General features: G+C 40.7%; 4 protein-coding genes and 1 long non-coding RNA gene across 10 annotated transcripts in view; 3 read left to right on the top strand and 2 right to left on the bottom strand.

Annotated features, from left to right (window-relative positions):
• The window catches only part of LOC109716787, a 17,059-nt gene extending 16,780 nt beyond the window's left edge, over nt 1-279 (top strand). The window contains exon 5 of the long non-coding RNA XR_002218046.1: nt 235-279. This is a non-coding gene — a long non-coding RNA (uncharacterized LOC109716787). The remainder of the gene's footprint in view (nt 1-234) is intronic.
• LOC109715950 (pentatricopeptide repeat-containing protein At3g62890-like) lies at nt 12,706-14,905 on the bottom strand. Its single transcript, XM_020241195.1, has one exon. The coding sequence runs from the start codon at nt 14,811-14,813 to the stop codon at nt 13,176-13,178; it is 1,638 nt and encodes a 545-aa protein (XP_020096784.1). The 5' UTR covers nt 14,814-14,905; the 3' UTR covers nt 12,706-13,175.
• LOC109716217 (anthocyanidin 5,3-O-glucosyltransferase-like) lies at nt 17,229-19,868 on the bottom strand. The gene is made up of 3 exons (XM_020241548.1): nt 19,532-19,868; nt 17,414-18,421; nt 17,229-17,326 (listed from the first exon to the last, which is right to left on the bottom strand). Exons 1-3 carry the CDS (start codon nt 19,866-19,868, stop codon nt 17,229-17,231), a joined length of 1,443 nt encoding a protein of 480 aa, XP_020097137.1.
• On the top strand, nt 19,354-47,450 carry LOC109716443 (probable protein NAP1). 6 transcript variants are annotated; one of them, XM_020241895.1, is made up of 26 exons: nt 19,354-19,527; nt 20,641-20,999; nt 21,081-21,240; nt 24,273-24,686; nt 24,764-24,838; nt 28,616-28,696; nt 28,775-28,855; nt 28,970-29,052; nt 29,871-29,955; nt 32,225-32,350; nt 32,479-32,586; nt 33,078-33,122; nt 34,418-34,560; nt 37,222-37,354; nt 37,839-37,949; nt 38,207-38,285; nt 38,988-39,181; nt 39,786-39,931; nt 40,211-40,292; nt 40,407-40,517; nt 41,110-41,235; nt 41,315-41,430; nt 41,501-41,597; nt 42,628-43,616; nt 44,157-44,366; nt 46,786-47,450. In XM_020241895.1, the coding sequence occupies exons 4-26, from the start codon at nt 24,285-24,287 to the stop codon at nt 47,267-47,269; spliced, it is 4,107 nt and encodes a 1,368-aa protein (XP_020097484.1). In that variant the 5' UTR covers nt 19,354-19,527; nt 20,641-20,999; nt 21,081-21,240; nt 24,273-24,284; the 3' UTR covers nt 47,270-47,450. The 6 variants fall into 6 exon arrangements, with proteins under 6 accessions (XP_020097484.1, XP_020097483.1, XP_020097482.1 ...); XM_020241894.1 differs by having other exon boundaries at nt 21,081-21,305; XM_020241893.1 differs by having other exon boundaries at nt 21,081-21,510.
• Nucleotides 20,907-23,274, top strand: LOC109716216. Its single transcript, XM_020241547.1, has 3 exons — nt 20,907-20,999; nt 21,081-21,338; nt 23,218-23,274. Exons 1-3 carry the CDS (start codon nt 20,907-20,909, stop codon nt 23,272-23,274), a joined length of 408 nt encoding a protein of 135 aa, XP_020097136.1.

Here is a 66,038-nt window from a genome sequence, read left to right as displayed (position 1 = left end):
TTGGAGACTTTTACTTCATGCATAATCGCTTCGTACTTATGCTATTTATGCTAAGTAGAAATATCATATTGTAGTAAGTTACATTTTACTTACCTCTTGTTTTTCTACATTTATAGTCACTGACCTCTTCTTGTAGCTTTTGGGCCTTGTGGCGCAGTTCACTGAAGTCAGTAATTGCCCACTGGGAACTATTTTAATAGTTCTCACGCCCCTGTTTCTATGTTTCCTTTTCAGAGCCTTCGGCACCGGCGGAGGCACGGGATCGCGGCAAGGGTGTCGCGTAGCTAGCTCGCGGAGAGTTACTGTTGCCTAGGTGGTTTACTCCTCTTTCTTTTATATTTTGAGAGAGTGTGAGGCTTTTGTATCCATGTATAGAGACCACCTGTGTACCTATCTATAGCACTTGTATTTGGGATCCCTATTGTATTTACTTTATGCCTTATTTAGTGGATTTACAGCTTTTCCTCATCCTTTGTTGTAGCATTTAGACATTTATTATGCTCTGATACTCCTAGATGTCTTTTATTATTGCTTTTATTATCGTTGTTTTTAGACGCCTTATATGTTGAAGACATATAGCGGGTCTGGGCACGCGCCGGGCGGGCTTCCGCTGGGTCCCGGGGCGTGACACTAGGGCTTGGACCAAGGAGGGATTTGGAGAGACTTTGGTAGAGAAGAAGACCAAGACAAGGGTGTTGCTTGCTATTGTGCAAGTGTACAAGGAAAATGCTTGAACCGAAGGTGAGATTTCTTGGTTTCTAAGCTAGATTTTGGTTTAATCCTTTCTAGTATGTTTCTAGGAGATGGATTAGAGGATTTTCCCCATAGTTTTCATGCTACGGACCTAGTTGGGGAAGAAGATAATGTACAAGGACCTATACTTAGGGTTTTTGGATTTTGTGGTTCAATCTTGGGATTGATCTTTTTTTAACCTAATTGGTAGGTCAACGAACGCGTTGGTGCTCTCGGTTCGGCAATACGACGATCGAGCGCGAAGATATTGAGAAAAGAAGCTAAATTGGTACAGATCGTCGCAGCTCGCAGCGTAGAAGTCTAAAGGTTGTGGAAAATTGGATTTCGACATCCTAGTATCACTAAAAGGTGGGGGGTGCTATCCGAAAACATCGGATCTCTTTCTATGTCTATGTCACTTTATTCGAGCATATTGATATTGAAGCATTCTTGCATATAGGGTAGTGTGAATATGTTCTTGGTTGAAATGCATTTAGATGCTTAAAGAATATGTGAAATGATAATGAACCAAGTGAACCATGTATGAAACGAAACCTATGTGCATGTGAATGTGTAACAGACTGTGACAATAGTAAACAAGGGTGACATTGACTATAGAGACTCGATTGGCATCGAAAAGTAAATAGTTAAACAAGGTTTAACCCAGAGTGACATTATGAGTAATGTGGCATCAGGACAATTGTGACTCAGATTTGGTGGTATATATGATATGGTAGAACCTATCATTGGCATTGAGATATTGTCGCATGAGACAGGTTTGGCTATATTTCCTCAAATTGAGGAATGAATCGTATTCACATGTATCGATTCCGGCTTGTGAGAGGTAGCTCCTCCACAAGCGGTGTACTCCGGAGTGTAGACACCACGGGTAGGAGTGCCCGGCGAAGATCCCTCAGGCGACAGTGCTATGTGCCTTCCCCGGTAGATGGGATGGAATCCCTTGGGGGCATTTTCAAATGCTAATCCCGGTAGATGGGACATGTGAGATGTGAGTTTGGGGTGAACTTGATGAACCCTGAAAAAATTGGGTAAAGGCCAAGTAAAAATGAGAAATGGACACGGATAAAGATTAATGTATTTGATTATCTATCTATCTGTTGACAGTTGTTTTGCAGGCATTGTATTACTAATTGCAGTAGATGGTTCGGTATCTATCTTTATTGAATTACATATGCCTGAAATAGACCTAGTGGGCGAATCGGCGCGGTCGGCGGCCGAACCCACTGGGAACTTCGTTCTAGTTCTCATTACCACTAACCCTGCAGATCCGTGCGCGAGCGGGGCGGCGGAGGATCGAACCAAGGGACTAGCGCCGTAGATAGCGGCCTCCGAGTTTATAGGCATTCCCTATGTATATTCAACTTTTGTATGTTGAACTAGTAATGTAAGATAATGTAAATAACATAGTTTGGGTTGAATGCCTTGTGATGTAAACATGAATGGAAAAGATGAATGAATGTAACAGTTTACTTGTGTTTGATTCAAATGTAATCAAATGACATGTGTTGTATGTGAATAAATGTTTAGTTTAGTATTGATGCTTTCACGTGTATGTTGTTGTTTGCCCTCGTGCAAACCTTGTATATCTTCCAATCTCTTTGTTGACTTGCTTGTAATATACATGTTGTTAGAGCCCTGGGCGTATAGGGGAGGTGCTGTCCGTTCGGCGTCTGTTACGTGCTCGAATCCGACCAAATTGGCGGAACTCAGGGCATGACAATCTATCTGTTTTGTTCACTTGTATGTTACTTGTGATTCTTGCTCTTACTTGTATCGCACTTGTGGTGTTTCGTGTATGTTGTATGTCATCTTGGGCGACAAAAGTGTACACGATTCTGTTGTTGAGCCTTGGGCGGACCGGGGAGGTGCTGTCCGTTCGGCGTCTGTTCGACGTGCCTGAACCGGCCAAATTGGCGGTCTCAGGGCGTGACACTACCACTGAGACTAAAGATAGCGGTACCCCAAGTCAGCCTACCTAGGGGTGTAGAAAAGAAGAAAAGCAATATTGTAATAATCTTGATTGTATTTGGAAGAAAAGAAAATAAAAATATAAATTGTAAAAAGCATGTGATGTGAATGCTTGTAATAGCTTAGTTATTTTATGTTTTTGATACTTCCTTATACAATCTATGCTTGAAAACTGTTCCAGGTTGGAACCTCGCGAATTGTATTGATTGCGATGCCTAGGGCGTACAGGAAAAACTCTGTCCGTTCGGCGGTCTGTTAGCGGGCCCGAATCCGACCAAATAGGCGGTTCACGGGGCGTGACACATAATCTGGTCCTTTTTTCGAGCATATCTAGAGCAAGAAATCCCTTTTCTTTTTCTAGAGCTTTTGGTCGACTTTTGATATGGTAAACATGCCTCTTTTAGGTTTCGCGCTTCTATGGGGCTAGCTGACGTTCTTTTGCTATGTCTGTTGTTTTTAATCATATGAAGTCAGTTGCGATTAAATATTGAGTTGTTACATAAACTCAGTTGTAATTATATAGTAAATTAGGAAATCAAATTTATTAGTTTGTTATGTTTGAGTTGTCACATTATATGATATCAAGTCAATTATGATTAACTACTAGGTTGTCATGTTATATTAAGTCAGTTTTAATTAAATAGTGAGTTGTCATATCATATTAACTTATAGTTGTCATTAAATACTGAGTTGTCAATCAAATTTATTAATTTATTTGGTTAAACTATCTTAAAGAAAGAAATTGAAAAAAGTTTGTAAAAAAGAAAAATATAAAGTGACATGTAACAAAAACAAAAGAAAAGAAATAAAATGGCACCTAGTGGGTGTCATATTCTATAGATTATTAATATGGATGTACATATTATCTTATCAACAAACAAACATTATTACTAAATTTAATTGACTAAAATAAAATATAAAGAAAGAAAAAAAATAAAATAAATTACAAAAGAAAATTATACGAAAGAGGATATTGGAAGCAATGCAGCACACTTCTCTGCATTTCGCGTACTAGTGGGATCTGCCACAACTTCGAATCATCAAGTCGTAACACGTCATTTTGATGGCAACCAATCATTTCTCAACTCTTTTACCTCTCTCTCTTTGTCATCTCTTTCTTTTCCACTTTCCTTTCTTCGTCTTCTTCCTACTTCTCTGTCTTCTGCTTCCCAAAACCCTAGTTTCCCTCCCAGCTCATGGTGCTACTCACAGTGTTCGTTGTGCCCAGGGCTTGAGCTGAAGAACCCTCAATAGCATGTCTAGATTTGTCGTGTACATAAGACTCCCTCACATACACAAAGCGACAAACAATATCAATTAACTATAAAAATAGACAAGAGATTTATATGAGTTGGGGTATCAAAGTATAAAAATAATATTCTGTTTCAACTACAAATACCAAATGAATTACTACATATTTAGTCTAATATTACAACTTTCTAAAATACTAAGTTTCTACATAAAGTTCCAACTCTAAGCAATGCCAAAAGAAATGATGAAGAACTAACTAGTATGTGAACCCTTTATCTCGATCACCCACGAGGGATGAGGGAAACTCTAAAAAAGGAAGCAACATAAGGACGTGATAACTATATATAATAGTTTCGAGTTGATACAATCGCTATAAGAAGTGTTCTTCCCACCAAGTCTGCTATAGGCATAACAATAAAAGAAGATATAATAGATACGGAATAATAGATGCTTATAATAAGAAAAATCTACTATCTTGTCTCTACTATATCAGTTGCATCAATCGTTATCTCTACATGCATTAATTTACATGAATATAAGTTGACTACTCAATATCCACTTACCTAGACCAAATAAAATCCATTCAAGTTTGCGCTTTGCCTAATAGGACGTCGAACAATCACATGCCAACCCACATTGGCACTCAACATGTAGAGGAACAATCACATCCTCGCCAAGCTATATCTTCGGATGGCCACAGTTTATAAGGAGCAACTCTCACAAGCTAAAGTGCATGTTAAGCTCCTGTTGGCTATTATAAGCTATAATCACATATCTACACTCATTATATCACTATTGAAACACATATAATTATTTTCTAACTACATTGTATTTTGTCAAACATCTTGTGTGCACTTTCCTAAATCAAGCTCTGTATGTCATTTTGCCTTACTCAATTGATATCCCACTGTTATATCATGCTCACTAAGTGTGTTTAACCCGAAAAACAAATTACTAACCACTATAAGGCGTGCATGAATAAAGTTTCCAACTTCAAAATCTATGTTTTTCTACCTATATTTAAAGATCATCAACTAATATAAAATCTCTATTTTGACTAGAAACTTTCTATGCAAACAAAGAGTAGAAAATAACTATTACCAAGAAAGAGCAGACATAGATGCAGATCACCTTTTTCAGATATTTAAACGCACTAATTCTTCGAAAGAGATTGTTGTAAATCCAACTGAAGTTCTTGAGCCCACCAAACAACCCTACAAAAGGGTTTCTAACCTGTCAATACAATGGAAACCTCTAAATCTAAACTCTAAACTCCACATTCTTCAAAATTCCTTAAAAACTACCAAAATTGTACTATTTAAAGTATAGAGAAAATAAGGACTAACCTCTTCCAAGTTCTATCTCCTAGATCAAGCCTTTGGACTTAGGTTGGGCTCTCAAAAAGCTTTTTCCTCCTCTTCTCTTGCTCCAACTCTAACCTTAGTTAAGTTTGAGCTTCTAAAGAGAGAAGAAAATGAAGGTAAGGAGGGCTTTGGAGAAGATCAACTAGTGGAGAGGTAGAAGAAGGATATGGAGGAGACAAAGAGAGTGTTTTCTCTCTAGTGAGCTAGGAGAAATAGAAAGAGAGTTACAAAAAGAGAGGTACTTATAGAGGTAACCATACCCCCTCAAAACACAGGTTGTGTGTAAGTGAGTACAGATACTCAAATGCGAGTACGGCATTCCCTTGCATAGTATCGGTACACTCCTTCAATATGGCAAAATTCGAGAGTTCCAACAACGTGAACAGCTTGAGGTGTACCGATGCTCCCATCTCGGGTACTAGTACACTCACGTCGGATGCTGGTATGCTGGGATTTCTATTGAATACCAGCAACCCCCAACTCCCATACTGGTACGAAACTGAAAATTTGCCAAGTGTAGGTTTAGTTTAAGAACTTTATTTTTGCATCGTTTTCACTCCAAAGCCATTCCAACTCAACTCTAACTCTTCTGAAACACTCAAATGACACCACAAGTCATCTATACATATAATGAAAGTTGAGTTTGTACGGCGCGCTCCCCACGTTTTGGGGGCCTCGCACGAGAGAGAGAGAGAGATAGAGAGAGCAGACAGAGAGAGAGAGAGAGGGAGAGAGAGCAGACAGAGAGAAAGAGAGAGGGAGAGAGAGATAGAGAGAGCAGACAGAGAGAGAGAGGGAGAGATAGAGAGGGGGGACAAGGGGGGTCCCAAGGGGCCCGCGCCCGCGCGCCTTCCGTGCGAGGGTCGCGTGGGAGAGCGAGAGAGAGATAGAGAGAGAGAGAGGGGGGGACACGGGGGCGCGCGCGCAAGAGAGAGAGATAGAGAGAGAGAGGGGAACATGGAGGTCCCAAGGGGGGACACGCGGGGCCCAAGGGGCCCTCGCGCGCGGGAGAGAGAGAGAGAGTGAGTCTCACTCTCTCCCGCCTCCTCTTTACCTCTCCCTCTCCCCCTGCTCTCTCCCTCTCCCCCCACCCCCCTCTCTCCTCTGCTCTCTCCCTCTCTCTCCCCCCCCCTCTCTTCACCTCTTTTCCTCCCCCCCCGCTCTCTCTATCTCTGTAATAACTGAGATTTTTGATTTATTGATTAAACCCTTTTGTTTGACGATGTTCTTGTGTGTAATATAATTATAAGTGTACTCGTCAAATTTCAGGAGAAAACGAGTTAAAACGGAGAAGTTACGCGACCCGGAAGTTTGACTTAAGTGAATAGTAACTCCGGTTTTCCGGAGAGGCCGCGGAGTAGAGTGGACTTTCGACGCGTATCGGACTCCGAATATAGCCTTCCAATAGCTCGTTTTCAACTGCTCGACTATCCTGGACCCAATGGCACTGACGAAATTGGAATTGGCTGCACGGATTTCGAGATAAAGGGGTTTAATGGTTTTTACATATAGTTGTCTATATGTGGTTTTTGGTGGAACCTAGGAGGGATGGTTTTGTCGCAAATCGGGAACCTTTTCGGGCGAAACGAAATGCTAGATTCGATGCCTCTGTCGTGCTGATCGCGCTGGTGCGATCCGATCGGAAATCCGACGGACGGATCTTCGGGAATCGCGAAAAGTCCGCGAAGGGGCTGATTTGAGTAATCGGATTATTCGCGAAAAGGCCCTATATTTTATGCGTCGATTTGCGAGTTTTCGAACTCGGAGGGACTGTCGTACATAAAGCACTCGCTGGCAGGGAGCTAGGTTTAAACCGTTCAGCCTTGAAGGGGGTTTTTCGCAAAGTCGCAGCACCTATATATAGGTTGACCTAGGGTTTCTTGAGCTAACCCTAACCCTAGAACCCCCCCAGCTGACCCCAGCCGCCCCTGTCACCCCAGCACCTCCCTGCCCTGCCCGTGCTCACGTTCCGGCCGCCGCCGAGCAGCCCCGGCCGCCGGAAACCGCCTGCAGCCAGCCTTCCTCCTCTCCTCGGCCACCTCCCTCATCCATCTAGACCGAGGGCATGTGGGAGGGTCTCCACCGCCTCTGGAAGTGAGCCCCGGCCTCCTTCCACCTCAGGCGTGCCTCTCCCCTAGCTCCGGCCATCCCCCGACGTCGCCGGAGCCGCCGGAGGAAGCTGCGGCCAGCCCTGGTCAGCCCAGACCGAGCCAGGCCGAGCCGGGATTGCGGGCGCTGCCACCCCTCTTCTTCGGCCGCGGCGCCTTCCATCTGGCTCCGTCGACATCCGGCGTGCATCCCCCGCCGTCCCTGCACGCCGCCGGCCGCCGCTGAGCTTCCCCGCCGCCGCCCAGTTTTTGGTGCGGGCCGACCTTGGAGCCGCGCCGCCCCCGGGCGCTGCCGTTGCCCTCCGAGGTGAGCATCACCTTCCCCTCGGCCTCCGACACCGAATCATCGCCGTCCCGAGCTCCCCCGGCCGCCGCCTCGCCGCCGGCAGCCCCGAACCCGAGGAGGAGTGGGCGGAGTGGATCTCCGCCGCCACGCCACCGGCTGCCGCCCGCCGCCGGCCAGCACCTCCCCCGGACTTCTCCGACCGGCTGCTCCCATCTCCGGCCGGAGCGCCCGCCGCCCGATCGCCGACGGCCATCCCTAGCTCCCACTGCTCCGGTGAGTAGCCATTTATGGTTCCAGCACTACAGTTTTGTGTTCCGGTCACTTTTTCGGTGATCCGATGACTCCCTGGCACCTCGAGAGGTGAGCACGATGATCGTGGGCTCGTGCTGAACACGATGCTCACCTCCATTTAAGTTAACGGTGCCCTGGTTAGTGAGTAATGTGCTATCTTCGCGCTGTGCGCGTTGGTTCGCTGTTGTTCGCGTCGCTCGTGCGTGCGTAGTTGCTGCCGGCAGTGCTCCGAAAGGTGAGCACGGCCCCAGGCATGCTGAAGCCTAGCAACAAGTATGATGGTACCCTCCGTAGATCCCTGGTTTGCTGGTACGACCCGTTAGGGATTCTTTTGCCGTTAGGGATTCTTTTGTGTTTCGCTTCGTCGTGGCTGCTGTTGGCAGCAAGTTAGGGCTCAGGACAACTTCTGGACTGATCGTCCAAGGCCCCAAGCCCTTGCGGAAATCAAATCGCCATTTCCGAAGCGTTTTCGGCGAAATCCGCCGATAGAACGCGTTTTCGACTCGGAATTCATCCGACGATGCCTCGTGGTTGATTGTAGCGTCGCTGAGCCTTGTTGGCTAGTCACCCGCGTCTTCTCGAGGGTTCGGAAATGACGGGTGAGCGACGGTGGAGTTTCGGTACGATTTCTGGGACTTCCGGCTGGTTCGGTAGTTGCGTTTGAGAAACCGATTTCTGAGGGGTTATGATTTTGGGATTTGTGTGAGAATAGTCGTGTTATTGTGTTTTTGGGTTAGACTCTAACCCGGTGGACCCTTCGTAGGTCCGGTCGCTTCGTCTCCGCCTTCGCGAGACCGTTTCAGCTTTATACAGGTGGGTACTTCGATCCGACGTCGGTACAGTGGTGCACGCTTGGTGATGGTTTCTTACCCTTACTCTTCTGTTGTTACTATCCATAGTATATTGAGCCTTGCACCCTTATTTATTCGTTAAACACTACTCGCTGTTTGTATGCTTTGTATACCGAGTAGAAGTAGAGCAGTTCTCTTTATATATGCATAACTGTTGATCTAGTTGGTTGGTTGTTGCATTTCGTATCTGTTGACCTAGTTGGTCTGTTGTTGCATTCAGTATCCGTTGACCTAGTTGGTTTGTTGTTGCATTCAGTATCTGTTGACCTGGTTGGGTGGTTCTCGTACTTCGTTCGATGACCCTTGAGGTCGGTATACCCTAAGGGGCGGGATTGTCGGCTAACGCCGACGGATTATTATAGTTTACTCAGTTCTACTGTTTGGTATGTTTGTGACCTAGTCAGTCAGCTTCATGAGTCCCGTCGTCGATGACCTTTGAGGTCGGTGTACCCTGAGGGGTAGGATTGTCGGCTGGTGCTGACGATAGTTCTGGACTATATCGAATACACTCCTGTGACTTATCGGTCGGTTCTTGCGTTCGTACTTTTAGTTGACATCGAGCAGTATCTACATACTATCTTTATTTACTCTGCCTGGTTGTTCTATGTGTAGTATCCTGTATAGGGGTAGAGTAGATGGCATTCGTATATACTATACTTATGACCTGGTTGGTCGGTTCTCCTATTTGCATCGGTGACCTGTTTGGTCGTTCGTTACTTTCCGTACATTGACCTATCTCGGTCGGTTCACGTTGTTACTTGATGACCTACACGGTCAGTATGCCCAGAGGGGCAGTGATTGTCGGCTGATTGCCGACGGTTGGCTATTGATCATATCCGCATTGATCGCCACAGCTCGAGTGCATTTCACGTACACCAGCGGGTTGATACCCCCGCAGGAGGGTGTTCTTTTCCGGAAAAGTGGTCGTACATCCGACCCGTGAGCCCAGCGGTGTTCTCTTGTGCTAGGGTTACATGCCAGGTGTGAGCAGATAGTGGCTTTTGCCTGAGGTCCTTAGACCGACACGGCGGTTTAGATTGGGTACGTTTGGACTTCTCGTCCGGTTGACGCATATAGCTATAGTAGCGGTTGTTGCATATATACTTCTAGTTCTTTCTTTACAGTTGTCTTGCTACTATAGTTTTGATATCCTTGTATGCTTGCAGTTGTACATTACAGTAGCGGTAGTTGTGCTTTCATATATATATCTCATTCGTTCATTATCGTTGCTACTGTATTTTACTTACCCATACTGTTGTTTATCTCTTCCTGATCCGGTGAGTACTCCTCGCCTTCTTCGGCTTGCGGTACCCACTGGGAGGGGAGACATGTTTACATGTTCTCACCTCCCCCACTATTTTTCAGGTATTACAGGCGTTGAGTTTTGGGACGAGACGTGAGGTACGTTCGTAGCGGTCGATAGAGCTTCCGACCCAGATTATCGGTTTAGTTTTATCCCTACTATTCTGTTGTTATAGCTTAGTCAGTTTATATGGTTCAGTATTTTTATTACATTGGAATATGTGGACTTTCATGAATGTAATAAAAGAATTTCTGGATTTGGTAAAATAAAAAGTTTTTTACCCCTCGTGGTAGCTTTTATAAAAGATAAAAGTTTTCGCGTATGGAACAGTTTTTAAAAGGTTTTTCGTGGACTTTCGTTTAAACATCGAATGTAAAACTACGGTGTGAATGGTGAATGTATGAATGTAGAGCTATCTGTGTATTCATTTAGTTGTGGTTGTATACTGTTTGTACTTTTGTACTTGTGGGACGCCGTGCAAATACAGGGGAGACTCTGTCCGTGTGAACAGTGGATTCCCTGTATTTGTGGCGGATCTGGCATACTCTGGGGTCAGGTTTTCAAAAAAAAAATTTAAACGCTTTTCCGCTGTGTTTCAAACTAAAAGGGGACCCCGGGGCGTGACAATCTCTCTGCCTCTCTCCCAGCGGGTGGGCGGTAGCGGAGGCGGGAGGCGGAGGCGGGGCGGGCGCAGCGGGAGGCGGAGGAGCGAGCGAGGGCACGGGCGGGCTCCGATGCGGGGCGCGCGCGGGCGCGCGTGGGTGCCGCGCGAACGGGCACGAGCCGAGGGTTGCGTCGCGGGAGCGAAGCCGGCACGGCGGGCTCGGGCGAGCGAGCAGGCAGGGCGCAGCGGCGCGGGGCAAAGCGGGTGGGCTGCAAGGGCGCGGGCGAGCAGGCGGGGGCTCGAGCGGCGCGCCGGTAGGGCGGCGCGGGCGCGTAGGCGCGGAGACTAGCGCGAGGCGGGATTTTTTTTTTTTTTGCTTTTTTTGCTTTTTCCCTGTTGATCCACTCCCCCCCCCCCTCTCTCTCTCATCTCTCTCCTCTCTCTTTTCTTTTCTAACTTCCACTCCTCTCTCTCTCTCTCTCTCTCTCTCTCTCTCTCTCTCTCTCCTTTTCTAACTTCAGCTCCTCTCTTTCTTTATCTCTCATTTTAATTTTTTTGTAATTTTTTTATCCTGTGGATCCACTCCTCTCTCTCTTTCTCTCTCTTTTTTTTGCTTTTTTCTAACTTCCACTTCTCTCTCTCTCTCTTTTTTTTTTCCTTTTCTAACTTTTGTTTTTATTATGTAGTATTGCAACTCACATACAAAAATTTTAAAATTTAAATATAAATATAATTTTAATTCGAATCTCTTATTTGATGGATTGTGCGAGCGGAGATGCGCGAGCCGGTGCGGAGCGGATTTTTTTTGTATCTTTTTTCTGTGGGACCCACTAATGAAACTGATCGTCGAATCGAAAGTTTTATTATCGAAAATAACTTACAAATACGTAACTTCTGTGCTTTCGAAAGCATAGAAAACATACTCTAATAATGTTTAATTTTATAAATAATAACTAGCATGTTATCTATTATAGTAACTAAGTTCATTTTACCAATGAGTAAACTTTTTTTTCCCATTTTTTTTTTTTAGTATTGTGACTCACATACAAAAAAATAATTTAAATTTAAACTTTAAATTTAAATACAACAATTAAACTTTTCTATTCAAATTTATATATATAGAGAGAGAGATAGAATATATTAATCTCTGAATATATTAATTTCTCTCTCTCTTCTTTTTTTTCTTTTCACATTTTTTTTAGTATTGTGACTCACATACAAAAAATAAAAAATTTAAATTTAAACTTTAAATTAAATACAACAATTAGAATTTTCTACTAAAATATATATATATATATATATATATATATATATATATATTAAAATTTCAAATTGCAATATTTTAAATATATATTACATTATAAATTGAATTAGAAAAATCTAAATATTAAATTCCAAATATTGAAATTTCAATTTGATATATTAAAATTTAAATTTTAAGCTTCAATATTTTTTATTCTAAATTTAAATTTAAATTTTGAATAATAAAAAATAGTCTATTCGAGAGGTTTTAAAAATTACAAAAATTTTCCGCAGCGAAGCGCGGGCCTTCACTAGTTTTACACTGTATCTCAGTAATTTTTAAAGTTTAATATACTAAATTCTCCCTCCTTCAAAAAAGTCTCATCCACGAAACTACAAAATCCTTGCATCACTCTGACCCATCGAATAGATAGGGAAAATGATCTAGCCTCGAGCTTTCTAGCTCCCAAGTTGTCTCATGCTCAATCCGACCTTGCCAAAGGTTCTTTACATACAAAATACTTCTATTCCAAAGTTGCGTAACTTCCAGCGCAAGGATTCTCCAAAGGATGGCTCGAGAGAGGAAGAGAGGGGGTGTACAGGCCCACCCAACCTAGAAGAAGGAAGAAAAATGTGCCCAAAAAAGAGGATACGCCACGCTAGCCAAATTATTGACAATTAATATGTAGTTACATATTATAGATATATATAGATTTTCAAAAGATTTGTGCAAACTTCCACTGCCCAATAGTTCTTGCAATCTCTGCAAAACTCCAGATTAAAAAGAATGTTAAGCTGATACATCCAACAATAGACTCACAATCCTCCCCCGTGCCCAGTGTTTTACATACATGTTTATTTAGGGCATGTTTTAATAAGCGCAGCCCACTACACTACCTACTCTGCGGGTGAGAGGGAAGTCGTCTCACATCCTCAGAGTGAAGCTGCAAACCTTGTACCATAATACAAAGACACAAACCCATGTAACAAGATGTACCCACATCCGGATCCTGCTGAACTTGAGACTTTAGTGACTCTCTCTCTCTCGACCATTGTTTTAGCGAGATCCACATGCTGAAGAGTTCCAAATCCAAACAAATTAGTTGGAAAAGAACAGCCTTTTAATGCGAGCAGCTTCAGAGGATCCTAATAGTTCATGTATTCTCCATTAGATCCCCATATTCTTTAGAAAGCCTATTAGTGAACTTCAATTCAAAATTTATTGCATTTAACACCCATTCAATCTCATTTATCAGGTCCTCAAGCACCCATTTGGCAGAAAACTCAAGAACTTTACCGTCGACTTCGATCATACTGCAGCCAGGTGCAGTTTTCTTTATCCCACGCTCTTTCATAAAACCTCTAACCTTTTTCACATCTTCAAACCTATTAGCCCTAGCATATATATCAGAAAGAATAATATAATATGCATGATTGAGAGGATCCAAACCAATGAGTTGAGCTGCCGCTCGCTCTCCTGCTTCAACATTTCCATGCATTCGACAAGCACCAAGTAATGCCCCCCAAACATACACATCCGGCTCCATTGGCATGCTTTGTATGAGCCGTTCGGCTTCTCCGAAAAGCCCTGCTCGGCCCAGCAAGTCGACCATGCAGGCATAATGCTGAGGTTGCGGCTCAATAGAGTAAACGCGTTTCATCACATCAAAGCACCAGCGACCTCTTTCAACGAAGCCAGAGTGTGCGCATGCACTTAGAAGCGCACCGAAGGTCACATGGTTGAACTTCAACCCATTCCTCTCCATGTCCTTCAAGAGGCCAAAAGCCTCTTCTCCTAGGCCATGCGCGGCATAAGCCGAGATCATCGCTGTCCAAGCCAAAACATCTTTCTTGGGCATTTCATCAAACACCGCAATAGCTCTCTCCATGCACCCACATTTCCCATACATGTCTATCAGAGCAGTCCCGACAACGACATCAAACTCCAGTTTATGCTTCTTCAAATAGCCGTGCACCCATCTCCCCTGATCCAACGCGCCCAAAGAAGAACACGCCGCGATAACGCTCGCAACCGTAACCTTGTCCGGCCTAGCGCAAGGGCCGCCCGAGAGCTGCATCTCGTGAAACAAATCCAACGCCTCCCTCGCCCGCCCGCCCCGAACAAACCCCGTAATGATCGCATTCCACGTTCTGACGTTCCTCTCCCTCATCTCTGAAAACAGGCGCAGCGCCGAGTCAAGCTCCCCGCACCGCAAGTACCCGGATAAAATCGAATTCCAGGAGACCACGTCTCTGTGAGGCATTTCGTCGAACGCCTTGCAGGCACAGTCGATGCGCCCGCAGGAGGCGTACATAAAGAGCAAAGCATTGCAGACGAAGACGTCGGCCGGGAAGCCGAGTTTGAGGATGTGGGGGTGGAGGGATCGGCCGGAGAGGAGGTCGAGGCGGAGGGAGCAGCTCCTGAGGAGGAAGGGGAAGGTGAGGTGGTCGGGGAGGAGGCCATGGGAGAGCATGCGAGAGTAAAGGGAGAGGGGGTGGAGAGGGGGGGAGGAGGAGCGGATGAGGGCGTTGTAGTTGGAGAGGGAGAGGGAGAGGGAGAGGGAGAGGGAGGGGGAGGGGATGCGGTGGAGGAGGAGGGCGGAAGCGTAGGAGGTGGGGGCGAGAGGGGAGAGGAGGACGCGGAGGAGGAGGGAGGAGGAGGCGGAGTGGGGGAGGTCGGGGGAGGTGACGATGCGGGCGTGGACTTGGCGGAGGTGGTGGAGGGTTCGGGAGCGGTCGATGAGTAGCGCGAGGTCGGCGGCGGGCGCGAGAGCTGGCGCGCGGGAGCGCATCTCATCTTTCGGACCGGGGCGCTCCGCGAGCCCGCAGAAACGCGCGGAAAAACGCTCGGGGCTAAAGGCATAACCGTTCTTTCTTTTCCTAAATAAAATTAGGCCAATTTGTATAAACAAATTTCACCCGTTTTGTAATTTTGTAAAGGGTTAATTACACCATTGATCTCTGGCCTATGCATTATTTTTCACTTGGCTCTCCAACCCCTTCTTCATTTTTTTTTTTTTTTTGACAATCAAGTCTCTAACCTTTTGATTTTATTTTAATTAACTCACCGCCTTCATGTTAGCGTCTACGCGGCATTCTTTTGCATACCAATTTTGGTCTGTAAACTTTACACAGTTTTCACTTTAGTCCCTAAGAATAAAAATTCAAATTTTTAAATTAAATTCAAAATTAACATTTAAATTAAAATTTCAAACTAACTAGAAATTAAAATTTTGAATTTGAATTTAAAGCTACAATTTTGATTTAAAGTTGAATTAAAATTTTGAATTGAAATTCAAATTTTAAGTTTGAATCTTAAATTTGAATTTTTTTTTAATTCAAACTTAAAATTTTTATTTTGATTTTGATATTTGAATTTGCATTTAAAATCAAAATTTTGAAACTAAAATTTAAATATAAAATCTAAATTTGAATTTAAAATCGAATTCGAAGTTTTGATTTTAAATTTTCAATTTGAATTCAAATTTTAATTTTAATTTGAGATTTGATTTCAATTCTAAATTTTAATTTAAACTTCGAATTCAAATTCTCATTTTGAATTTGAAATTCGAAATCAAAGTTTGAAATAAATTAGAATTAGAATTTAAAATGTGAATTTGAATTTAAAATTAAATACAAAATCAGAATTTGGAATTCGAATTTAAATGTGAATCCAAAATCAAAATTTAAATTTAAAATTAAAATGTTAATTAAAAAAATCTTGCTTTGAATTTATAATTTAATTCAAAATATAATTTAAATTTTAAATTTAAATTTATAATATAAAATTTAAATTTAAATTGTATAATTAGTTGGCGCTGACATGTGGCCTCTCCATGACGCTGACATGATGCTGACGTGGCATTTTCTGTCAACTTTAACACTCTTCTAACGGTTGAGACTTAATTGAAATAAAATCAAAAGATTGGGAACTTGATTGCCAAAAACAAAAGGTTAGGGACCAAAGTGAAAAATGGTGTAAAAGTTGGGAACCAATGGTGTAATAAACCCTTTTGTAAAAGTAGACCGTGCCTTTGAATTTTTTATATTCGATCCGGATTTTTAATAAACTAACCAAAATATTCTTATTCCTTTTTCTCTCTTTTTTTTCACGCTCGTTTTTATTTTCATACAGTTCATATTCTTCCGCCATCCCGTTTCTTCCTCTCCTTCTCCTCCCACTTTCTTTCCTTTCTCCTCGTCCACCGCGCCGACGTCAACACGGTGCTCCTCTCTCTTATTTCACCCGCACCTACATCGATGCCGGCTCAGAAATGACACAAATCACGATACGGCGGAATACATGGCTACGAATAGTGACGGCGACAGCGACAAGGGTGCCGTAGGTTTTGACGTTGTAAGGATTGAGATTTTGACAGTGCAACTAAACTTTCTGTTGGCGATGTTTATATGTGTAATTTAATTACATAAGCACCCGTAAAGTTTCAGGAGAAAACGAGTTAAGATGGAGAAGTTACGTGACCAGAACCAATGACTTAAAGTGAATAGTAACTCCGGCTTTTCGGAGGAGCCTTCAAGTAGAGAAGTGTTCTGGTACGCATTGGACTCCGATCATAGCACTCCAGTAGCCCGTTTCGAACAGCTCGACTATTCTGGACCTAATGGCACTGACGGAATTGGATTCTGATGCACGGTTGTCGAGAAAAAGGGGTTTGATTGGTTTTACATATATAAATATATGTGGTTATTGGTGGAAGCAAAGAGGGTTGGTTCGGTCACGAATCGGAGACCAAATCGGACGAAATGAGATGCTAGATTCGATGCCCCAGTCGTGCTAAACGTGATGGCGTAATCTGATCGAAAATTCGACGGACGGATCTTCTGAAATTGCGAGATGTTCGCTAAGGGGTTGAATGGGCAAAATCCGAAACTTCGCGAAAACCCTAATATTTCATGCGTCGTTTCGCGTGATTTTGAACGTCGAGGTGCTTACGTGCATATTGCACGCCCTGGCAGGGGCTGAGGTTTAAATATTTTGTGTTTATCTGCAAAAGTCCACTTATATATAAATTGCATCTAGGGTTTCTTTGCACGAAACCCTAGATCTGGCCGACCTTGTCCCCCAGCTGTGCCCTAACTACTTTCAGCAGGTCCCTGTCCAACCCATGTGCGCACCCCGGCCGCCGGCAGGTGCCCCAGCCGCCGGAAAACTGGAACCCGGCCACCTCTTCTTCATTCTCTTTCAACTAATTCTCCACCCTCTCGACCTTTGGCTTTTGGAAGGCATCCACAGCCTCGGGCCGCTCTTCCCCGGCCGTGATTGGATCCCCGACGCCATCCCCGCCTGTGTAATGGTGCAATTACACCATTAATGGTGTAATGGTTACACCATTAATGGTGTAATGGTGTAATTACACCATTAACGGTGCACGCGGCCCGCGGAGCGGAGTCGCGGGTGGAGCTCCGCCGAGCGCAGCCGGCCGAGGGCCTCCTCGAAGCTCGCCAGCAGCCCGGCGTGGCGCCGGCACTGCCGCGCGGAGCGGAGCGATGTCGTAGCCGAGCCCCCCGACCGACTCGTGGGCCAGCACCTCTCTCTGCGGGGCCCATGACTGCACCACCATGCCCCTCTCCCTGGTCCGGTACGGAAACCCCTCCGGTAGCAGCTTCTCCAGGTCCGGCTCGGGTGGCGGCAAGAAGCGCTTCTCCGGGTCGTCGTTGTCGTCGCTCGGTGGGCTTCTGACCACCCACAAGAACCTGTGCCCGCTTTTCTCGATCCCCTTCGTGAGCTCTTTTAGCTGCGCCGCGGAGAAGCGCCCGACGCTCCCGAAGCAGAGGAACACGATGCTCGCCTTGGGCTGGGAGTTGAGCCACGCGAGGCACTCCTCGCCGCGCCCGCGGGTGCGGTCGCTGGATTTGACGAGCGGGCCGACGCAGTAGACGGGCGGGGTGGGTCGGGGCCGCTCGTGGTCGGGGACGCAGAGCCCCGCGGCGATCAGGGCGTCCACAGCGCGGGGCTCGAGAGAGCGGGAGGTGTTGACGACGATGCCCGCGCAGCGGGCCAGGCGCCGGGAGTGGCCGAGGAAGCCCTCGTAGGCCTCGTCGGCGCGGTCGAGAATGGGGAGGGGCATGTGGTCGGCGGGGAGCGGGGGCACGCCCGGGACGCGCAGCGGCTCCGCGCCGAGCTCTCTGAAGCATTTCGCCGAGCGGGCGTGGAGCACGGGGAGGTGGAGGAACACGGCGAGGGCGGAGGCGCTGGAGGTGAAGAGGAAGTAGGCGGGGAGCGCGAGCTCGGCGGCGACGTCGAGGGCGTTCATGCAGAAGAAGTCGAGGACGAGGGCGCGGGGCGAGGGGGAGAGGGAGCGAAGTCCTGCGTGAGCGGCGAGTGCTGGGGCGGGCGCTCGCCGTCGCCGGCCGCAACCTCGGCCACGAGTTCGAGCGGCTGCCTCGGCCACGNTTTATTCCAAAAGAGTGTAATTTTTATATATAATAGTGCAGTTTTTAATAAAACAGTGCAATTTAAAAAAAAAAACAGTGTAATCTCATTTTAACAGTGCAATTTTATCATCTTTTTTCTTTTTTCTATATTTTTTGATCTTTTTTATAGGAAAAAAAATATTTTTTATTTTTATTTTTTCTTTTTTTTATTTTTTTTCTATAATTTTTTTTTCTCACCATCTCTCCCTTGTTCTTTATCACAACCACCACGACGGAGGCGGAGACGATCTCGCAGTCTCCATTACACCATTACGAAGAAAAAGAAGCAGTCGTCGGAGATCGCGACGGTGGCCGACACCGCACGAGCGAAGCGCCGGGCGGCGCGCGTGACCGCTGCCCTCTACCGGCGTGACGTCCCTGGCTGCGACACCCCGCTCCACCTCGCCGCCCGCCTCCCGCGCGCCCCCACCCTCGTCGCGGCGCTCGCGGTCGTCGGTGCCGACCCCTCCCTGCAAAACGCCGCCAGGTGGACGCCGCTTGGAGAGGCCGGAAGTCGCCGTGGAGCGCCCCGTGCTCTTACAGGAAGAAGAAGAAGAAGAAGAAGAAGAAGAGGGAAAAAAAAAGGTGCTCCAGTAGGAGGAAGAAGAAGAAGAAAAAGAAAAAGTGAAGAAAAAATTGCTCCGCTTGGCCTTCGCTTTTTTTTTTTCGGCGGAAAAAAAAAGAACGAGAGACGAAGAGGAGAGAGAAAGAAGAAAGAGAAAAAATAATAAGGGTATTTTGGTCAGTTTGCTAAAAAAAGCGGACCGAATCTGTAAAAATAAAAAAGATGACCCGATTTTGCAAAGGCCCAAAATAAGTAAATTTTTTATGCAAAAAGGCCAACAAACAATCTACTCTTTTATAATTAATAATACCTCTCCCATTAATTACTCACAGCCAACTCCCGCTCCCCCAAAAAAAACCTCTCTCCTGTCCTCTGTTCTTCATCTAATCACTCTCCTCTCCTCTCTTCTTCGTCTCTCTCCCTTCTTCTCCGGCGACGCTTTTTCTCCGGCGACGCCGGATAAACTCCGGCGAGTTTTTTTCTCTCAGGCGAACCTCCAAGCCAAGGTACTCCCTTTTTTTTCGTACAGATTTCTCTCCCTCCCTCTCTCTTGATTTTTCTCCCTAAACCACTCAGCTCGGATCTCTCTCTTGGCCGGATTCTCTCCGGCGAACCTCTCTCTTGGCCGGATCCGCGCCGGCGGGCTCCGGCTTTGCCGGATCCGGCCTCGGATCCGCCTTTGAGCCAGATCCGGGCACGGATCAGCACCGGCAGGATCCGGCAAAGAAGGATCCTGCCGACTTGGCCGGATCCGGCCCCGGATCCGCCTTTGAGCTGGATCCGGGCTCGGATCAGCGCCGGCGGGATCCGGCAAAGACGGATCCCGCCGGCTTGGTCGGATCTGCATCATGATGATGAACTTAGCAAAATTAAGCTAGAAATTGAGTGGTTGTGGTCGAAGAGGAGGCCATCTCACATGAAGTTTTTGAAAAGTATATACCTGCAAACTCTTGGAAAGGGTCCTAACTTAAATAGAGAATTGGAGATTTTAGCTACCAAGTTTGAATAGAATAGAGAACTGGAGATTTTAGCTACCAAGTTTGGTGCATTATAAGCATTGACTATAATCCAGATCAAAACAAGATAAGAAAGGGTCCTAACTTAACTTGTCATAATATATTTACCCATCTGCTTGGATATAAATATATCTTACTTTAACTAATCAGCATTAACACTCTTGGAATCAAGCTAGTAATAATATCAAACCGTAACGAAAGCACGTGCTAAAGACGCGATTACAAACTAAACTAAGAGGCTTTTGATCTTCATGTTCTTCTTTGGCCTTCGATTAGAAACAAAGTTTAAAGTATATTTAAACCTGGATTAGGGGATTGCATCGGAGATCGGTAACGTTTAGCTTTAAGTCAAATTAATCTAATCCGTGATATGCCGTTGATCAATCAAGTTTGTTAACAAACAGCTAAGGAAGAATTATTCTATGGTTGTCTTATTACCTTTTCTGGGTTCTGAAGCAATCTTGTGCCTTTGCTTTTCTACATTGTAAATGATCTAGGAATTTGTTTTCCAGCAATTATTTTGCGAAATTTATAGTATGAATGTTTCAATTATTTAGTGACTTTTTATATCTTTTTATCTTTTAATACATATTTGTTTACTAGAAATCTGAAAGATGAATTCATCACAAGGAGAACCATCTACCCAAAAAGAAAAAAAAATTAAAGCTACGTGGGATGCAACATTGCTTAAAATTTTTTGCGAAATATGTGTTGAAGAGGTCAATGCCGGGAACCGACCTAATACTCATTTGAATAGAATTGGATGGCAAAATGTGGTTAATAAATTTAGAGAGAAAGCAAATAGAGCTTATGACAAAATACAATTGAAAAATAAATGAGATTCTCTTAGAAGGGATTGGATTTTATGGATGCAATTAGTCGGTAAAGAGACAGGATTAGGATGGAATCATGTAAGGGGTACCATTGATGCCAGTCTTGAATGGTGGGAGGAGAAATTAAAGGTTAGTATAAAATATAATTTTTAGCTTATTCATACTGTATGTTTTATTTACAATATAATGTAACCATATGAATATATGTAGGTACTATCTGAAACTGCAAAGTTTCGTGACACGGGGTTGGAGAATGCTGCACTACGACAAGTTATGTTTTCGAAAACCATTGCTTTAGGTGACACGGCATGGACACCGGCTTTAGGGACAATGCCTCCCGATCCATACCGTTCATGTAATTTAGAGGAAGGTAGTGGAGACTCGGGTGAAGACATCAATGTGGCAACCATAAATCTTGAACCCGGTGATTTTGAGGTTACTCCTTTAAGTGATAAAGGAAAGAAAAGAGTAAGAGAGAGCCGAGAAAAAAAAAAAACAAGAAAGATAAAATTGGGTCAGCTGCTTATATGCAACAACAATTATCATGTATATGCGATGCAGATGTACGGCACGGTGCGTGCCGAGCGAGCTGTGCCGATGCGTGCCGGTCAAAAAAATTCTTGTTTGCCGACACATAATAGTATGACATATTTATTTTCTTTAGCAATAAAATATTCTAACTATTTATTATGTATTTTTATCACATCTTTTGAACTTTATTGAGAAAATAATTACTAATTTAAAAAATAAAGGATTTTGAGCCGTGCCATCGGCATGGGATCTATATCGTGCCGGTATCTTGTTGGCACGGTACGGCTACCGATGGGCACATAAAACCTTGGTTGCAAGTGATCCTACCAGATTAGTACGGTGGGTGAAGCGGCGGTAGAGGTGATGCCTTGTAATTTCATGATAAGCCCGATTCAGAAGGCCTGTGTTGTTCTTTTCTTCAAATGAATTTCCTTTGACTTGTTTACAAGGCAAAAGACACAGCATGGGTATTAGTATATTTGGACCTGGCTTGAAAATGCATTGCCCAAATGCACTCACTTTGATGCTTTAGTGGGCCGAAAAATTTCGAAAGCGCTTTAGAATTTCCTATACTGTGAAATGATGGTAGGAACAACCACTGGAGAAGCATCTGGTGCTATCAAACGGTTGTGCGAACTACGAAGGATGCTTCTCTGGTAGTGGTTTCTGCCACCCTTTTCTAGATTAGGAGGATGAAAGCTTTTAAATGCTTTCTGAAATTAAAACTCTTTTCTAAAGTTATAAAAGTGGGTGCATCACAGCAATGCATTGCTAAACTAGGCCTTAGAAGTAGTCAGAAAGGTCACCAAACTTATAACAATTTGTTTTCTCTTTGATTGTTAACATAAATGTGTAGAACATCTATTCAATCTTTGATATTTAGATATGTAAGTTAATGTGGAGTTAAGTGATTCTTTTAGGACCATTAAGCTGCCCCATGAACAATAAATATGTTCGTCACAAAAGTGTATGTAAAATATGCGATACTTTTCTACCATCCGGCAGTATGATGTTTAAATTGAGCCTTAGCTCTAAATTTGCTAATTCTTTAAGCTTCGATGTGCTAAATTAACATACTTATGCTCGCTTTTGCTTCCGCCTTTCACAGTAGTCACCTCCAGTGGAGCATTTAGCGGACAAAAGATTCTGGTGCTTTTGCTTCAGCAGGAATCAGTAATGAGATTTTGAGGTCCAAAAGCAGAGCTGTAATTTGATGCTCCTACTTTTGCTGCAGAGACAATCTATCAAAGGGATTATAATATAATGCTTCATTGAATAAATGCTCTACTTAGATGTCACTTCATCTAATAGCAAGGCACCCCATAGCAGGGTCAAACCGACCCTAAGCTAAGTATTTGAGAATGCTTCACTATCATATGGAGGATCTCTCTAGCAAAGTAACTGTATAAAATCAAAGTCTGGAACGAAACTTGCAGGACCGATAATTGCTATTTTTATAGGCTAATTAGTTGAATATTCCTATTCTTTTGTTTCCAAGAGCATACACAAGAAATTATGTTCCTATTTACCATAAAATAAATTCTTCAGAAAATATATGCCTTTAGCACTACCAGTTTAGTAGGCATTTGTTAGTTAATTGTCCACATTTTAAGTCATGAGGGAATAGCTTTGGCAATATATCATTACATGATTTCTTTTGAATCATCGAGGCAGTAATACACATCTCTTCTATTATTGCTTATGTATATGTCATAACCTATTGTCACGCCAAATTAGCGACCTTTACATTAATATAGTCTAAAGTACTACTTTGATATATCAAATTGCTATTTGAGTTATGCTGTTGTTTTTGAAGATTGATGAAATGAGACGAGTAAAGGGGAGTGGAGTGGGGCTCTCCTCTGCTGCATAATTGCTGTAATACAGTGGTCATTTGATAGCATGAAATGTCAGCAGTTGACTGGATAGCTTTTGGGCAGTTTAGATGAAGTGGTTGACTGGCTGGTTGCCAGATTAAAAATTTGAAGACTTTTTATCCGACTCTTTAGCTCAATGCTGTTAAATTTTGCTAATTCTAGAGGGGAAGAGTCTCTCAATTCAATGATGCTTAAAGTTGAAGGAAGCTAAAAGGATGTAGTAGATGGAGCACTCTTGGGACTGGAAATTGATGTCATACCGTAAAGAGAGAGAGATCTGAGTCGTCATGGCTAAAACATTCAAATTAGTTTATTTTGTTTCAAAATTTACGTTAGTTACAGAAAGCATGACAAACTTTTTATATATGGAGGCTTTAGGGGATGGATGCACTCAAGCAAGAACTCTCTAATCCAAACAAAGATAATATTTGCTTCTCTACGTAAGTTAGGATTGATGTGATTCTGTATAATCCTCCTGTCTAAATAGTCTAGATTGTATTATCCATGCTCTAGACATCGGAGTCTCAAGTTTGAAAAGTTTTTCTCCAATTTTCTCTTCAGCTCATGCATCCAATTTGGTTAACTTTTTTACATCAGAATACGGCATTTTCATGACTCAAAACCCTAATTAAGTCAAAACCCCTTTTACCAGCACCTACGTCATGAAGTGTGTCAATCATGTAATCAGCCACATAGACCTATCAAGAAGATAAAACAAAGTAATGACTTTGGCCATTCAATCTGGAAGAGAAATTGAAAGCCTGAAATAATAAGGCAATGATTAGGATATTGTATCATTATACCCCTACAATGCTCCTTTTGACTTGAGCTAATGTGTTGGTATAGTGAGGGAGCGACTAGGACACCATTTTCATAGTAAAAATGATATTCTTCATGCTTTCCTTTTCCTAATATATATATAATATGGGATGGATGCTGGTGCATGTTCTAATATCTTCTCTGATTCAAGTTATTAACTTAAATGTGGTTGCAGGGTTGAACTCACATGGCAAGACCTAGGCAGGTCCTATCTCAAGACACATCTCCCAGATCCATGAAATCGAAGGACGGGGATGGGTTATCTAGATGGTCTGATTACCTAAATTTCGAAGAGTCATCACCTTCGACAGCGACCAGTTGGAAGCATGTGGGCACTGATGGGCCTCCAGGGTCTGGAACCACCCAGAAGACTCTACAAATGGAATGGGTGGTCCAACTAACAAAAGTTGCAGAGGGCTTATTAACTAAAATGTACAAATTGAACACTATTCTAGACTACCCAGATCTTGCTTCACATACATTTTCTGATACATTTTGGAAATCTGGCATTATTCCCAACTTTCCGAAAATATGCATACTCCTTTCGAAGAAATTTCCAGAGCATCCAAACAAATTGCAGCTTGAGCGGGTAAGATATGATTCAAGTCTTTAGCGAACTTTCTAATTAATGAATAGTTTTGACATGACAATAGAATTATCTTGCAGGTTGATAAGCTGGCTCTTGACGGTTTGAATGAAAATGCTGAAGGTTATTTTCAAAACCTAGAGCCATGGGTCATGGTATGTAGTGCCTCATTTTCCGTTTTATTGCTAATCTGTTGGTTGTTTGATTGGTACTTTCGCGTTTCTGTTGTACTTGTCCCTTAGTTTCTATTAGTCAACTAAAAGCCATACTACTTTTCCGTCCTCTCGCAACAACTCGTATCTCTTGTCAAAATAGATGGAAGGACTTTATAATGAGGGCGGTTTAATGTATTGTTTATGATTAAATATAAATTATAATACTCTCAGTACTTTCTTTTGGTGATAGATCTGAAATTTGTTTCTGCATAAGGAACTTTGGAGTACAAAAAGCATTGACATATTTTGAAAACCAGTGTGGCAATTGATTCAGTTTAGTTAGGTTTTATGGAATAAAATTAAATAAAATGCTTTTCCCTGCATCCAATTAAAAATAGTCTCGACAACACTTTGACTCTTTCTTTGTATAGTAGTTTAGTTAACTATTGAAAGTTTTGTTAAAACTGTTGGGGCTCTCTTTTGTATGGTAGTTTTGTTAGCTATTGAAAGTTTTGGTAAAACTGCAGGGGCCCATATAGGGTCTGTGTTTGAGTATTATAGGGTACAACCGCTATGTAGAGTTAGAGTTTGACAGATAAGAATATACATATAAATTATATACAATAAGTATCAAAGCTTGTTATGTTAACATAAATATTTCTCCGATAACATCCCTCGCAAGCTGAGCATCTTGTGGCCAGATGTGAAGATTGGTACAAAGTGCAAAACAATGTGAGATGGTCAACGACTTTGTGAAGATGTTTGCAAGTTGTTTTTCAGATGAGATGTAAAATAGAGAAAGGTCACTGTCTTGAACTTTCTCGTAGGAAATGATGTTCAAACTCAGAGGGCTTGATGTGCGCATGCTGGATTGGATTAGTAGTAATACATATAGTACTGAGATTTTCATAGTATATGAAGATAGGGCACCCTAGTGACACATCAAGATCACGAAGAAGGCAACTAATCTAAGTAGTTTAAGTAAGAGTGAAGGCAACAGAACGATGTTTAGTTTTGCAACTTAACTGAAAAATAGTAGGTTGTTTTTTGACGGACGAATAGTAAGGTTAGTAATGTAGGATGGGATATAGAATCCTACATTTTGGTGGGCTCCAAATAAAATTTATAACTATTTGAATGCTTTTTTGATTTTCAAAATTTTTTTATTTTTGAATTTTTTTTCAATTTTTGAGAATTTTCTGAATTAAAAAATTAAAATGTATGAAAATTTATGAAAATTAAAGAAAAATATAGGAAAAATTAAAAAAACTTAAAAGAGAAAAAAAATGAAGAAGATAAGGAAGATAATTAGGGAGTCACTCTTGTAACGGACTTAATCCGGTACTGGACACTCTCTAGGGTGACTCTTTCGTGAAGGAAACTAAAAGATCGGCCGTGCATGAAGGCACCGAATCATCTTTTGTAAATTGAATAATAAACTATACATCATCATCATTATACAAGAGAGGCTTGAGGCCTTATATATAGAGTTTCTAGTCTAATACTATTAAAAATACGAATATGGAAAGAAATCATTAATCCTACTATGTATCAAATTCTAATTAAATCCTAACTAAATCCTGATTTCTAACAAAAAAGAAAATTAAAATACAATTATCCCAATATAGATCTATTCTTAATGGTAATAAAATAGTTCAAATAAAGTAAGAAATATTAGTTCGTTTTGGTTATGAATTCGATATGTAAATCCCATCAAACTAAACCAATGGGTCCGATTAATCGGGCCGCTTGACCCGACAAAGACACAAAAGCCAGAAGTGGAAAGATAAGTGTGAGGGCAACTTGCCTAATTAGCATTAGAATATGCAATAAGAGAGGGATTATTGTAGCTGGAGAATTGGAGGCCATACAATAAGGTGCCACGACTGTAATTGAGAATTGCATTTGACAATCCATAGAGGTGGTAGCTCACAAGGTGCATGTAAGAATTGGGCCACCAATTGACAGCATATGTCAAGCCCCAATTCCACAGCAAAAGCCCACTGAGACGCCAACAGACCCGCTGAACGGACGGAATTTCCCCTGAACCTAGGAGGAAGAAGAGGAAGTTGCTCCACTCCTTTGTTTTCTTCTCCACCAAAGCCTCCTTCTAGCTCCACCCCTTTGAGAGAGAGAGGGAGAGATCCTAGAGAGAGAAAGAGCTCTTTAGGTTTGGTTGTGAGGGAGAGAAATGAGAGAAAGTTCTCATTTACCCCCAATACATATCCCACTTGATGCATAATTGCATTTGGGCCCCTCAACTTTCGTCCCAACACACTGCCCAGACTGGGCCATTATCGGGCACGGGAACCAGTCTCTTTAGTAGGGACCGGTCCCCGAGAGCACCCTTTGCCATCTTCGCGCGCGGGGGACCGGTCTTCCCCTGAGGGACCGGACCTCTTGAGGGACCGGTCTTCTTCTGAGGGACCGGTCCCGGAGAGCATATTTTGTGCAGACTGGCTGTTTGCCATTCCCACGCTTACGGGGACCGGTCTCTCCCCCCAGGGACCGGTCCCCGAGAGCAGAAAATCTGTAGTTTGCAGATTTTCACTCTCATTGCTCTCGAAGACTCCCTACAATGCACTTAATGCCTTTTTGACGCATTCGACCTTTCCGAAGCATTCCAACTTCACACTTTGACCAATTTGGTTAAAGTTCGATAGTTTCTACCGAAGTTTCGGTATATCACACGAGATATGCTTGAATAAAATATTATTTTACATATATTTAAATATATGTTGATTACATGTAATGATATATTGAGATAATCAAGATACCTGAATTATATTAAGGAATATGTTCTGATATAGATTGGCTTGTATAATTGTTCTATATTTCTTCATAAAAAAAGACAATCAATCCTATGAAATGATAATTCAAAAAGCATCAACTAACTGGCATCCAACTTGATCAAATGATGACAATAGATATTTAGTCGCACAAAATAGATAATTAGTCATTCAACATATATGTCTATTCTATTAGGTTCTATTATATAACACAGTAATAAAAGAAAATATGCTAATAATGTAATAGAAGAAAAAAATCATTCTCTATGTCTTTTGTTGATTACTGCTAGGTTGACAAATTGGATGAAAGAAAGTAAAAGAGAAGCGGTAAAGGACTGAAACATAGCTTAATACTGTGCGGAGATAGAACAAGAGAGAGTGCCTTCAACCATCCAAGAGCAAAAAGATAGAAGAAATGATAAATTGAAAAGAGATCGACATTTTTCTCATTCTTTTTCCTTATTTCCAATAGGTTTGGATGTGGGTTTTTCGAAAAATTCTGAGTTCTAATCATTTGACACCAAAAAAGAACCTGGCTATATCCCTCCCATATTCCTCTATATCCCTCTCAAATCCGAGCTGTGTTTGATACATTTTTTTATGTTTTAAAAATGTCAGATACTTCATTTCTGTATCTAACATGTATCGGGCGAGTGTCGGTATCCAATACATGTCCGACATGGGAACGACATGAAATTTGAAGTATCCATGCTTCATATATCAACCCCATATGATGTTTGAATGTAATATCTTAATTCCTATTATAGCCCCATATTTCTTGGTTAAATAGAAATTAATAATTTGTGCATCATATATAAACTGACTAAAAATGAGTTTTCCAAAAGGTACCTTACTATTGCATATCATTTACGAAGATAAAGTAACAAACCATGGTAGTAATTTACATGTTTTAACCAATATAATGCCTTATTCATTAAATGAATAACTAAGCAGATGATGTTTTTTTCTTTCATTTGCCTGTCATCAGCTGTTGCTTGATTTAATGGCATTTCGTGAACAAGCTCTGCGGCTAATCTTGGACTTAAGCAGCACAGTTATAACATTGCTAGTATGCAATCCTTCCCTAGCGCTATACATTGTTTTTACCTTTGTCAACGTTCTGATTGTGAGTCTCTTTCCTTTGCAGCCCCATCAAAATTCTCTAATCCTACATGCTTTTATGGATCTCTTTTGTTCATTTGTCCGAGTAAATCTTTTCTCGGACAAGGTAACCTACCTCTTTCTACATTTCCAGTCTGCCTTTTCTATTATCTTGTAACTTTTTCATACTATTTTACTTAGTAGTTGCTTATTATTCTTCTCTAATTCATTCTTTCTTCAGATACCTAGAAAAATGATCCTGCAGCTGTACAATCTCTTGCACTACATGCTAAAGGGTGGGCGAGATTGTGAGTTTTATCATCGGTAGGATAGCTACTTTGAGTGTACCCTTATACAAATTTACAAGTGGTGTTCTTAGTTCATGCACTTAATTTTCTAATACTTTTTCTTTCCCAAAATTTATCCGTAACTTACTCTTATTGTGTTCTTTAACTGAGATGCTTCTAAAACTTATTTGGAAGGATCTGCGCAATCTCGAAGATAGGATATCCATAGCATTTACTATCTGTGTTACCAAAGGTTCATAGTTTAAGTGATATGGTTAAATGATATGGTTCCTCATTCTGGTGGATATCCATCATATGGTTTTGTAACCTATACTAGCGCTATCATTTTTTTGATCTATTTATTTGAAGTGAATTGGTAGGTTACTTTGTTTCTGGAAAGAGGTGTTTTTGTTTAAGCTAAAAATAGCTGGTTATAAAGGGAATGAAGAGTTATCTTTTACAAATGGGACCATTTACCCGGATTTCTTGGGTTTCTTATGGTCCTCATAGTGGGAAAGGGAGGGCTCATTTTGTTAGACATTTTTGTGGTCTAAAATTGGCTTAGAATAAGTTTTCCTCATCTTGTCACATATGGGGCTGACATAAGAAATCTAAATCATGAAACCTGCAATTTTTTAAAGCAATATTATAATTGTTTGGGTTTGCAACATCTGATCAGCTATACACCATATGACTTGCTGAGCAATAACTATAATTAACACATGGTCGGATCATTCTTACATATTTTCTCTTGTTGAATGATGTATTTTGCAGTTTGATGGCGAACGAGTTCTTTGTAGTGACACCTTTTCTTAATTGGATTACTTTCTTGATTTCCACTTTCTGGCTTTGCAGATTGGTTCAGTTTGTGGACTCGTATGATCCACCTGTGAAAGGGTTGCAAGAGGACCTCAATTTTGTCAGCCCACGGATTGGAGAGGTCATGCTCCTATCCTCTGCTTTTAATTGATACCAAATGTGATGCATATTAAATTTTCTTGAGTATTTGTTTTAGTCACTTTTTTTTCAAATGCCAATTTTGTTTTATGCATTATTTATAGAGCCTTTTTTCCTTTAATTCGAGAAGTATTGTTGCCTTATGCAACTGATAAATTGAGCTCTCATTTTCAGGGTTTATCTAATGTCACTTTTGTCAGATGATTGAAACTTGCTAATAGTTTTGACTCTATAGTAAATTTCAATGCAAGATTCCCATTGGTGATTGAAACCTGAGAAGATCCGTCTGGATGGTTATTAAAGTATGCTTAGTTTATTCATTTGTATAACCAATTGAACTATGAAGAATATCTGCAATCCCCGGAGAAAAAGTGACACAGTTAATGAGTTTTTATACACAATTAGAAGATTAATAGTTTTCAAAGAACTATAAACTACAGGGACATACAAAATGGTGATATTTATGAGGAGGCGATCCATATTTCACCAGGCTGTCGATCCGAAACAGGCAGTAGCCCATTTTTGGTTATTTGTTTGTAGTTTTGAGTTAAAAGCAGCCCTTTGGCAGAAGCTGTCTGTTTTCAAGAAATCAATAGAAATTTGTTGCGTTTCTTTTTCTTTATAGTCATTTTGCATTGTTCAATTACATGGAATAGTCTCACTTGTTTTGGTTTGCCAGTAACTTTTCCACAGGAAAAACTTGACTTGTTACCTTGTGAGAAGCATTTGAAGAGTTTTGGAGGACAAGATATCAATGCTGAATCTCGTTTCTATTTTCATTTCTTTTTCTAATCCACCTCGTTAAATTCCAATTAAATATGCACTAAAAAGCTTTGATAGTGGAGAAATCTTTGGTGGTTTTGAGTGAAACGGCAAACTTTGGATTATGGTATCAGTCTTTTCGTCATTCATCCTCCAAATTGGGAACTAATTCAAACCAAGTCACATGTTGGAATATATTCTATTGAATTGACTAAAACATTTCATTTTGGTGAGGAAAGAACCTTAGCAGAAAGCAAATCCGACCATTTGAGCCTTGTTTGTCCTATGTAACGACCCGACCTGCTAGCAATAATAACTCGTTGGGCCAAAACCACCGGCTCAAAATGCTTAAGCCCAGTTATTATGTCTAGCTTAGTCAAGCTGATATACCCTCACATCTAGTCAAAACTATCCGATGTGGGACTATTGGAGTGTCACAGACTCCCACCGTTTAGGCCCTGACGTCCTTGTTAGCTCTAAACACACACACAGCCCAAGATCACCAGGCGATGTGAGACTTGTCTCACTAGCCTTTGTCATTCCGACCCTGACTTAGCCTGTCAATCACCGACCCTAGCTTAGTCTGTCATTTTGACCCTGGCTCAGCCAAGACTCATCTCACACTTTCGGCTGGTGAACTGTCTCTGATACCAAATGTAATGACCCAATCGACTAGCAATAATAACTCGTTGAACCCAAACACCGGCCCAAAATACTTAAATCCAGTTATTATGTTTAGCCCAATCAAGCTTATATACTATCACATCTAGTTATAACTATCCGATGTGGGACTATTGAGGTGTCACATCCTACAAGCTAGATTTGGCTTATTTTGGGTTAGATGCTATGCTGCCAAGCCTTCGTTATGGTCGTTTTCACTAAAGACAATAGCCTGAGCTTTGTATTGGAACTGGCCTAAACCAATTCATGTTTATCTCAGAGTTTTTGTCACTATGTAGATATTTTGAACTCCATAATAGCTATGTTACTTCTTTATCTTATTATTATGATGTGCTTGAATTGTGAATTTGGAAATATTGTTAGATATTTCGGAAATGTTCTGCGATGGTTGCTTACTTAAATGGTAACACTATAGATCATTTGTGGAAAAGGATGTGATACAGGACTTTTCTTGAATACATATGTAAATCTCTGAAAGACAACCTCTTACACGAGAAACCACCTTAGAGCCTAATGTGTTCCCAAAATCTTTGCTAAATCTACATAATTTTCATGTTAGTTGGCCTTTCTTGAGCAATCTAAAGAAATATTATGCTTCACTTAATGAAATGTAATTTGTGTTAGAGCTTAATGCTCTTACTTGCAATATACTACTGTGCTTCCTTTTTATTTGTGGAGGCTGCATATACTTCAACAATTTGATTTATTTTTGCTGGCTGTATTTCTAGTGGTGGTTTTATGTTGAATTTCTCCTGTATACATTGTCTTATTCTTTTAGGTTTTTTTTTTCCCGAAAATTCTCTCCTCAGGTATTGGAGGCTATAGGACCTGTTATTTTTCTTTCTACGGATACAAAGAAACTAAGAAATGAGGGATTTTTAAGTCCATTTCACCCTCGTTACCCCGACATACTAACAAACTCTGCTCACCCTATGGTATGCTTGTTTCTGAAAGTAATTTAATTGCTTTTAACCTGTTGTAATTTTCTTTCTTTAGTGCGATCATTCATCATTTCCTGTTTCCAGAATCAGATTCTTACTGCATTATTCTTTGTTTCCTTCAGAGGGCTCAGGACCTGGCTAATGTTACGTCATACAGGGAGTGGGTTGTTCTTGGTTATCTTGTTTGCCCTGATGAACTACTCCGTGTTACTAGTATTGACATTGCCATGGTACATCCAGTCTAATCTTTATGTTCATCATTGTAAAAAACCTTTTTTTTTTGTATTGAAACATTTACAAATAGTAGATGGCTAAAATGTCCCGTTAACATAACCAAGTCAGATTTTATAGGGTCGATTATTGTGATTACATTGTACATAATCATATATAGCACATGTGGTGCCAAAATATTAATTGATCTGGAGAGTTTCACAAATTGTTAACTACTAACTGATCATCAAATGGATGGTTCATTAGTGAGATCTTAAGAATCTTTCAAAATATACATGAGCTATTCATGCATAAGCTATGTATGCTTGTCCTTTATGTGTAGCAGCTTTTGTGTCTAGGATTCTAAATCATGTCTTTACACTTAATATCTCTATATTATGTATCTTCATCAGAAGATTGCTATAGGCAGCCATTGCTATATTTTCGGCTGCCACTTTTTCTAACGATGGATAATTTTGGCTTCTTACATGGGCTGTTCTTTTGATTTCAGGTTGTTCTTAAGGAGAATTTGATTCTCCCTTTATTCAGAGATGAGGTAAGGAGTTCTTTCAAGGCTTAGGCCCCGTTTGGTTACCCTTAAAAACGTATACACCGGTAGGAATTTTATCCTATCAAGTGTTTGGAAGAAAAAAAAATACCGTAATTTTTGGAGTATAATAAACTATACTCGAAAAAATGGAGTAAAATTATAATCCACTCTAACCAAAGGAAAAGAATTCCACCATTCTTAGGCAAGATGCATAAGTTCTAACTTTTAAATTTCAACATAGATTTTAAATTTTAAATTTTAAATTTTAAATTTTAAATTTTAAATTTTACAATTTAATTTATATTCAAACTTTTAATTTCAATTTTAAAATTTGAATTTTAAATTTGAAATATCAAAAATTAAAATTTATAATTTCAAAATTTAAATGTCAAATTTTAAATTTTAAATTTTTTAATATTATAAATTCAAATTTTAATTTTCGAATATCAAATTTTAAATTTAAGTTTACAAATAATAAATTTCAAATTTTAAAATTTTTAATTTATAATTTCAATTTTTAATTCTAAATTTTTAATTTTCAAATTTAATTTTTAAATTTCAAATTTCAAATTTCAAATTTAGAATTTCAAATTTCATTTTAAATTTTAGTTTTCAAAATTCAAATTTTAAATTTGAAATATCAAATTTTAAACTTCAAATTTTAAATTTTAAATTTCAAATTTTAATTTTCAAATTTCAAATTTAAATTTTAAATTTTAAATTTTAAATTTCAAATTTCAGACTTTAAATTTTAAAAGTTTTAAATTTTAAATTTTGAATTTCAAATTTGAAATTTCAAATCTCAAATCTCATAGTTCAAATTTCAAGTTTGAACTTTAAATTTTAAATTTATTTTTTAAATTTTAAATTCTAAATTCTAAATTTTAAATTTAAAATTTAAAATTTTTTATTTTAAAATTTTAAATTTGAAAATTATAAATTAAATTTAGATATTTATTTTTTAAATTTTTAATTTTCAAAATTTAAAATTTAAAATTTAAAATTTCACATTTCACATATAAATATTAAATTTTAAATTTCATTGAAATTTGAAATTTGAAATTTTAACTTTTAATTTTAAAATTTAGATAAATCTCGTGAAATTGCATAATGCGTATCCAAACAGTTTAAAAATTAAATCCGTGGAATTTTTTTGGAGTTACAGGATTCCTTATTTCATTTGGACCAAAATCATAGTTTATAAAATCCATGGAGATTTTTTACTGTGCATCCAAACAGGTCCTTACACTTGTCACTTTTTTACTCATCCTGATAGAGCATATTTTGTATTGGTTGTGTAGTTTGTGCTCCTACATGAAGAATATCAACTTTATGTTCTACCGAGGATTGTAGAATCAAAGAAAATGGCCAAATCTGGACGCGCGAAACAAAAGGAAGCAGATTTGGAGTACAATGTTGCAAAGCAAGTCGAAAAAATGTTAAGGTATGCCCTTGTAATCTACTGATGCGCAACAAGTAAAAACTTCAAACACTACTTTTACTTAGTATGTTTTTCATTTTGCTGTCATTTGTTCTCATTGTCTATAACTATATACTAAATTCCGTGGATTTTCCGGTTTCTTAGAGAGCCACGTCAACAATTAAAGTCTCAACCAATCGGAGCTTGCAACATGTCCTAGAAAAATATTGGACACACCCGGTGCACCGTGGGCTGACTCTAAAATACGCATCGAAAAAAAATTCCAATAGTACCAAAAATATTTAAATATTGTATTACATATTTAATATAATATTTTACTTTAAGTTAATAATTATTAGATATTCCTTCTATTATTAGTCGATTACTTGGACGGTCCACGAATGACATGGTGGACTAAATTTAGGCAATAATTACTCTCTTCCCAACAAAACGTAGTGGAGGGAAGGGGAAATTGTTGCTTGGGCCTAATGCACCACCTTATCTTAGACTTTTTAAACTATTCCTTTTTATTCATTTCAGTTTTCAATCTTAACCCTCTATTTATCTAAAGCATTCAAAGATTATTATTATTTTTAAATAAGTGAATGGTTCACCTTGTTTGGGAAAAATATAATATATATGTATTGCATTGCGAAAAAATATAAGTATTGAAAAGGGGGAAGGGGGGAATATAGGTATGAAACACGGTGAACCATTCACCATTCACCGTGTTTGAACACGGTGAATGGTTCACCGTGTTCAATTTAAAACCACGGCGCCACATCAAACACGGTGAATGGTTCACCGTGTTCAATTTAAAACCACGGCGCTGATGTGGCGGCTACGTGGCAAGGATAGGGCCAAATTTGTAATTATAAATTTGATAGGACTATTTGTAAATAATATATTTTGAGGGGGCCAAATGCAAAAAAAGCCCTAAAAGCCTAATATAGATGGTGTCACGCCCGCCCCATCGCACAACAGAGGCTATGTGGGCGCGTGTACGGACCCACTGAATGGACAGAGATTCCCCTATCCGTCCAAAGCGTAAACAAAACCAATACATTGAATTTCATCCAGGAAAAACAACATAATACAGTTTTGCACGAGGGCATATCACAAGAGCGAGAATGTAATTCTAATTATTATAGTCCAAGATGGTATATTCTAAACATTAAATCTGATTTTAGTTTAGTTTAGTTTTTTTTTTTTTTTTTTTTTCACATTGTAACATGAGAATAATCCGCTGGCACTGGATTGATTTTTGTTCTTCGGCTACGTGATATGGTCTTGGTTTTTGAAAAATTTAAAAGTGCAATTTTATTTTTTAGCTGCGTTTTTCTTTTGTGCCGGTAATTTCTAACAAGTCCCACGCGGATAAGTTGATCTCAACGATGCTTGTCGCCTGATAATAAATCCAACGGTTGGAATAAAAGAAAGAAGATGAAATGGACGAGTAATATAAAGCGGGACTCTCTCCCGCTCGGAATCACTTCGGCCAGACTTTGTCCATACTTTGCCTCACATGAAGGAACAATTTGCGAGAAAATTTCTCCAAACAAAGTTTTTCTTAGTTCTTAAACCATTATACATTACAATGAGGCTAATTACTCATATTTATATATTAAACAAGGTTCTCAAAATTCCATATAATTTCAATAAACCGAAATACGAATCATTTTTTGTATTGGTAAGTACAGCTATTAGTGATTATCTAGAAGAAGGGCATATTATTGATATGGTAAGAAGAAGAAACTAAATTCAACTAAAGCTTCCCTGATTTACTAAATCCTAACTGAATCTTAAATCAATTCTAACTAGATTACAAATAAAATCCTGATCAGATATAATAAACAAAATGTCAAATAAAAATAAATTCCTAATTAAATTCTATGATCCATTGGACATAATAAACAAAATATCAAATAAAAATAAATTCCTAATTGAATTCCATCGGACTCTATTTGGTAAAGATTGTCGCAGTCAATTCTGACTCGAGTCGGACTCGAGCCCAATGAACCGTTTACCATCACAATGTTAGCATTTTTTCTCTCAGATCTCAAGTATTTTGATGCTTAGAGATGCCAGTTGTAAATATCCCCATCCTTTTGAATGTTTCATATACAGATATGCTCCTACCAACAGTGGTGCTTTCCTGTAGCATAACTTCACTAATCCCTCTTACGAGCTGATGTGAGATCATCAAAAGTTTTTTTTTTTTTGATTTTTTAATTTTTATTTATTACATCTTTTCCTCCTCCTGACTACTCAAACAACGTAATTGGTTGCCCCATCCATTGCCCCATCCATTAAAGAAGATTGAGCCGTGAAAAGGGTTTGAACTTTTTGTTGTCAGAGCAGCAGATTATAGTGTTGTTTTTAAATTCTTTTTCTTCTACCGCTGATCGGTCAAACAATGGACTTTTTCTTCTTGTATTCATTAGAGAAGGGGGAGCAGTTGAAATTGTTTGAACTTGCTTGCCTTACACAGTTGAATTTACATTCAGCTTCTTTTTTTTGAGAGAAGAATATACATTCAGCTTCATTGCACGGTTCAATTCATCTTCCTGTTTCTTTTTCTGTTCATTGCAGTATTTGTGAACATCTTTACCTCTTAATTAATATTTTTTTCAATTTTGTGATTTTTATTTCAATAGTACTTCTCACTAATGGTGCCTTTTGTAGCGAAGTGCATGAACAAGCACTTATATCTTGTGAAGCTCTACATCGTGAAAGGAGAATTTTACTGAAGCAAGAGATTGGAAGGATGGTTTTATTCTTTGCTGACCAGCCTAGTTTATTGGCTCCTAATATTCAGGTAAATGCACTGCATTGAGTGCATTCTGGTTATGTTGAACACCTGATTCAGATCATCCCTTTTTCTTTCTTTTAGTCTGTAAGACTTGCATAAATATTATTTTAAAAAAATCTTATTATTTACTTTTACTACTGAAATTGCTAAGGAGCGTTTAGACTTGTGCACGCAAGCAAGCTAGAATTATTGAACTATTAGTTCATTCAACAATTGGAAACCTTTTGAAATACAATATTAAGCTATTCCACTGAATTGGACATTTGTTCGTAATTTTTCCTTCTCAATAAACAATTTAATCTTTGCTTCTGGTGTGCTTTGGAAAGTCATTACGATTGAAAACTAGAAAATAGATATTGGTTTGTCATATACAATGTTTCACAGCATGGAAGACTCTAGCTCAGACTTTTCTGTTGCCTCTCTATGTACCCACATTCTTTTCATTCTGTATTCTATGATATTTTCACAATTTTGTCAACATACTGTACAGATGCTCTTTTCTGCACTTGCTTTAGCTCAATCGGAAATCATCTGGTACTTTCAACTTGTTGGCATTTCATCGTCAAATACTAAAGTGGTTCGGGTGAAACCTGTTGATATTGTAAGTCATAGTTTTTCTTTGAAATTCTGCTGCTGTTGTTAGTTATTGTAACGACCCAGCCCACTAGCAATAATAACTCGTTGGGCCCAGCCAACAGCCCAAAATGCTTAAGCCCAGTTATTATTACTAGTGTCTAAGTCTCTTATAAATCAAATGACAATCCTATTCCCATCCGATGTGGGACTATTGGGGTGTCACAGTTATCCTGTGATTATCCTTTCTTCTTTTGTTAGTTGTTGTTCATGTTATGCTTGCAGGATGCAGCAGACCCAACTATTGGTTTCCTTCTAGACGGAATGGACAAGCTGTGTTGTTTAGTTCGAAAATACATAGCAGGTTGATCTGAGAAACTTTTATTTACAGTCGGAGGCTATTGAACACTTTTGCGCTTTTTGGGAACTCTTTATTGTTGTGATGTTTTGGTGTCAAACTTCCTACAATATAGCTGGACATAGATCTGCACTTTCGCTGCTTATTCTCATTCATCTCAAATGGAAGAACAACACTTCAATGAGTGAGTATAGAAACTGTCATCCAGATCAACTGGAATTTGACTCTTACAATCAAAAGGGTCAGAAGATATATTGCTTCTTGAGAACTATGGTTCAACTCCCATATACTTTGACAACTCCCTGTAGTTCATTGAACTGTTCTTTTTCTTCTTTTTTTTCCCATTTTCTTCTCTCATGCTCAATACGCCCTTCGGAGAAGGGTAATTTATGACCTTATAACTCCAAATTTGTGGTGAAGCCTTCAGATAATCTACAGCAGCGCTTACATTAAAGCTATATTAAGTGTCCTAGTCAAGATGCTTGGAGAGTTTATGGAACAATCAGACATCTATAATGCACTAGAATTTATGTTAGAGTTGATAACAAATATCTAAATTACTTTCTGTTGTATAAATCTAAACTTAACTAGGTCACTAATTTCATTGTTTCCGCATAATGTGCTTTTGTTGATAATAAGAGTGCAAGTTGAACTGAATGATACCATTTCAAGCATCAATGCTTACAAGCATCTTTTTTTTTATTGCAGCAATAAAAGGTTATGCTCTTTCTTACCTATCATCTTGTGCTGGAAGAATCCGATTTTTACTTGGTACCCCAGGGATGGTCGCTCTTGACTTAGATTCTACCTTGAAGGGCCTGTTTCAGCAAGTTGTACATTGTCTCGAGAACATTCCAAAGCCTCAAGGGGAAAACATCTCTGCAATTACATGTGATCTCTCTGTAAGAAATATATGCTGTACTACTACGTATCAGTCATTTTTGTCTCCTTTTGCATGGTCCATAACAGATGTACTACTACGTATCAGTCATTTTTGTCTCCTTTTGCATGGTCCATAACAGACCTAATGGTATTTCTTCTCACATCACAAAAAAGTTTTGGAACTTTGGTCTACTCTTCACACTAAAAGCAGTTGATAGTTTTGCCATTACATCTGCGGGCCCATTAAAATAGTGCTTTCATAGAAATATATAGATCAAACAGAGCTTATGAAGAAAGCTGTTCGTTTCGTAGATTGAAAGCAAACTGTAAAAGCATCAAACTTGTGGAAGCTTTGGTTTGGTTCTGTGCGTTTGATTTGTGCGTTTGGTTTTAAATACCACGATATTTGAAACCATGAAGAGCCATTAGATCAGTCATTAGCTATCATCTTAATCAGAATATTTATAAGGCAAGTCCTCATTTGATTTGATTTTAGTTTTTTTTCTCCTGATTGGATTATTCTTTTAAGTACCTTGGTATTATATAGGTAATCATCACATACGACAGCTTTGTGAATCTTCTTATTGCATTTATTTTATACTGATCGTTGTCTTATGGCTGCAGGATTTACGGAAGCACTGGTTGTCAATCTTAATGATTGTCACGTCTTCACGATCATCAATAAATATTAGACATCTGGAAAAGGCTACAGTATCTACCGGAAAGGAAGGTTTGGTATCAGAAGGAAATGCTGCATATAATTGGTCTAGGTAATGCAGCTATTATGATTTGCACTTCACTTGCATACTATTACTATTTGATGGTCATGCGATGCTGTCTTTGCTGGTTGTTGTGAAGCTTGGTGGTTTAATGTTAATGATGTCTAAGTACATATTGTCTTTTCTCGAAAAAATATACAAATATTGTAAATATTTTCTTTGCCCATGATAGTTATCTTCCACATTTTAGATTTTACTTCTATTGGATTCCTTTCATTATTTTTCCATTTAGTCTATATGCATGCTTACTATGACGATCTAACTTGGCAGATGTGTGGATGAACTTGAAAGCCAACTATCAAAGCATGGAAGCCTGAAAAAGCTGTACTTCTATCATCAACATCTTACAGCTGTAATATAGATTTGTTTTCTCTGTCCATTTGGACTTCCATTATTGCAGTTTTCTTCCTTTCTCCAAACAGTTGGCAATTTTTTATGATATTGGTGCTTAACACTCGACAAACAGGTCTTTCGAAACACAATGTTTGGTCCGGAAGGACATCCACAGCATTGCTGTGCATGGCTTGGAGTAGCTAGCAGTTTTCCAGAATGTGCCTCTGCCATTGTTCCGGAAGAGGTGTCCTTTTGCTTTTATTGTTCCCATAATATAATTCTACTTGATTGACTAACCAAAAGTAGTATCTCTCTATGATTCACGAATGATTCTAGCTTTTCATGATTCAAAAATGATTCTTTCTCGATAGCTCAACATATACTACCATACAGCATAGGGAGGCAGAGATCGACCGCAATTTTGATTTCTATTCTTGGCTCTCTTGTAATTTGGTCTGTCAAGTAAAAGAAATCGCAAAATCTGGATTAACTGTGTTATAGGAAAGGCTGAGCAGCTTCAAAATTTTCAATTCTTTGAGAGCATCGACTTTTAATTTACTTCAGAGAAAAATTGAGTGAAGCTGCTATAACTTTTTTAGGTTTGTAAAGAGAGGGCAATGGAGATGCTAATGCTAATAAAAGTGCTTCTGTAATTGCTTTTCAAATACTTTAGGTTGCCCTATCTTATCAGCTTTTTTTTTTTCCCCTTCTAATAACTCAATAGGATTTAATTTGTTGCTGGTTCCTTTCTAAATTTTCATACTATGAGATAAATCTTTATTTTATCTTTGTAGCTTGAAATTGGTTATTTTCTTATATTTCATATTCAAATTTAGGTGAATAAAATAGGAAGAGACGCCATTTTATATGTGGAGTCTTTAATCGAATCCATTATGGGCGGATTGGAAGGTCTGATAAATATTTTAGATTCTGAAAGTGGATTTGGTTCACTAGAGATGCAGGTATGCAAATAATTCCTCAAACTTTTATTTTAGGTCTGCTATTTTGCAGGTTAGTACTCATCATTCTACAAATTTGCAGCTAATTCCAGAGCAAGCAGCTATTCGTTTGAACAACGCAATGAAGACGAAAATCATGTCCGGCTTGCTCGTACCAGGACATGAGAGTCATCCAGAGAACAACAGTTCTGTCAAAATGTAAGTTGTCAACTATAAATTAAGGAAAACTGTAACGAACCATCACCTAACAACCTTTTCCTAAAAGCAGGTTAGAAGCTGCGATGCAGAGATTGACAAATCTTTGTTCTGTTTTGAATGACATGGAACCCATTTGTGTCCTAAACCATGTTTTTGTATTACGTGAGGTTAGTACAATGTCTCTCTGGATTTCCTTTAGTTTATGGTTTATTTCTCAGCTATATTACTTCTTAAACTAGTAGATTTTTTATTTCAGTGCATGGCAATATTTAAATGCTGTAGTTGACAATCCACAATTGTTTACGTTAATATGATCGAAATGGGTAGAACCTAATATGGGAATATATGTTGTGCGGATATTCGAGTTTGAGAGCATGAGATTTAGGTGAAATGTTTTGAAAGTGGCAGGAATTTATATAAGAACAACTTGAAAATATAATTGACTTGGAAAGTTTCGGACGGTTTTGTAGCCATCTTGCTATTTCTGAACTCACCAGAATGCAGAAAAAAATTTGAATAATTAAGAAATTTCATCTTACAGTAGGTAGTGACATGTCAATTATTCTTAGATCACAAGGCATAAATGTATTATATCAAGGCATTAATGTATTATATCATTGCATATGTACTCATTCCGTGAATTGTATGGTATCAAGTGTAAACCAGCAAGAGTGGATCATCACATCCAATCCTCTTTTTCTTTTTAAATTTTTATAGTTGAAGTGGATATGATGCACAATATATTGGAACTCAACAGACTAGGGACATTTTGCATTAACACTATTCGAAATGAAGCAAAAGTATTATTTAGTTAACCTCTGTGCATAGAGATATGAAAATTAAAAAGTGGTTATGTATGAAGATAAAGATGAGCTAGTAAATTAAGTTCGCATAACGAAAACAGCCGTATTTGGTTAGCTCAACCATGATTCCGATGGTCATGCTATTAAGAATAATCAGTTAGCAATTGTACGAATCACCATATCAAAGTGAGAATGATGTGTAGTTTATAGTATCCCGGAGACTTGCAGGTAACTCTTTAAAATAAAAGAATTTTTTCGTTGTAGGCACTGACATATATTACTTATATTTTAGGATTGTTCTTTTTCTATAGTTTTTTTGATTTTCCGCTCCTTGTTATAATAGTAAACATTATTGTTTGGTAATTGCTTCCCATATTTTTGCTCCTGTCAACAGTACATGAGAGATTGTATCCTCGGAAACTTCAAAAGAAGATTACATGCAGTATTAAGAACTGAAAATTGCCTCCAGCGTCCATCTATAATAGAATCACTCTTACAAAGACACATCAACATTGTCCTCCTGGCAGAGCAGCATATTAGTATGGATCTCATTGAAGGCATCAGAGAAGTTCTATTAACCGAGAGCTTCAGTGGCTCATTTTCTGGCTTGCAAGGTTTCGAAAGGCCTGCAGATATACAAACTGGAACCTCTATTGAGACTATCAGCAACTGGTACATTGATTACATTGTTAAAGATATTTCTTGTGCTGGAGTTGCCTTTGCTGCAGATAATTGCTTTACGAGCTTGCAGCCTATTGGTGGATATCTAGCTGAGTCATTCACTGATGTGAGAGAACTCAAAGCCCTTATTCGCCTTTTTGGTGGCTACGGGTTCGACAGGATTGATAGAATGGTGAGAGAGCACACAGCTGCATTACTAAACTGCATTGATACATCATTGCGGTCGAACCGTGAAGCCCTAGAGGGCTTTGCTGGGAGTGTAAATAACGGCGATAGAATCGAAAGAGAAGCAAATCTAAAGCAAATTCTCGATTTGGAAACATTGGTAGGTTTCTGTATTCAGGCAGGGCAGGCAATATCTTTTCGTAAGCTGCTTGTTGAGGCAGCTGGAGCAGTTTTAGAGGAAAAGGTGCCTCTTATTTTCTCGCTCTTACAAGGTGTAGCCAAGCACTTGCCGGAGGACCTACCTGAGAAGGATGAAATTTCTAGGTTAAAAAGGATTGCGAGCAGTGTTGGTGTTGGTGGTGATCACGATACAGAGTGGATGCATTCAATTATGGCTGAGGCAGGTGCTGCAAATGATAATTCTTGGAGCTTTCTTCCATATCTCTGTGCTGCATTTATGACGTCAAATATTTGGAGTATGACTGCTTATAATGTAAGTACTGGGGAATTCAACAACAACTTACATTGCTTATCAAGGTATGGAATCCTCATTATCTAGGTTCTCAAGTTTAACTCATTTTATTCTTGGGTATGGATTTTCTTTTCTTATTTCTGGTTATACTGCTGCATTAACTGTGGCAGTTACTGTTAGAATTTTTTTTATTGATTGAAAAATAGAAGTTAAATTTTCTTTAACATTGACATTTTCTATTCGTATTTATTATATATCTTGACAGTAGAAACCACAGGTAGGTGTTAAATTGTCAAATACTGCGGATACTTTTTCTTTTTCCCTAGAAAATAATGTATATTTAAATAAATAAAATGTTGACAATCATTGGTGTTATCTTATAATCTGAGATTAAAGCTTCCTAGATGGAATGATCTACAGTTTCCACTATTTCATCTAAATGCATCTCTATTTCTTGAAATATTTCTTCTGTGAAGATCATCATATTGTTATCAACTAAAAGTATCACATTCTAGAAGTTTCATCGACAATCAGCTGAATGTCGGTTTACTGAGGGAACATTTGCATGGAAAGATAAATTAACTACTGCATCTGGATTCTTCTAGGTGTATCAATGCTGTGATCGGGGGAAGTGAGTATATTAGGATCGAGAGAGAACAGCAAAGGCAGCCTTTTCCGAATGAGCGTGCTGACAAGACAAAAGAGCCTGAGATACTTAACCGCATCTCTGCTGAAGCAAATATAAAATCTGCTATGCAACTTTATGTCAAATGCTCTGCGGTGGTTGTGCTGGATTCATGGAACGATAATACCAGGTACCAAATTCCATAATACTCATTAGAACTTTTAAGGATCGAATAGTGCAAAATCCTCGTTACAGCAGTTATTTCTCAAAATTATGTATATTTGCCACTTGCCAGGCATTCCTTTGTTATTTAGTATTCCCACTTCCGTGCTGCTTCTCAGATTCATCTAAATGCTATGCCTTAACTTCAATGATTCACATTTTTAAGCCTTTTCTCCATATAAAAGATATATGTCATGGACTAGAGTTAGGCACTTGCTTGCCATGCCTATGGACTGTACTGGCAATTGCATTATCTCCTGTTGGGCAAAATCCTGTATTTCATTGTGACAATTATTTTCGTGAAAATAACTTTGTGCTAACTGGGCTTTTCTAAGTGGTTTTCTCCTTGGTTCATTTCTCCTTTGTTCATACCTTTTGGTATAAGGTAACACATCCCATTCTTCTCCTAAATAGAAAAGGGAAAATAAGAGGTTTGTAAAAATTTAGTAGTTGGATCTAAATTGTACAATTTTCCTAGTTATGTCTGGTGCTCCACTCAATCTTTCTGCACCACAAGGTTTAGTATGTTTGAAGGACCGGTAGCCTGAACCCTTTAGGTATTGGATTTCGTAATCTCCTTTTCTTAGGGAAGAGAACTGTATATTTCAAAGGATTTGAAGGAAATGCACCTGTAGCAGATAAAAGATAAATGTTATGAATCTGCAACTTATCCTGATACTGGATTTATTCTGATACGAGTATGATGAAAGCAGAAAAGATCTGGTTTGTCAGGCACAAAAATACCAAAAGAGAATAAGAAAATATAAGAAAAATAAAATACACAAATATTTACGTGGTTTGGCCATTGGCTAACATCCACGGGTGAAGACAGTGAAAACTTTTATTATAATCAAACTGGAATACAAAATATGCCTCTTACAAAATCCTGATCCCAAAAGATGCCCCATATTCCCTCTCATATGTCGCATCAAATCAATGTAATAAAAGATATATTTATATTACAAACTAAAACCCAATAAGACTAGCAATAACCTCAATAAGATTAGGGATAATCTAAACTTAATAGAATACCCAAAACAGTATAGGATTAGAAATCTTACTGTTCTGGAATTCGAGACATCTTCAACAGGAAAAGTGGTTAATTTGATTCCTCTTACTAGTGTGCAGCTTCTTCCAATAGTGAAATGTCAAAAAAGCATGTGATTGGGGTGATCGTCGGTTATGATAGTACTTTCTTTTACTTTCTGAGTAGAGCACAGTTATATTAGTACTTCTAGCATTTTCTGAAGGTACAATTTGTCTGTGAGGGAAACAGACTGATGTTCATGATATTGATTAACTAGTTAGTTACTCTTTGGAAGTTTGGTTCAAAACATGAATTGAAATAGGAATAAGAATGAGAATGGACTGGGATGAAAAAAAATGATGAAAATGACGAAAACTCCTGATTTGTTTGGTTCATCGGAATCACCTTCAAATTAAAATTCAAAATATTTAAATTTTAATTAAATTCAAATTTGCTATCCAAGTCCATATCAAAATTTGAATCCAAATTTAAATTTTAATTAAATTTAAATTTATTATCCAAGTCCGTATCAAAATTTGAACTCATGAATTTAAAATTTGATTTTACAATTAAATTTCAACTTCAAAATTTAAATNTTTGAATTATGAATTCAAATTTCAGATTTTATTTTTTTTAATTCAAATGCAATTCTAGTATAAGTTTGATATTTGAATTTAGTTCTAAATTTAAATTTATTATCCAAGTCCGTATCAAAATTTGAACTCATGAATTTAAAATTTGATTTTACAATTAAATTTCAACTTCAAAATTTAAATTTAGAACTAAATTCAAATATCAAACTTATACTAGAATTGCATTTGAATTAAAAAAAATAAAATCTGAAATTTGAATTCATAATTCAAACTCAAATGAAAATTATAATTTATTTTTAAATTTAAATATAGATTAATATTTGAATTTAAATAATTGTTAGTGGAAAAGAAACGAGTTCTTTTCTCAATCTCCTCTGGAATCAAAGTTGATTCCCACCTCTGTGGTGGGCATCATTTTGAGGGGAATAGACTCATTTTGAGGGAATTCTATTCCCCCTGGCATGGGAATCGGAAAGACAATCGCTCAAAACCAAACACCAACAATAGTGATGGATCATTTCCATTCTCATTCCAAGTTTGAAGTCCTTCAAACCAAACATGCCCTCAAACTAGTATCTAGGCATTTTCTTTGTTTCTCGTTATGCACTTCATATTATATCTCCTTTGGAGAGAAAACCGAGCCAAGCAAATTACACTCCTTGTTGCACGGACTCTTTGTTGCACACTCTAATGGCGGTATTTTCATGTGTGCTTGTATTGTGCCCTATATAATTAAGTTCTGTTTCTTCATTTCATCTTCCATACAGGTCACATATCGTACCCAAGCTAATATTCCTGGACCACCTTTGCGAACTCTCCCCCTACATGCCAAGAAGCACTCTTGAAGTTCACATACCGTACACAATTATCCGCTCAATATTCAGGCAACAGTACGGAACTTCTTCATCTGCGTTCACCGAACTTTCAGGACCATCTCCAAGACAATCACCTCTTATTTCTCTTGCACACGCATCTCCGGCTGTTAGGCAAGGCAAGGGGGATTCCACCCCTCAAAGTAATGCTTATGAATCATCTAGTCATTTTAGTGCATCAACTGAAGTCTATGAAGGAGATACTACGAGGATGAAGGGGGGCGATAAGCTACTCCGTAGCATGAGGCGGTCGGGCCCGTTAGGCTACAGTTCGAGCCGGAAAGTGAAGTTTGTGGAAGGGTCGAGTTCAACAGTTCAAGGACTGAGCCCAACGCCGAGGTTTGCAGCATCAAGGTCTGGTCCCCTCTTGTATAAGTAGAGTAGAAACTGTTTATGACTGTCCATGGTAATAGTTGCGACTATATTAAATATTAGTGTTTGTAATTTTGTGTTTTCTTTCCAAGCATGTGTGATTATTCTGGTAGTATGTACAAAATTAATCTGTTAGTGTTGAGTATTGTACCCTCATTATATATATGTATATGTGAGGCTTGCTATAATGCTATTGATAGTACTAAGCATTGGGTGCTATCAAGTTTTTCGCCCTTAGATCAACCTCTTCGATTATTTCATCTAACGATTATTTCATCCGTTAGATCATACTATTCAACCAACCACCCACTTAACCTTAGAGGACTACTATCATCGGACTACTATCATCCTAACCGTACATCGCTTCATCCAAGGACTGAAAACTTAATAGCACCAATGACTTGGTGCTAATTAATAGTATTTTAGTATATATATATATATATATATATATATATATATAGTTGGATTGGGCTACTATTAGTAGCAAAATTTCATTGTTGCTGCTAGTTTTTTAGCCTTTGGATAAACTCTTTTCATTATTTCTAACCATTGGATTAAATACTATAACCCAGTAGGGACCACTCAACTCTAACCGACTAATATCATCCTGAACTTACAATTTTTCATCCAAGGGTTAAAAACTTGATAGCAAAAAGAACGTTTTACTATTAATAGTATTCCAGCCTAATTCTATATATATATATATATATATATATATAATATATATATATATATATATATATATATATATATATATAGAGTCCAGCTACTATACTCTTATGAGTACTCGCGTCGTACTCATAAATTGTTTTTGATAATAAAGCTTTCAAATGCGGCGATCCACACCGTTAAACGTTATCTAGAGCATTTAAAATGTCTAGAAATCAAATTTATATTTTCGACATTATTTACCTTACGATCAACAGGTCACAAAATTGACAATTTTTAACGGCCAGTATGGGATATTTTGCTAGTTTAACGGTGTAAAAGAATCGAAATTGGTTTGAATTTTGATAGAAAATTTTATTCATTACATAGATAAAGATCAATAACTTTGATTTTAAATTGAAGGATCCGATCATCCATTTTAAGATGTCGTTCGATTTTGACCGTTCATTTTATACCTCTTGATGAACTTTATTATGATTTTAAAAAATTACGAAATTTATTTTTAAAAGTTTCAAATACTCTAGATTATTTTAACGAAGTAAGATCGTCGATTCGAAAGCTTATCATTGAAAACACTTATGAGTATGAAGGGTTCTATACTATTATACATAAGAGTATAGTAGCCCTACATAATATATAGAGTGAGGCTACTATGCTATCGGAAGCACGGAGCCTTCCGTGCTTCCAGCTCGTTTTTGATGTTGCGACTTTCGAATCGTCGATCGACTCGTTAAACTTGATCTAGAGTATTTGGAGTACCTAGAAAATAAATTTTATTATTTTTTCAATATCATTTGCCTAGTGATCAAATGGGCTTAAAATCAACAAATTTCAATGGCCGTAGTGAGCCGTTTGCAAGTTTAACGGTAGAAATATCTAAATCAAGTAAATTGATAGAAAATTCTTTAATACTATATAAAACAAGATCAATATCTTGATTTAAAATTTTAAGTTTATATTATTACATTTTGTAAGATTTTATTTTCAGCGCGTTGATTTTGAGCCCCTTCGTTCACTAGGCAATGATATCGTAAATCATAAAATTTATTTCTAAGTACTTCAAATACTCTAGATCAAGTTTAACGGAGTGATCGACGATTCAAAAGTCGCAACATCGAAAACGAGCTTGGAAGCACGGAAGGCTCCGTGCTTCGATAGCATAGTAGTCTATATATATATATACTATATATATATAATATAGAGTTCAGCTATGGTGCTTGTAAAACCCAAGCACTTGGTGCTATAAATTTTTTATTATTAGATCTACTCCTCTGATTATTTTCAACATATAGATTATACTATTCAACCAACCACCCTCGCACCAACTAGGGGCCCATATCATTCAACCGCATATCTCATAATCCATGGCTAAAAATCTATAACACTAATACTTGGTACTTTTAAAGTATAGGAGCTCAATTATATATATATATATATATATATATATATATATATATAATATATATATTATATATAGTCCATCTACTATCCTATTAATAGGATTGAGACATTGTCCTATCAAGTTGATTTGAATGATCGAAAATTCAAATTAATAATCGGCACCGTTGGAATTGATCTACACAATTAGAAATGTTTAGAAACCAAATTTTGTAATATTTAAAAATCATTATCAAGTTCATCTTAAGAGTTGAAAAATGAACGCGTCATAGAATGAATAACTTCTAAAATAGAGGTTTAGACTTTCTCAATTCATAATCAGAGTTATCAAACATACTAAATAGTATAAAGAATTTTCTATCAAAAATTCAAGTAATTTGGATTACTCTACACCGTTAAACAAGCAAACGGCTCATATATGCCGTCAAAAATTATCGATTTTTCGACACTTTGATCACCATGTAAATAATTTTTAAAATTTATGAAATTTAGTTTCTAGATATTTCAAATACTCTAGATCAACTTCAACGGCTCCGATCATCGATTCGGAATCTCTATCATCAAGAACAACTTGATAGAACAAGTGCTACTATCCTATTAATAGGATAGTAGCCCTAATATATATATATATATATATATATATATATATATATATATATATATATTGCTAAATTATAGAAAATCTATTTGTCAACACCCGCTTTTTCACTTTTCCTTCCTTGTCATTCAAAAATCTATACTTTGCTCTTTTAAAAAATAAAAAATGTACACTTTGGCCCATCGTCGTCAGTGTTTCGGTAGGGTCTGTTTATATCCATTTTTTTATATCTAAAATGTCCTTGGAACCCTCATCTTTTCTCACTGACCTTCGCCAAGCTGTCTTGCTCTTTGCCGCCTCGCCCTCGCGCACCCTTGTCCATGCCCACACGCACATCCTCGCTCGCCGCCGTCGCCTCACCCTCGCCCTCGCTCTCGCCCTCGCCTCCTCATCCACGACTAGCCCGAAGAAGATCAGGGACAATTTGGTTATTTTGTCACGGTGTATCTCCCTGTGAACATTTTATTTGGTTATTTTGTCACGATGTATCTCCCTGTGAATATTTTTTATTTTTCAAAAGGGCAAAGTGTAGGTTTTTGAATGACAAGAGGAAAAGTGAAAAACGGGTATTGACAGGAATGTTTTCTGTAATTTAGTAGGAATGTTTTCTGTAATTTAGTATATATATATATAGAGCAGGGCTGTTGTGCTCTCAGGAGCACGGAGGCCTCCGTNGTGCTCCTGAGCCGTTTTCGATGATGGAGTTTTCGAATCGACGATCGGCTCCGTTAAACTTGATCTAGCGTATTTAAAGTTTCTAGAAAATAATTTTTGCGATTTTTCGATATCATTTACCTAGCAATCGAAAGGATTCAAAATCAATAATTTTTAACGGCTGAAAATAAAAATCCTATTAAAAGTGGTGATATAGCACTAAAATTTTCGATCAGAAATATAGATCTTGTTGTAGCTAGTATAAATAATTTTCTATCAAAATTTCATTTGATTTGAATACTTCTACACCGTTAAACTTGAAAACGGCAGATATCAACCATTAAAAATTATAGATTTTGAATCCTTTCGATCACTATGTAAATGATATCGAAAAATCGCAAAAATTATTTTCCAGAAACTTCAAATGCGCTAGATCAAGTCTAACGGAGCCGATCGTCGATTCGAAAATTCCATCATCGAAAACGGCTCAGGAGCACGGAGGCCTCCGTGCTCCTGAGAGCACAGCAGCCCTGCTCTATATATATATATATAGAATTAGGCTGAAATACTATTGATAGCAAAAGATTCTTTTTGCTATCAAGTTTTTAAAACTTGGATGAGAAATTGTAGGGTTAAGATGATATTAGTCCCTTAGGATTGAGCGGTCCTCACTAGGTTATAATATTTAATTCAATGGTTAAAAATGATGAAAGAAATTAATCCAAAGGCTAAAAATTTGATAGCAAAAAAAACTTTTTGCTATTAATAGTATTCTAGCTCAACTCTCTCTCTCTCTCTCTCTCTCTCTCTCTCTCTCTCTCTCTCTATATATATATATATATATATATGCTCTTTTGCAATGCATGCATAGAATGTACATTCATTTTGGTGGTACGCCAACAAGTTCCACCTTATGGCATATTTGGAACCACGGAACTTAAATGCTGGTGGAACTTAAGAAATGCAGTGATATTTAAATTTCTCTAAGTCAAACTCCCGTCTAATTTTTTGTTTTGGTGAAAGTTACTAAGTAGAAATTGAGGTTCTTTCACTTTTGTTGGTTGCTTTGCTGAAATCTATGTCACGGCCTGGGTCTTTTTTTGAAAGCTAATTTTGAAGAATTTTTCTAATTTGAAAATAGAGTTGTGGACAAGCATAATTTTTTTTTTTTTTGTAAACCTTGCCCAGACATGCACAGACCTGCTACATGTACATGGTGTCCCCTATCCATGCAGACAGAGTCTTCCTTGTACATGCATGACGCAGGAACACAAATAAGTAACCACAAGTAATTATAACAAAATAGTTTCATTATTCAGAAATCATAATACTAATCAATCCAAAATCATAATTCAGAATCCACTAAACTACTACAATAGGAAAACTCCAACATCTCAACTAAACTCAAATCATAATATTGAAATACGGACATATCCACAATATCAAATGGTAAAGAGAGTAAATTCGAGACTACAATAAGATCCATAGCACGAGCTGTCTAGGCGCTAACTAACCGCATTGTCACACCGTGTCTCGACCCGCACTGTCTACATATAAATATATTTCCTAATGGGGGCAACCAGTCGACAAGGGCAAGCCACACTCATCGGTAAACAAAAGGAGTACGATAAATAAGGTAACTGCAAATAAAAGATAATCAACTACAGTAGCAAAACACATAGATAAATCTCACATAGTGGAACACAAGGTAATGCCGCTATTGTAAACAAAGTTATATCCCAAGATAATAGGACCACCAACTACAGTAGCAAAATGATGAATAACAAAATATCATAAACTACTAAACGAGGGATGCTGCTACTGTAAGCTCACTACAACAGAATTAGGTTATAGGGACACATATTTGGGACACTTTTGAGTAAGTGTCCCATTTATGCTAAAACTTAAAAACACATCTACTAATGTCTAAATATAAAGCCCAATCCAACCAAAAATAAAAGATTACTCTACTCAACCCACCACACCGAGTCAATTTGGCCCGATTACAAACAGAAAAGAAAAAAAAAAAAGAAAAATCAATTACCATCTTTTCTTCACTCTTCACTCAATCCACTGAAATTTTAAACGAAGAGCCTTTACTGTCGTCCTCTTCCGCCACCGCAGCCAACGAGATAGAGTTTCGGCGGTTGCTAAATGCTTAAATAAGTGTTGGAAAATTAGCAGTACTCTTTTAGGTTATAGCGGCACTCTTTAACTGTCACTATATACCTAGTGTCACGCCCTGGGGCCGATCTTAAAAGCCATTACCATTTTGAAATCTGAGAGTCGCGGAAGATGTGCCATTTTTTTTTTTTTTTCCAACCTGGCCCACGTGACGTACAGACCCGCCACAAATACAAAGTTCATCTGTTCACTCGGACAGAGTCTCCTTTGTATTTGCACGGCGTACCAACGGATACAACAGGATCACAACCACAACCTACATTTTTCAATCAGCAACCAATTCATGATATGCATTTTCATACAGCTAACAATCCTTAGAGATGATGCATGCCTCTAAACACTCCTTAGACGCTGGATGATGCAATACACAGTACAACAATCATCCTATTTAAAAGTGCTCCCCACACGGAAGCTTTTGTTTTTAAAATCTAATTCATTCATACATGAAAATCATTCAAAAATCTTTTGAAAACTGTTTTCCACACGGAAACTCTATTTTAAAAACTGACTACCTCGAGGGGTAGAAAACCACGATGCGTAAATCCATAAATACAAATCCGCGAACCACAAAGTATACAAACATCCCAAAACTGAAGATCCATAAACCAAATCCACAATTCCACAAATCCACAAATTCAACCAGCTCACAACATNAATACAGTAGCAACGATAATGAACGAATGAGATATATATATGAAAGCACAACTACCGCTACTATAATGTACAACTGCAAGTATACAAGGATATCAAAACTATAGTAGTAAGACAACTGTAAAGAAAGAACTAGAAGTATATATACAACAACCGCTACTATAGCTATATGCGTCAACTGGACGAGAAGTCCAAAAGTACCCAATCTAAACCGCCGTGTCGGACTAAGGACCTCAGGCAAAAGCCACTACCTGCTCACACCTGGCATGTAACCCTAGCACAAAGACAACACCGCTGGGCTCACGGGTCGGATGTACGACCACTTTTCCGGAACAGAACACCCTCCTGCGGGGGATCAACCCGCTGGTGTACGTGAAATGCACTCGAGCTGTGGCGATCAATGCAGATATGATCAATAGCCAACTGTCGGCAATCAGCCGACAATCACCGCCCCTCGGGGCTAACCGACCAAAAGGTCATCCAACTGTAAGAAAGCACAAGAACCAACCACTCAGGTCAACTAGGATGGGACAACATCGACATCCTCTCAAACATATGCAAGTACTGCTCAATGAACCACAAGGACTGACCACTCAGGTCAACTAGGATATATGCACAACGAATCGACTCAACATCCTCTCAAAAGTATGGAAATACTGCTCGATGGATCAACTAAAGTATAGATGCAGGAATCAACCAATAAGTCACAGGAATGTATCACTATAATCTGGAACTGCCGTCAGCCACTAGCTGACAATCCTACCCCTCAGGGTACACTGACCTCGTGGGTCATCAAACGACAAGAATCCAGAACTGACAGACTAGGTCACAAAGGGTCAAATGACAGATCTGTGAAAACTATAATCATCCGTCGGCCATTAACCGACAATCTCACTCCTCAGGATATACCGACCTCAACGGTCATCAAACAATGAAAGTCACGAAGATGCTCTACTCTAAACATGATACCGGATATGCAGAACAGCTAAATAGAGTAACAAAGAAACATGGAATAACTACTCTACTCCTACTCATGATACTAGATATAACGAAAATAACCGAGTAGAGCATAACTGAAACAACATGGTGCTAGGCTCAACACTATATAGCAAGATATATATATATGCCAGATAATAACGAGAGAATAAAGGTAAGAAACCATCACCGAGCGTGCACCACTGTACCGACGTCGGGTCGAAGTACCCACCTGTAAGGATGTCGCGTCTGTCTCCTGACTGCAAAAAGAATATCAACCGGACCTAAGGAAGGTCCACCGAGTTAGTGTATAACCTACCACTAATAACCACTGACTCCACATCCCACAAACTAATGCCACGGAGATCGGTTTCCCAAAAACGACTACCGTAACTCGTCGGAAGTCCCGAAAATCGCACCGGGACACCGCCGGGATCCATGAACTGTCCCGGAACACACCGACTCGTGCTATGAGTCACTCGCTACCACTATACATAAATAATCATCACGAAGCACCGTCGGAAGAATTCCGAACCGAACCCACGTTCCGTCGGCGGATTTCGCCGAGAAATGTGCCGGAAATCACTTTTCGATTTCCATAAGGGCTTGGGGCCTTGGACAATCAGTCCATAGGTTATCCACTGCCCGCACATGCTGCCAACAATAGCCACGACGAACGAAAATGCATAAAAGCCCACCCGATTATCCAAAATCACATTATTTATGTGATTTCGGGGCTTTTATGACTCACTAGCGCGACCTGAGGGTTATTTAGCTGAACCGAGACACCCGTTGATAGGTCTCGGGGTGCTGGAGGCCGTGCTCCCCTTTCGGAGCACTTCCGGCTACTGTGGCACCTGCATGAGCGACGCGAAAGTTAGCGAAACAGCGCGCACAGGGTATAAATCGCGTTGAACTCGCTAACCAGGGAATCTCAGACCTAAACGAAGGTGAGCATGATGTTCAGCACAGAAAGAGGATGATCGTGCTCACTTTCTTCATCATCGGGGTGCCTTCGGATCGCCGAAACCGCGATCCGAACCTTAAACAGTTCTCGACTCCAGTCATTAACGGGTGACCCTTGATATTTAATATCAAGAGTGCGGGAGAAAAAGAGCTACAAAAAGTCTCGGAAGGTGCGTCCCTCTCCGGTCCCTAGCGCCTTTCCCATAGCGGAGCCCGATCGCACGAATGGCTCCCTAGCAAGCTATCCACCAGATGGAGAGCACAAAAGAAAAACACTCTCCAACTCTCAACATGGGCATATACATATCTCTGGCGGTAAAAACATGATCTCTGCCAATAACATGATGAATACCAATAGAAACAAACTGATCGAAATAAAAGAAATGAAACCACATCTACTATCTTGAGATGAACGAGACTATAGTCATCAACGATCAATAAAGCGATGAAAATAAACAAGATAGAGGACGAAAATGAAGGCGAAAATCACATCTGCGGAATATACACATCTGTATACCGCCCAGACCCGTGCGATGGCCCTCCCGGAGGCGGCCAGGGCCCCGTACTGTATCCCTTCAGCTAAAGTTTACGCTTTGAACCAAATTAATCAAATGTGTAACCATATACACACTATATACCTAATCAATCTCTCGTCTACCCAAGGCAGCGCTTAGACACCGGTTTAGACTACTTTGTTCTAACATCAAAACTACGGGGGCTGCACGACTTACGCTACCACGTCAGCTTAGCTTTTAGCTGTCTGCCTAGAGGTCATAAACGTATCAAAAGTGAATCTCCAGTTTTAATCGTTTTACCTCTTTAGCGCTTTTCTAGATTGTAAAATACACGACAAAGCGTTCTAAAGCTTGCAGCCCCACGCATGAGCGTATAATGTGCGTGCCCGTCCCTGGCCCAATTTTTATAAACAGAAGCCTTCTGATTCGCCGTTAATTTGGAACTACATATATATCATGGAAATCCCAAAGGGTACACTTTGGGATTGGGATTAGGTAGGGAGCCGATTGGAATCGTCAGGATCAACTGAATCGAGGGGGACAGGTGGGTCACGCGTACGGGGCCAGCGGCCGCTCGCAGGGGCCGGTGGCTTTTGGATCTAGCCGGAGAGGAGGTGGTAGGAGAGGTGGATCGGTGGTGGAAGGAGTTGAGAACTCGAGTCTACCGTGGTTGAGCACTGATTCGAAGAAGGACACCGGCTCCGGGTAGAGCCGTGGTAGCGGCGGCCGGAGATGGCAGGGGTACGCGGCGGCCTCGGCGAGATCGAAGGACGCCGATTGTCAGTGGGTCCGGCTCGGACCCACTAGGGACGGAGGAGCGTGGCGGCGACGAAGGGCGGCCGGTGCGGCAAGAGGACCGTAGAGGCCTCTGGAGGCCGCGGGGAGGGGCAGCAGGGGCCCGCGGCGGCTGGTGGCGCGCACTTGAGACCCCGTCGGGTGAGGTCATACCTGTCTCCTTACCGGCGTAGCGGAGGGGGCGCAGCGGCGACTGTCCCTTGTGTAGCGGCTGGAGGGAGTACTGGCTTCCGTGGGGGCGCAGGACGGTCTAACCGGCGGCAGCGGCGGCGTGCGGAACCCGCGGCGGCGCGCTGGGAGACGACTCGGCTCGAGCCCACCGGCGCGGACTCGACGCTCGGTAGCGGCGGAAGACGGTGGTCAATCGCACTCGCGGCCGTGAGGGTCCGACCGGCGTAAGCAGACGGCGGCCGAGGGGCAGCCGGCTAGAGGGGTGGTAAAGCACGCCGATCCCGTAGTTACGGGCAGCGACGGCGGCGGAGGACTGCGGCCGGCTGCACGCGGGACCGTAGGGAGGTAGCGGCCATGGGCGGACGAAGGCTATGCGGGCGGCAGGCCGGCGGCGGCCGGTTCAACACATTCGGAACGAGGCCACTCACATTAATCATGACAAAGACGTGNCACGAAGCTCACCTCCGTTGGAGACGAGAAGCGGCGGTGGCAGCGGCGGAGCAAGCTCAGCCCACACGAGCTCGGGCTCGGGTTCCAAGGAAGCTGCGGCCATGGCGGCGGCTGGGGTAGGTCGGGGACGTCGGCGGCGGGTTGCAGTAGGCCGGAGAAGTGCCTCGGGGTGGCCCAAGATGGCGGCGACGCGGGAAAGAGGTCGCAACAAACTCTCGGCCTGGGCTCGGGCTGGGGCGGCTGCAACTGGCCGAGGCGGCGACGGCGACCGGCGGGAAGGGGTGCCGGAGCACGGGGCGACCCTGGGGGAGGGTCTAAAGGTGGCGCAGCCCCGAGCCTCCACACAACCCGAGAGGAGAGAGGGAGAGAGAAAGAGAGGGCGAGGGAGGAAAGTGGTGGCTGCCGCGGTGGTTGGCCGGCCGGGGCTCGGTCGGCGGCGGCCTGGGCGCGCGCAGCAGGTGCAGGGGAAGGAGAGGGAGGCGGCTGGGTGGTTGGCTAGGGCTAGGTTAGGGTTAGGTGAAACAAAACCCTAAAGAGCTTATATATACAAGGTGCAACTTGCAAAAAGGTCCACCAAACACCGGTAATTCATACCGAGTCCCTCACAGCATGACTAAAATGCACGAATACCCCTCCACGTGCGATCTCACGCGAAACGATACATAAAATATCGCGACTTTTGCGAAAATATCGTTTTGCCACTACCGACCTCTCCTCGATCAATGCGTGATCTCCGCAGATCCGTCCGTCAGATTTGCGAACGGATCGCACCAGTGCGATCAGCACGAGGGAGACAACAAAGCTACGATTTCGTTTCGTCTCGATCGACCACGGATTCACGACAAAATCCAACCTTCCTTTCAACAGAAGAAAACACACCTAAATACATATAGAATATGTATTTTTGGATTTTCTCGAAATCCGTGCATCGAACTCAAAATCCGTCAGCGCCATTAGTTCCAGAACAGCTGAACCGGTTGAAACGAGCTATTGGACCGCTAGGAACGGAGTCCGATACGAGCCTGAAGCCAACTTCACACCGTGGCTTCTCCGAAAAATCGAGTTACACTACAACAAAACTAGGTTATAGTGACACATTTTAGGGACACTTTTATACAAGTGTCCTATATATCCAATTTTTTTTTAAAAAAAAATAATCAAGGCCCAAATATGAAGCCCAATCTAGCCCTACAAAAAAATTATCCTGCTCCACCACCCCACCCCACCCGGCCCAATTACTTAAAAAAAAAAAAAAAACTGAGTCACGAGCTATCTCCCGTTCTCCCCTCTCCGATCACCATCTCCACGAACCCCTTCCACCTCGACCCATATAGTCTCTCACGTGACGCATCATTCTCCTCCACTAAAATCCACTCTATCGTTCTCCTCCTCCAACTACCCGAGCTTCTTCCCCCCCGCGCCAACGCAAACCGAAACCCTAGATGGCGAAGGGTCGCCCCCGCGACGTCGTGAAGGGCGGCGCCGCCCACCTCTCCGACCCTTCATCCGCCGCCGCCGCCTCCTCCTCCGCCGCCGCCGCCTCCTACGGCGGCGGCGACGGCGGCGGCGGCGGCGTCGGCATCCCCCACGCTCCCGTGTTCTACCCCACGGAGGAGGAGTTCGTGGACCCGCTCGCCTACATAGACCAGATCCGGCCCCTCGCTGAGCCCTTCGGGATCTGCCGCATCGTACCACCCAAATCCTGGGCTCCTCCCTTCGCCCTCGACCTCGCCTTGTTCTCGTTCCCCACCAAGTCTAAGGCATAGTCACTGTGTTCTCCGATTTTATATTTTCTTTTTTTTAGAAATTTTAGAGATTTTTCACGAATTATTTGTTGCTCCACTATTTCTGTGTTGTTCGCTACTGTTATATATGAATTTTGACAAAAAAACCATTGAAAATTATGGATGACCTGTGAATTAATTTGCTAAATTAAGTATTTTATGCATTGTTCATCAACAAATGAATTATCTATTATGTTTTAGCTTCCATTCATTGCATCTTTTCTATTTGGCCGTACTTTTGTANGAGTCCGATACGAGCCTGAAGCCAACTTCACACCGTGGCTTCTCCGGAAAATCGAGTTACTATTCACTTTAAGTGAAACTTGGAAATCGCGTAGAATTTCCGTTTTAACTCGTTTTCGCCCGAAACTTGACGAGTGCTTTTGTAATTCAATTACACACAAAAACATCGTCAACTGAGAGTTTAGCTACACTGCAAAAATCTCAGTCCTTACACCTAGCGACCCTACATATAGCAACACTTTTTAAAAGTGTCGGTAATTTTAGCTAGCAGCACTTTTTTGACATGTACCTACATTTAAAAGTGTCGCTATAGACCGTTTTTGTTGTAGTGGCTAGACAGCTACCAGATACCATGCACAACTTAAATAGAGATACTATACATCAATTGGACGTGCGAGTAGTCCCAAGTATACCCAATCACTGTGACCGGTCATCAAGACCCCGCCTAAGCTCGCCCATTAGGTTGCGAAGATAAAAAATCAAGTACTACTCTGGAGGGACACAATCACCAACACCGAGAGTCGTTAACTTTGTCTAAGCACAGTGTATATCAAATCTGGGGGTGAGAACTCAAGGTGGCGAAACCTATCAATGAAACATCACCTCCCATTAGGCTGTCAACTGAAGAATGTCTAAGGCTCCCCCAGTGTTGTACAAGGTATAGTCATATGTATATACTCAAAGCTCCACTGATTTAGACTTAACAGTCAAACTCACTGCTCGTAGGTGACAGAAGGAGCCAAGAGGTAGTTTCAATAGATGTCAACGAAGATGCTAAGATCTATACTCTCTAGGTCAACTAGCATGCTACACTACACGGGTACGTAGAAAGGTGACATTAATGCAGATAATTAAGGTGAAGCATGCTGAAACCCAATCATGATAAGGCAACTCATCCAAACCCGAAGGTCAAATCTGAGGAGGTAAACGCCGATCAGCTTAGTTGATCTCACATAAGATATAATGATCGACTAACATGGTCATAACTCAACGATGAGTAAACACTGACCTATCAGATCCAATCATAAATAGTTGAATATTCCACCAGATCACCACCTACTTTATATGTCACAGACGAGCTATAGGAGAGAGCTCAATCAAGGGACTGCGAATCAATACGATAATCAACATAACAAGCAACATGCATGTAGAGTGAAAGCATGTACTAATATGAAGTCAAGAGAAGTTGTCCTACTCAACTAATATAAAATATATCAAATAAGGGGGAAACCGAGTAAGATACAACTTTGCCGACTTCGGAATGGAGCACCCACCTCACCAAGTATCCGAGTTCTCGACTCAACCAATGTATCTAACCGTCACCTATACAGAAGATACAATCACCAAAAGCCACAAAGAGCATCCTACGCGTCTTCTACATCCACTGACAAACTCAACAACACTCGTGTATGACACGACGCGACCGGAACAATAATTCTATAAACCAGCTCACGAATCCAGGCCCAACCAATAGCTGACTCCGTAGAGAGTCATAACAACAGTTCAACACTCCCAAGACGCACTACTTTAGGCGTTGGGATAACCGCACACCAAGTGCTCGACAAGTAGATGACGATTGCTGAATAATACCACGACGAAATCTATAGATACCATTTTGATGATCCAAAAACCACTTTGATATCGGACCACACATGCATTGTGTAATAAGCCCTAAGGCCCTCACAACACTGCAACATCACTAATTAGTGATATACGTCATCCGCAACACACGGCACAATCGGAACATCAAACACTTTTACCGATCTCCTGAATTTGTCGAAATCCGCATAAACTAACCGAGTTGCCACTACACCTCACGAAGTCTCATGAGTCACACCTAATACCTCCAAATCACACCCGCTGTTAGGTTTTAGGGATAGCCACATATAAACATGCATTAGCGGGAGCTACCATTCCAGAAAGTGAGTCAAAAATAGGCCTCGCGATACCTATTTCGATATCCGGACCACCCACGAGGCGCTCGCTGCCACAAGGGGTGCAAAACATTAGGCTAGACTAGCCAATAAGGCTCGACAACAAATCCGGATAGCAACAACATCAACTTCGTGATAGCGAAATCGAAAACCACACAATCGATCTGATTTCGGCTCGATTTTGTGTCATTCCGCACCAAATTGGCCATGAAATGTTTCCAAACCTCAGATAATAAGTTCGAACATCACACAAAGCTAAACACCACTGTCCAACACTTGTCACGACGCGAAAAGCATCGAGAAGCCGAATACATAGTGTAATTGCACATAATTTCAATTAAAGCAAATGAAAAGGAGATTTTGTACAATTTACAAAACTTCCACAATTTGAAATGGACCAGCAGTTCATGGGGATTGTCGACACTTCTTTGGCTGCAGCGAACCCACAAAGTATTCACCCAAATGATCGCCAACCGTCGGAGAGAAAAAATTGGCGACGCGGAGCTAATTTCGGGTACACGATGGGCTCGCGATTCTACCAGTCGTCTGATCCGCACTAACAATATGAGTACAGTGTAGAGGGATTCCCCACAATCACCATGCTCCCAAGAACTCCATTTTTTGACCACCGAATTGACCAAAAAAGTCGAAAGAAGAATTAGTCAATTAATCGAACACCGGGCGAGCACTGTTGAAAATAGGGATTCGGGTACCATTACCTGAAACTTAGGGGAGCACGGACCAGCATCGATGCCTAGGTGTGCCGTGCTCACCAGCAGATAGTCGCCGGAGACGCCGGATGGTCAAAATAAAGACTTCGAACAAAATAACGCCCACGGAGATAGCCTAGAGCAGCACCACCATCGACAGTAACTAGAGGAGGTAGCTTGCCCAAAAAAGGAGTTGGGGGAGGTTGACCAGAGAGAAGAGGAACCCGGGCTCGCGTTGGTCAGCGGTGGCGATGGCCAAAGGACCAAGCTCGGCCACCCACAGTCAACAGCAGATGCAGGGACAACAGCAATTCGTACCAAAAGGGGAAGCCGAGGGAGGTAGATGGGGCTACAAGTCAACATAGGGGAGGTCGCCGAAGATCCCTCGACCCTCGGGGACATCGGCTGTGGCGGCGTTGGTAGCTCAACATGAAGAAGAAGAAGATAAGGATGGGGGCTCTGCTGGGATCACTGCCTAGGGAGCATGGCCGAAGGTGGAGGCAGCGTTGGAGGGTCTCAGGCTTGGGTACTGCAGCAGTGGCGCCATTGGCGGCGACAGCTTCAACCCAAGAAGGGGTGAGGGGGTCAACCCTATCTACACACACACACACACGCATATACATATATATACATATACATATATATATATATATACATATACATATACATATATACATATATATATACATATACATATATACATATATATATACATATACATATATACATATATATATATACATATACATATATACATATACATATACATATATATATACATACATATATACATATACATATACATATACATATACATATACATATATATATATATACATATATATATATATATATGTATGTATACATATGTATACATATATATGTATATATATGTATATATACATATGTATATGTATATATGTATATATACATATATACATATGTATATGTATATATGTATATATACATATATACATATGTATATGTATATAGTCGACCGATAGGTCACAGGAGGTATCTCGATATATCCAGAACATACCGGTCAGCACCAGCCGACAATCCACCCTTAGGGTACACCGACGCGCCAAGAGGTCATCGACCGACGGGACTCATGGAAGCTGACTACTAGCGTCATAACATAACCAAAAGTAATAGCAACTGAGTAACTATAATAATCGTCGGCGTTAGCTCAGACAATCCCACCCCTTAGGTATATCCGACCTCAAGGTCATCGAACGAAGTACGAGAACCAACCAACCAGGTCAACAATACTGATGCAAAACAACAAACGCAACTAGGCAATCGGATAATGAATGCAACATACAGACCAACATGGGGGGGGGGTCAACAGATACAAAGCAACCAACGCAACCACTAGATCAACAAGTTAATGCTATAAAGAGATACTGCTCTAATGGGCTCCTAACTCCTGGAATACAAAGGAGTACGAGAACAGGGTACTGTTTAAACGAATAAACCAAGGGTGGCAAGGCTCAATATAATCATGGATAGTAAACAGAAAGAGTAAGGGTAAGAAACCATCACCAAGCCGTGCACCACTGTACCGTACGTCGTCGATCGAAGTACCCACTCATAAAGCTTTGAAACGTTCTCGGCCGAAGGCGGAAGACAACGACCGACCTACGAAGGGTCCATCCTTGTTAGAGCTCTAACCCAAAAACACCAATAACACGACCAATTCGTCACACAAAATCCAAATCATAACCCCGTCGAAATCGTTTCTGCAAACGTCAACCTACCGAACCAGCCGAAGTCCCGGAAATCGAACCGAAACTCCACCGTCGTCACCGATCGTTGTCCGAACCGTCGAGAAGACGCGGGTGACCAGCCACAAGGGCTCAGCGACGCTAACAATCAACCACGAGGCCACCGTCGGGAGTGGAGGACTCGAGGTCGAAACGCGTTTATGCGCCGGATTTCGGCCGCAAGCCTCCGATGGCGATTGATTTCGAAGGGCTTGGAGGCTTGGCATCAGTCCGATTGCGAGAGCCTAACTTGCGACAGCACCACGACGAAGCGAAAACGCACTCCGAACAAAGAATACCGTAACGGCACATGAAATCACATTATTTTGATGTGATTTCATGCTCCTAAACTGGGTCGTACCAGCAAACCAAGGGAATCTACTGGAGGATACCATCAAGCTTTGGCTAGGCTCAGCCATGCCTGGGCGTGCTACCTTTCGGAGCACTGCCGGCAGAACTACGCGCGCACGACGACGCGTAACAACAGCGAACAGCGCGCACAGCGCGCAAGAATAGCACATTACTCACGTAACCAGGGGCACGCAGTTAACACTAAATGGAGGTGAGCATCGTGGTCACAGCACGAGCCCACGATCAATCGTGCTCACCTCCCCGAGGCCAAGGGGAAGTCATCGGATCACCGAAAACAGTGACCGAGAGCACAAAACTGTGTGCTTGGAACCAAGTAAATGGACTACTCACGCGAGCAGTGCGGAGCTAGGGATGGCCGCGCCGATCTGGGCGCGGCGCGCTCCGGCTAGAGATGGAGCAGCGCGTCGGCAGAAGTCCGGGGGAGCGTGCGTGCCGGCGGCGGGCGGGCAGCGATTGGCGTGCGGCCGGAGACCACTCGGCCCATCCTCTGGGTTCGGGAGCTGCCGGCGCGAGGCGGCGCCGGGGGAGCTCGGGACGGCGATGATTCGTGTCGGAGGCCGAGGGAAGGTGATGCTCACCTCGAGGGCAACGGCGACGCCGGGGGCGGCGCGGCTCCAAGGTCGGCCCGCACAAAAACTGGGTGGCGGGGAAGCCAGCGGCACCGGCGGCGAGCAGTGGACGAGCGGGGATGCACGCCGGATGTCGACGGGCCAGATGGAAGGCGCGCGCGGCCAAAGAAGAGGGGGTGGCAGCGCCGCAACTCCGCGGCTCGGCCTGGCTCGCTCTGGGCTGACCAGGGCTGGCCGCGAGCTTCCATCCGGCGGCTCCGGCGACGTCGGGGGATGGCCGGAGCTAGGGGAAGAGCATGCCTGAGGTGGAAAGGAGGCCGAGGGCTCGCTTCTAGAGCGGTGGAGGACCCACCCACATGCCTCGGCTAGATGATGAGGGAGGTGGCCGAGGAGAGGTAGGAAGGCTGGCTGCAGGCGGTTTCCGGCGGCCGGGCTGCTCGCGGCGGCCGAAGTGAGCACGGCAGGGCAGGAGGTGCTGGTGACAGGGGCGGCTGGGGTCAGCTGGGGGGTTCTAGGGTTAGGCGTAGCTCAAGAAAACCTAGGTCAACCTATATATAGGTTGCTGCGACTTTTGCGGAAAACCCCTTCAAGGCTGAACGGTTTTTAAACGCCAGCTCCCTGCCAGCGAGTGCTTTATGTACGACAGTCCTCCGATTCGAAAACTCGCAAATCGACGCATAAAATATCGGGTCTTTTCGCAATAATCCGATTACTCAAATCAGCCCTTCCAGACTTTCAACGATCGAAGATCCGTCCGCCCGATTTCGATCGGACTCGCACCAGCGCGATCAGCACGAACAGAGGCATTCGAATCTAACATTTCGTTTCGCCCGAAAAGGTTCCCGATTTGCAGACAAAAACCATCCCTCCTAGGTTCACACAAAAACACATATAGACAACTATATTGTAAAAATCATTAAAACCCCTTTTTCTCGAAATTCGTGCAGCAATTCCAATCCGTCAGGCCATTGGGTCCAGGATAGTCGAGCGGTTGAAAACGATGCTATTGGAAGGCTATTATTCGGAGTCCGATACGCGTCGAAAGTCACTCTACTTCGCGGCTCTCGGAAAACCGGAGTTACGTATTCACTTAAGTCAAACTTCCGGGTCGGTAACTTCTCCATTTTAACTCTGTTTTCTCTGAAATTTGACCGAGTAACATTATAATTATATTACACACAAGAACATTATCAAACAAAAGGGTTTAATCAATAATCAAAAATCTCAGTTATTACAACAAATAGGTGGCAACGAGCCCGTTCGCTACGATAGTATTCTAGCTCAACTCTATATATGTATATGTATATGTAATAGTACATATAATTATATGTATGTACATATATATACATAGTGTATATACTGTATATATATG

This window comes from Ananas comosus, linkage group 10 (genome assembly GCF_001540865.1).
Source record: "Ananas comosus cultivar F153 linkage group 10, ASM154086v1, whole genome shotgun sequence".
Lineage (NCBI taxonomy): Eukaryota > Viridiplantae > Streptophyta > Magnoliopsida > Poales > Bromeliaceae > Ananas > Ananas comosus.
The sequence above is the reverse complement of the archived record's forward strand: the minus strand, read 5'-3'. Positions and strand labels throughout refer to the sequence as shown.

Excerpts from the sequence above, each read along its gene's own strand:
- LOC109715950 (XM_020241195.1), bottom strand. The coding sequence starts at position 14,813 with ATGCGCTCCCGCGCGCCAGCTCTCGCGCCCGCCGCCGACCTCGCGCTA.
- LOC109716217 (XM_020241548.1), bottom strand. The coding sequence starts at position 19,868 with ATGCAGATCCGACCAAGCCGGCGGGATCCGTCTTTGCCGGATCCCGCC. Across the intron at positions 18,422-19,531 it reads TCTGTACGAAAAAAAAGGGA|CCGCTCGAACTCGTGGCCGA; the intron begins GTACCTTGGCTT and ends TGGCCGAGGCAG. Across the intron at positions 17,327-17,413 it reads GACTCCGCTCCGCGGGCCGC|GCGGGGATGGCGTCGGGGAT; the intron begins GTGCACCGTTAA and ends ACCATTACACAG.
- LOC109716216 (XM_020241547.1), top strand. The coding sequence starts at position 20,907 with ATGCAATTAGTCGGTAAAGAGACAGGATTAGGATGGAATCATGTAAGG. Across the intron at positions 21,000-21,080 it reads GGTGGGAGGAGAAATTAAAG|GTACTATCTGAAACTGCAAA; the intron begins GTTAGTATAAAA and ends GAATATATGTAG. Across the intron at positions 21,339-23,217 it reads GTGATAAAGGAAAGAAAAGA|ATTGATGAAATGAGACGAGT; the intron begins GTAAGAGAGAGC and ends TTGTTTTTGAAG.
- LOC109716443 (XM_020241896.1), top strand. The coding sequence starts at position 24,285 with ATGGCAAGACCTAGGCAGGTCCTATCTCAAGACACATCTCCCAGATCC. Across the intron at positions 24,687-24,763 it reads ACAAATTGCAGCTTGAGCGG|GTTGATAAGCTGGCTCTTGA; the intron begins GTAAGATATGAT and ends ATTATCTTGCAG. Across the intron at positions 28,697-28,774 it reads GCACAGTTATAACATTGCTA|CCCCATCAAAATTCTCTAAT; the intron begins GTATGCAATCCT and ends TTTCCTTTGCAG.